At 42.8% G+C, this 53,823-nt stretch overlaps 1 protein-coding gene across 1 annotated transcript; it reads right to left on the minus strand.

Moving 5' to 3' along the window:
• Window positions 1–38,524: 38,524 nt before the first annotated feature.
• LOC124081211 (retinoic acid early transcript 1E-like) lies at window positions 38,525–51,641 on the minus strand. Its single transcript, XM_046427416.2, has 5 exons — window positions 51,338–51,641; window positions 40,492–40,755; window positions 39,961–40,227; window positions 39,238–39,394; window positions 38,525–38,864 (listed from the first exon to the last, which is right to left on the minus strand). Exons 1-5 carry the CDS (start codon window positions 51,423–51,425, stop codon window positions 38,774–38,776), a joined length of 867 nt encoding a protein of 288 aa, XP_046283372.2. The 5' UTR covers window positions 51,426–51,641; the 3' UTR covers window positions 38,525–38,773.
• Between the last annotated feature and the right edge of the window lie 2,182 nt (window positions 51,642–53,823).

Below are 53,823 nucleotides of genomic sequence, written 5' to 3' on the forward strand. Positions count from 1 at the left end.
ACACATAATTCATATGAACATAGCATGATTTGGTAGACTTTGTTCCTTATGGCCTTCCCGCCTCCCTCCCTCTTGATCTCCTACCTCTACTCTATTGCCAACTTGGATCTTTAAGGGACAAATATTCTTTAGGCTTTCTATGTTCAAAATATTCTTAGCACACTTTGCAGACAAATTCTAAAGCTCTCTTCTCAAGTTCTTGTCCCTCGGTTATTCAAACACTAATCTAGACACTGCTCTGAAAGGGTTTTGTAGTTCTAATTATTAATCAATTGACCCTCCAATAGAAAGATCTTTCCAGGTAACCTGAGTGGGCCCAGTGCCATTAATGAACCCTTAAAATGAGGAAACTTTTTCAGGCTGGAGGCAAGAAGGATGAAGCAGAAGGAAAATTTAGACTCCAAGCAAGAAAAGGATTAAATGTGCTGTTGGTGGATCTGAGATGTATGGACCAGAGAGAGGCCTCTTAAAGTGAAGGAGTGCCCTGCTCACAGCCAGCAAGGAAGTGGATTCTGCCAACAATCTGAATGCCCTTGGAAGCACATCTTTTCAAGAGCTTCCTCATAAGAGTTTAGCTCTTCAAAATCTTGATTTTGACCTTGTGAAATCCAAAGTTGAGACATCAATTGAGACTCAGATTTCTGATCTATAGAACTATAAGATAATAAGTATCTCGATTTAACAAGCAGCTAGGTTTGGGTAATTTGTCATGACTGCAATAGAAAATGAATACCAACTCCTTCCTATTAAAATGAGAATTTGACTGAATATAAAATTCTTTTCTTCAATGCTTTAGAAATAATATTTCTTAGTTCTCATGTGACCAGGGTGGCTGTTCAGGAGTCTGTTGCTGTGCTTGCTTCTTTCTTGTTTTACTTGTTTCTCAGGGCCATCTGGGAAGGGAGCCAGAAGGCTGTGAATTTATTTAATCTGGTGAGTTTTATAGTCTACTTGGCTGCTGATCATGGTCTCTTGGAGGTGAGGAGGTTTAAATTCTTTCCCTGCTTCTTCTTAGGTGCACTTATATATATGACTAATTAATTGTTTTTCTTTTATTAAGATGCTACTAGTCTCTTCTTCCCTTCCCTTTTATAAAAATCAAATTCATTAAGATAATGTAAGACAACACTCCTTTTTGTATTTAAAGTCCCTTATCTTTGGGAGTATGTTAGAAAGATGTAGGCATTTGTTCAGTTTATGTGGCATATTCCCAGGGCTACAGAGGTAAAAAGGGATGCATGGTATCACTTCTGCCATGAGTCATCTTACCAACCTGTAAACTTTGAAAATCATATTTCCATGCAGCAGTATCTTCAGGTTTGCAGAAAAGAAAAAAAAAACCTATTTTTTTTCAGGAACAAACATTTTAGCTTTAGAGAAAATGAATGCTGGAAATATGTTAAGTACATTTTCATTTCCAGGATCTTATAGATTTCATAAAACCAGTCCATGTTATTCTAGACCTATTGTAATTATAATATTTATTTTAAAAATATACAATCCTTTACAGTCATTGGAAGCACACATTAATCATAGGTTTCAACAATAGTCATAATGTCAGCTCAATTCATCAGATGTTATGAGATATTTTGTGACTAACAGACTTTAATAAATAAATTACAAATAGATGCAAATATTTTTAGAGATCAGACTTAGACTGTGTGAAGTGTAGTAACATTTTGCCTTTGAAAAGAAATCATCAATTTTGGATTTCACATATAGAATGGCACCCAGGAAAACATGTAAAAAGTCAGAAGAATTGTACTTTTAAGAGCACAAATGAGCAAAAAATACTTATTACTGGAGCCACTTCATGGGATGCCTGGATGTATACTGCCTTGTGAGTGGTTTTCTGCCTAGAAACTGCATAATCCACTCTTCAGCTCTGGCTGGTAAGTATCTCATGACCTAGCAACAGTTGACAGGGAATATTCCTACTAGAAACAAACTTATTTCAAATCTTCTTCCTACTTATTTATATATTTTATTTGTTCTTTTTAGTTATACATGACAGTAGAGTATGGTTTGGCATATTTATACAAACATGGAGTACATCTTATTCTAATTAGAATCCCAGCATGTGGTTGTACAGATGTGGAGATTCACTGTGATGTATTTCAGATCTCCTTTTGCAAAGCATTTTTGTCTAAGATCCCTCCTCCCCAACAAACTAACAAACAAGTCACACCAGCAACAATGATGAACAACATTAAAGCCTCTGACTCCTGCACTCCTGGATATGAATTAAAAATAGAGTGAATTAATATTTACTTATCTAAAGAAAGCTGTGTGAACATAAAACGAGAAGCCACCAACATGCATTTCTCATGAGAATATTTTACTTTGTTAGGCATGTGTCAAATATTGAATTTGACCTTGAAATAAGCAGATAATAACTTTTATTTTCTTTTTTTCTATCTTTTTATCCATAAGACATTTTCTTTTTTTCCTCCCACAATATTAAAAAAATTGCTTCTTTCAAAGGATGCTATCCATTTTTGTTACTGTCAGAATATTTCATATTTCTTTATATCAGTAATCCTCATCTCAAAGGAATATGCTTGCCTTCTGTATGAATTCAGCTTGTAGAACTTCCTTACCAAGCACTATTTGAACCATACCTTTTCACTCTCTTATTTTGTAGAAATTCTTTCTTACAATTGGACAAATTTTTTCTTATACCTGGACAAAAAGATGCATCTTCCTGGTTATAACATGGAGTGTCCCTGTCATTAGTGTTCCATGGCTGAGTCCGAGTGCACTGCAAGCAATGCCTATTTTTTTCACAGATCCTGGGTTCATCATTTGTTGGCAGCCCTTGGTGGGAAGAGGATGGCTTGGGCTCTGAGAGGCAAAGAAGTGGAGATGTGGCCTGTGGTGAGTACGTGTTGAAATAATCAGGATTAAGTAAAAATATCAGTTGAAATACATTGAGTTAAAGGAAAATATTTACAAACTATTTTTACCTGTTTAATGTCACTACTGGAGAGGTTTAAATTAAAATTGTGACATGCACTAGACTTCTGTTAGAATTCTAATCTATAGCTTCTGTATATTTTCTGTTTCTATTGTATGTTCTGCTGGTTCTCATTCATATTGTTGTATCTGCTTGATTATCATGGTCTCTTTGTGGGATATGTTATTTTAAAAGTTGCCATTGAAAGAATTTGAAATTTAGGATATTTCCTTCCTCCAGAATTACTTTCATTAATTTGTATCACACTTGGTAGTGACAAGTCCAGAACTGCTTATTTCCATTTCAGGAGTGAAGATATTTTGGGCCAGAAGCCTTGAGGCTGGACTGCAGTGGGTCTGAAGACTGGTTTTCCTCCAGGTCACCCTTCCTCTGAGGGTCCAGTCCTTCAGGATCACTCCCCAAAGGGCAGGGAATTTTTCAGGGTCCCTGCTTTTGGCAGGTCCTGGACTTCAATAATTCTTGCTTTGAATTAGAAAGCTATCCAAACCTGCATGAGTCACTAAAGGAAGGGCTCCTTTTGTGATCACAAGACTGCTAATCTCATCACCACATCACTCTATCACAAGTAGGAAGCCATTAAGTGAGGTTAGAAAATCACTATAATTAATAATTTACCACAATAGCCATAGTGTTACTGGTGGCTCCAGAATCACACTATGCCTGTAAGCATCTGCACTTTCAGAGTGGATGCCACAGGCCCTGCTGTCAATTCTTCCAAGCCAGTGACCACACCCTCGGACCTCTGTTAAAGGTACAGCAAATAAACCACAGGTCTTCACAACCAGTGTGGCAGCAGGAACAACAGATGTCTGGCCTCTGTTCCAGTTCTGCCACATTTGATTCACAGAATCCAAAGCACCTCCAGGAGTTAGGTTTCGAAGGAGTCTGGGAAATGTAGTGTTTAGCTTTTATGGTTTCTGTGGAAGGTACAATAGAAAGAAGAAACAATGGATGTCATGCTCCTATTCCCCCCATTCACTCTACAGTTGAAATGCCATTAGTTTGTTTGAAAATCTGCAAAAATAATATTATATCTTGCTCACTGATTTATGATACATACCTGAGTACAGTATATCCATACACCTTTACCTGTATATCTCCATACACAGTTACCATAAAGGCAGTAATTTCAAGCATGGGTTCCAGATTCACCCTGATGTTCAAAACCTGTGTTTGTGTTATGTGGATACCCATTTTTCCTCAACCTCTCTCCCAGATGTTTTATTTTCCTATCTCTAAAATAGGTTGAAGTACTGTTGTGAGACTCAATTAAAATAATGCATGCAGTAGTCTAAGTATAGTGACTGGCTCATGATTTCAGAAGTAAACTGAAGCTCTATTTGTTAGGAGTTGCAGAAGATCTACGTTGCAAAACCAACTCATATCATCTTTTTTTTTCCCCCAACTCATATCGTCTTGACAATTCACTTAATTTTCTTTGGGTCTTTTGTTTTTCTATTAAAAGACAAAACCACAAGGAGAATAAATTGAGAACCACGAGATTGGCAAAAAATGCAAAATTTGGACACTATTAGGTGCTGACAAAGATATGGAACTACACAGACTCATATAATACAGAAGCAAATGCCACTAATAAATCTACTTTGGAAAACAATTTAGATTTTTTCAATAAAGGTGAAATGCACATACTTTACAACTTCAATCACACTCCTAGATACCTTTTTTAGAGAAATTTCTATAGAGAAATATGTCCTATATTTTTAAAGTATCATATGCAGTGGTTACTCATTTTTCTTTTATGCCTGATAAGTGTTATATTCATTTGGTACAGAATTAAATTTTCATAATGAAATAAAATAAATACCAAAAGTTCTTTTTTAAAAAAATTCTTACCATCATATGTAAGCAGTATAATAAAAAATATTGTTTGATTCAGAAGTGAGACTATTTCTAGTTGACTTGGGGGCTGTAAGTACAGCTCAGTGGCCCAGCACTGGCCTAGCATGCACTAGTACTATAGTTTGGATCTAGAATGTACCCCAAAGCCCATGGATTAAAGGCTTGGTCATAGTTTAGCACTATTAGGACTCGTGGAAACTCTAAGACGTGTGTGTGTGTGTGTGTGTGTGTGTGTGTTTGGGAGTGGCGGGGGTGAGGTGTTGGGCAGATGACATGGGGGTGCTATTTGAAGTTCTGTATTCCCACCATAATATGCTGCCTTGTCCCACAGTCCTAAAAGCGACAAAACTTTCAAAACTGGAAGCCCAATAAATTGATTCTCTTAAATATTTTTTCTCAGTGATGGAAAGATGGAAAGCTGACTAACAGAGCCAGGGCACAGGTTTGATCCCCAGCACAAAACCCAAAAACAAATGAAAAAACCTGACCTGCATTGCAGAAGAAGACAGTTTCAATTATGCAGACTGACTTGTCTTGCTCCTCTCTCTGACCAAGTCTGACCAAAGGGTGAAAGGCAAGAAAGTAACTGGTACTAATTTTTCTTTTTCAAGAGTACCTATTTATGAGCTGATAGTAAAATGCTTTTCCTAAAATCATTTCTAGGTGAGAATTTATAAATCTTCCACCACCGTTTTTCCTATTTTTCTGCCTAGTAGCCAGTTTATGGCTTAAAGATTATGAAATTTTGCTCTGGTACCTCACACATTTGACTAAGAGTGGGGCTGGGGGGCTGGGATTGTGGCTCAGCGGTATAGAGCTTGCCTAGCGCATGCGAGGCTCTGGGTTCAATCCTCAATACCACATTAAAATATATATATAATGGGGCTCGGGTTGTGGTTCAGTAGTAGAGCACTTGCCTAGCACATGTGAGGCACTGGGTTTGATCATCAGCACCACATATAAATAAATAAAATAAAGGTCCATTGACAACTAAAAAAAAAAAAAAAACAAACCCAAAATTAAAAAAAAAAATGACTAACAGCAACAAGTAAGAAATTACAATACTTACATTTAAAATATCTATTGTTAGTACTAATGGAAAAAGCTTTATGAAAAACAAAACCCAGAAAATATTGATCTGAAAATCTTGATCTTTGCATTTTAGATTTGACTTAGTACTAAATAAACACCATTACATATGCTAAGTCATTATTCTTTAGAATGTGCATATATCATTAATATTTCATATCTTTAAATAGTTTACAAATGTCATTTCTGATGAAAAAAGATATTTCAAATATTCTGAAAAAAACTACAAATACAAATACAAAGCTGTTATATGAGCATATAGTCAGTCCTGCATATCTGTAGGTTCAGCATCCACAGATTCAATCATCTGCAGATAGGAAGTGGTGGTGGAGGGTTTTCCCAGGAAGTTCTTATAATCCCAACTTGAATTAGCCTCACACTGAGCATAAGCGGAATCCATGTGAATGAAGGGACTTATTGTCCTTCTGCCATTTCAGAGATCCTTGGTCTCTCCAGCACCTTGAGCCTTGTTCATGTGCTGTACAGTTAGGCCTTTAATGGTTCTGTCTGCACTGAACACATACAGATTTCTTTTTTCTTATCTCCAGAACAGGGAGGTCATCTTAAAAGCCTTTTCAGAAACAAACTGAAACTTACCTTCACCCCCAAAATAGAAGCCCTCAGATCCACTGTGAGTCTTAACTAACTGACAGGATCTCAAACCAACTAAACACAGAATCAAAAATATATAAATAGCTGGGTTGCAGTGGCACCCGCCTGTAATCCCAGTGACTGGGAAGGCTGAGTCAGGAGGATCACAAGTTCAAGACAAGCCTTAGGAACAAGGCCCTAAGCAACATAGTGAGACTCTGTCTCAAAATTAAACACATAAATAAATAAAATAAAATAGAAGATGTATTTCAGTGGTAAAGTGCCTCTGGATTCAATCCCCAGCACCAAAACCAAAACCAAAACAACGACAACAAAACCCTCACAAAACCCAAAACAAACAAAGCCAAAAACCCACACATGCCTAAAAATCAATCAATCAATCAATAACCTTATTTTACAGGAGTTAAGAATTGTCTGCTTTAGCCAGGCACAGTGGCATAGCCTCAGTAGGCTAAGGCAGGACGGTTGAGTGTTAAAGGCCAACTTCTAAAGGCCCTAAGCAACTTAGAGAGAAACTGTTTCAAAAAAAATTAAAAAGGGCTGGAGATGTGGCTCCATGGTTTGTGCCCCTGGATTCAAATCCTGGTACCAAAAAAAAAAAAAAAAGTTAAAAAAAAGAATCTTTATATGCGTCCACTTAATTTTTTATATATGATCAGTGCTGTGCCTGTGACCAAGTGCAATCCTTTTATCTGAGATGGAGGAATCAAACTTCAGCTGGGTTCAGTAATCTTTTCAACACATACTATATGGATTACAAAAAAAAAAAAAAAAAAATCCCCAATTTTCATTTACTCCTTGAATCTACAACCTTTTCCAATGTGAGTTTGCAACCTCTTCCATTAAAAAAAGCAATCTATGAATCCAGTCTGTGAATCTGAGCTGGCCTCATGACTACCTTCAGCCAAGGGAAAGTGGTAGAAGTGACAGTGCCCCAGTTGGGAGCTTAGACCTCAAGAGACCTCGAGGGCTTCTGCTCATTTGCTTGCATTTCTTTCTTCTTCAGAGAGCAAGTCTGGGTTAGTCTTTAGATAGGATCTTACACATTTGAAAGTATATGCTTCCTCAGCTAGGCACAGTGGCGGTGATGAACCCAGCCTAATTCCATTTTAAGATTGGGAGCCATCTCATCACAAAGTCATAAAAAGTTAATTTCTGTTTTAATTACTATAAATTAAATTATTGTGATTTTTAAACTTGTTTGGAATTCCTGCCTGTGACTTGAATTCATCAAATAACAACCCTCTCTGAAACCTCAGCGGTGCCTCATAAATTCTGATGTTGGGATCTGAATTTACTCCCTACCTTGAAATATCATGCCATGTATATATATCTGTCTTCGTATTATGCTTGTTAAAATCCTGTTAGCTGTAAGTTCTCAAGACATCCCCCTTTGCAACTTTTTGTGCTATAAAATCTTGTTCCTGGAGAACTGGGGACTGGTCTCTAGCAGGTGTTAGGAGACATAGCCGCTTTGTGTACACAAATACAAGCTTGCTTTAATTTGATTTAAAATTGGAGTCAGTGGCCTTTTCTTTGCCTTGGGGTTCAAAAGCAGACGCCTTTAATCCCAGCGCCTGGGGAGACTGAGACAGGAGGATCAGGAATTCAAATCTAGCCTCAGTAAAAAAGGAGTCCCTCAGCAACTCAGTGAGATCCTGTCTCTAAATAAAATACTATAGGGCTGGGGATGTGGCTCAGTGCCTAGTGCCCCTCAGGTCAATTCCTACGATCCGCACCCCCCCCCCCCCAATATATATGCTTCTTCCCAGCCAATAGGCAATCTGTGCTCTATCACCAGTGTCCAGTGACCACAGCCTCGCTGGTGATGGGGTGCAGCCAGGTGGTGATCTGGGCCTCCTCCTTGATGAAGACAACTCGGCTGCCCCTGGTGATCCGTAAGTTCAGGACCAGGACTGTAAGTTGATCTACTCCAGGTACAGATCCACTGCCCTCTCTGATCCCCAGCAGCCACTGTGGCAGCCTTCTCCTACTGCCACCAGGCCTGGGAAGGGAGGAGGGAGCTCGCGAGCACAGCCGGACTGCTCGCTGGGAGTGGGTCCAGCCCGGGTCGCTGTGCCTTGGCCTCTTTGGGTCTTGATTTCTTGGTCTTTCAGATGAGGAAGTTGTCCTCAATAATCTGTAAGGTGAATGCCTGAGCTGACAGTCTCCATGTCCTTTCGGGAAGATATGTTTACTGGAAGAGATGTTTACTCAGCATTTTCTGGTCAGCAGGGGGGAGTGCTTGAGCCACAAGTGAAAAATTCCACACCGGGCCTCCTGTGATGGGTTGCAACCAAAATGAAGACTCATTAAAATATTTTATAAAGCCATGCTTAGGCCATGCATATAAAGCGTATATGAAACACATGCACTTGGTGTTTAGACTTGGGTCCCAGCCCCAAGCTCTCATTTTGAATAAAAGTCTAAACAAATACAAAATCTGAAATGCTTCTGGCACCCAGAATTTAAGACAAAGGATATTCAGCTGTATTTTTTAAAGCCCTACAATTTTAATTTATTTTTAGATGTTGCCTGAGAGAAACATGTTAAAACTTCCATTTTGAGGCATTTGAAACGACTTTGATTGCTAAAATCAAAAGGAGCACCAGAGGGCGCTAGAGTCAAAGAATGAGGTTGAGAGAAGGAAGGTTTTGTGGCCTGGTTTTTCATGGGGTGAGAAAAAGTCTGACTGCATAGGTCTGGTAGTGAAAGTAGCAGGACATTTGTCTTCCATGAAAAAACAGTGAAAAAAGGTTTTAATTCAATCTTCAGTTACCTGAGAGCAATTGTGTAGTTTTGTTACCCTCAGGTGGATTGTTGTTACAAAGCTTAAAGGGTCACAATAATAAAACAAAAACAACAAAAGTAAAATCTTTACTTTTGCTGTGGCTTCTTATAAAATGCAAAGTGTTCTTAGCCTTCCAGTGTTTGATGAATGAGAAAATGCCCAAGTTTCTAGCCTTCAAGATTCTAGGCTTTCATAGTACTTAGTGGAGAGATGCTCTGGAGATGAATTAAGTTTGTGGCAGTATATACACAGTGACTGCAGTCAATATTCATTGATATTATATTATATATTACGTTATTTCATTAAACCAATTTTAATCCTCAAAGATTGGCAATTTCCCAGAAAAAGAGCTCATGAATATGAAATTCTATTCATGGTTGTTAAATTGTGTCTCACTATTTGTTTATATGACAAGGGTTTATGTTCTGGTATGTACTCTTTTTTCCCAGTTAACATATTCTAAAGGAACAAATAAAGATCTTTGTGCATAGACATTTTATAATACAATAAAGTGCCTGAGGGTTAAAAAATAATGTAAATCTATGCAAATAAAGCCTCCCAGATAACAGAAGTTTCCATTAACTGCTGCTCTCCATCTTGATCTTAGCACTTCAGGTTTAGAAAATTAGAACTTCTGGGCTTGGAGGTGGGGAGCTCAAGGATGGTGGGGCACAGTAATTGCTTAGCCTTGAGTTTGATTCTCAGCACTGGAAGGGGGTGTAGGAAGGGAGAAAAGAAAAAAAATTAGAAACTATTATTAGTTGTAACTGTAGCTGACATGGGCATAAAGAGGAATGGACATCCCAACTTGGGCATATGGAAATTCCAAAAATTGAACAGATGCCTATATAGTACATTAGGTAGTTCCACAGAAGGAAGCACTTAAACACAACTGTAACAATATACTTGGTTGTCCATAGCTATCAAAAGGAAGCCTGCTTTCCCAAAGCAGTTGACAATAGACTTGCTTAGTGATTAGTAAATGATGGGACAGTGGGTGGGGTGCGGCGCAGGACGCAGGGGTTACAGGGCAAGGCTGCTGGGCACAGGTACCTGCAAATAGTTCTAGTGCTTTGATGATAACTTTCAGACTTGTCATTTATGCAACTGAGGCTGCTTTCCCTTGGTTTCTCCCTCTGAGTTTCTAGCCTCTGCCCTTTTCTTTTCCATAAAAATGGTTTTATTCAAAACATGTTTTGCAAGTCTTTTTTTCCCACTGAGTTTTGCTGCTTTTTAAAAACTTTTTTAGTTGTAGATAGACACAATACCTTTATTATTTTATTATTTTTATGTGGTGCTGAGGATCGAACCCAGGGCCTCACATGTGCTAGGTGACCATGCTGCCTTTTCTCTTCATCTTAAACATGTGTTTAAAAAAGCAGGGCAATTTTGTGTCTTGTGGTAACATCCTGTCAGGCAACTGTTGCTGTACTCGGTGGGGCCGTGGGTGAGGAGCAGGCACCCGCTTGGAGCCTGGAACCTGGCCCAGGTGAGCTGGGGTAGAGAAGTGGGCCCCGTTTAGTCACTTAGTCGCTTAATCTTGTCCTGCTCACTCCGCCTCTTTGCTACCAAAGCCAGTGACTCCTTCAAGCTTCAGAGCTGGGACCGTGTTCTTGTTCTAATTGTTGATTGTTGGACACTTGAGGATCAAGGGACTAATATTTGTGCCTTTTCAAATACATTTATTTTTTTGCACACGGACAGGCAAACTTAGAATGCTATGGGAACACTGTTCTCCCTATGAAAAGGAGGGCTGGGTTTATGTATTAATGTTTATTTTTAAAGCAAATATGAGCCCGTATACATTCTGCTGCTGTCAGTTTATATCTTAAAATAACACATTTTGAAGATCCTCCCAGACCTGTGCATTGTACAGGTACTTTTCTTTTTAGCTCTGCATGGCAAGCTATGGAATGACTATCATCCAGGCCCCAGTCAGCAAGGCTCAAGGACACCAGCCCTAAGCTGGGGGGCGGGGGGTATCCCAGAAAAGCTTCCTGGGTTGTAGAAAAATGGACAAGGAGAACTCGGCCTCTGTCCTGCCTTTCTACCCCCTTTGCACTTAGGGGTGGAGGCTGCTGGCTACAAAGGATGTGGTAGTAGGTCCCAGCACTGTCAGTTTGTGTCCTGGGACAGAAGAGTCTCCTCTTTTAAGATCTGATAGGAGACTCCATTTGGCCAGGGGATATTTGTCACTGGACAAAACAGTTCTTGCTACAACACTATCCCATCAAAATAAAATTATTTTACCCTTAAAATGTGATTGCTACATCAATGGCATATAAATTCTAAGACTTTTGAATATCTTATTAAATTACTGTCCTGAAAGCTACTACAAATGTACATTCTACCCAGCATTATTTGAAAGTATTAACTCCCCATACTTGGATCAACACTAGATTTGATGATAATGAAAACTTTTCCTAATTTGGTAGGTAAAAAGCTATTCATTCATTTACTTCCTGCTTTTTATTATTAATAGGTGGAAGATATTTTTCCTGTGCTCACTGAACATATGTATTTCTCATTATAAAAAGTGCCTGTTTGAATCTTCTGTGTCCTTGTAGAGGCCACCCCTTAAGTTAAAACTCTGCCTCTCGTCTCAATCCAGGTTAAGATAATCCTTCAAGTTAATTTAAAATTAAGTTTAAAAGATAATTTTTTAAAAATATTGTTTTAGTTGTAGATGGACACAACATCTTTATTATTTATTTATTTTTTTAATGTGGTGCCAAGGATGGAACCCAGGGCCTCATGCATACAAGGCAAGTGCTCTACCACCAAGCTACAACCCCATCCCCAAAAGATAAATTTTTGTTATACAAGTTATTATGTTCCAAAAGTAAACAAAAATTACTATATGTAACTAAAGAAAGACTTAAAATTATGCAAAATTATGTTCCTTAATTTATAGGTATTAAAAATTTAATGTTTTTACTCTAGTTAATTATATATTGTGTTTTCCTTATAAACTTTACAACTATTGTTTATCAATGCTTTATACAAGTACTAATTTTAATATAAAACATAAGTTAATTTAAAGTAATAGGGCTATTACCTAGGGGACAAACAAGTCCTAAAATTGACTTTGGTCTGTACTGCTATAAATATAGCAAGTGCAGGCTTATTCTTTGTTACAAGTCAGGCCCATCTGGTTGGCTCAGTCATGCTCCTGCTTTGAAAAAATATAATGCTTGCCTTTTTGCCTTTATTTCTTGATATATACTCTCAGAGTTTTTATTTCATAAACAACCCACTCCCTTGACCATGTGTGAAGTGAGTGGGAGAGCTGTAGGCTATGTTAGAAGGTGTGACATGCTGGAGGGACATGTGATGTGCTGGAGGAATAGCAAGTAGCTGATTGACAGAAGACCAGTAAGAACAGTTATTTAACTGAATCACATTTTCAGAAGCTTCTTTGGAGCATCTTTAACCTTTAAAAAAGAAACAGATGTTACTTCAACTCTCTGAAGAAATCCTACATCTCCTGGTCCCCCTATCAGTCATTCCCATCTCAGAGCCATGCTCACCTTGGGTCATGTGTTCCCCTCCACCCTCAACCCAAGGGTCCTGCAGCCTCTACCACCCTCCTCCCTTCTTTCTCACAGGCCAGAGTCAGCCCCAGCCCTGCTGTAGGCCTTGGTGTCTCAGGACTGAAGCTGTAATGACTGGATCTGCTCCCTGACTGGGAGCCTGCTCCTCCTCCAGATAGGAGGGGCCATAGGACCTGGGGGTGGAGAGAGTCCTGAACAAAGAAAGGAGCCTGGAACCTGGTTCCTGGGCCTTGGTTGCAGACAACATCTTTCTTCCCTCTTCTCCCTCAGCCTCTCCTTACCTGGGAGCAGCAGAGCTCTAAAAGTGACTGGCCCTGCCTACTCCCTCCACTCTGGTTAAGTCAGCTGGAGCATCAGACTCCAGCAGCTGCTCAGCCCCACCAGTCTCTGCAGAGGCTCTGCTCAAGGCAGAGGCTGCTGAGCTGGCTCAGGATCTGGAGTCTGCAGGAGGCTGGGTTCCAGGGCCACAGCCAAAGGCCAAGCCTGGAGTACTAGGAGTCCCCAGAGAGCTGGCATCCTCTGCCTTCATCCTGAACAGACTCCACTCTCAGTTTCAATTGAGTTTCTGGAAATGAGCATGTGGTCCTGAACTCCATCTAGCCTTCCAAGTTGGGCTGGGAAAGGCCTTCTCTGTTCCCTATCCTGAGATTAGCCCTAAGAACCACCACCCCCCTTTTTTAAAAAAATATCTTTTTAGTTGTTGATAGACCTTTATTTATTTATATGTGGTGCTGAGAATCAAACCCAGTGCCTCACACATGCCAGGCAAGCACACTACCGCTGAGCCCCAGACCAAGAACCTCTCTTTTGACTGTGGGTATCAAGTCCCTTTCTCTGTACACATTGAATGGAGCTACCATGCTGCCATCTTCCAGGATTGGGTATTTCCTTCCTGTGTTCCTGTTATCTCCACACCATGCCCCACTGTGTCCCTCTCTTATAGAAATCTGGTCTGAATCAGACCTGCATCAGCTAAAACCCTTTAGAATCCACAGGCTGCCTTGGTATGGCCCCTCCTCTTTCCCATGGGCCCTGACAGGGAGGATTTCTCAGAACTCAGGGCTCAGAATGGCCAAGCTATTGCTACCAGTGACTGGAGGCCTGAAGGACCAATCAAAGTGCAGACTGGGACCTTGGGAATTCACTTTCCTGTCCTCATTGCTCACACAGCTGCCCCATGTCTCTCTGTCCATTCTGCCCACAGCACCTGTCAGGAAGGTCTGGAGGCCTAGGTGGATGAAGCAGGTGAGGATCCAGAGCAGAGCCGAGGGAATCAGCGCGCTGGCTGTGGACTCCTAGGAGACTCTGTCTATGATGGCACTTGAAGGTCCTGAAGTGGAAACACAAGAGCCTTAGCTCTTTTTTTTTTTTAATATTTAGTTTTCGGCCGACACAACATCTTTGTTTGTATGTGGTGCTGAGAATCGAACCCGGGCTGCATGCCTGCCAGGCGAGCGCACTACCGCTTGAGCCACATCCCCAGCCCAAGAGCGTTAGCTCTTGTTCAAGCAAAATCTGAGGAGATGCCTGCTCAGCTCCTGGTGTCCCACGTCATTCAGGCAGGCAGATAGTTCCTAGACCTCTGTGATGTGGCAGCTACTGTGACAGGTCATGAGAAGGAGGGAGACAGGAGAAGGGTCCTGACCTTAAAGAGCTCATATAGCTAATGGGAGAAGCCTGGGTGACTATACAACTCATCCTTCCTGGTGGCAGAATATGAGGTGACCTGTAGGAAGCCGGTCTCGCACGTGATTGGGCACCTCCCTGACTGGGTGTGAAGCGTTCTGGCCAAACTGTGTCAGAACTAATCCCCACCCTTTTTAGGTGCGAGAGCCCGTCTGTGTGGGGGTGTGACTGACCATTGACCCTGAGACCAATCACTGACCCTGACCTAGGAATGCTGTCCCCCTCAACCTTCATTGGATGGAATTTTCTCCTGAATTTCTTGTTCCCCAATAAAAGGCCACTCTCTGGCGTGCCCTCCCTCTCTCCTGCTAGTTTCTTATGTAAACCTCGCTACCCCACCAGGTGGCTAGAGGCAGGAGCCAGGGAGGGCCGTCTCTGACCTGGACAAGAAAAAGGTAAATTGAGTTTATGTGTGTTTATTTTGATCTCACTAGTTAACGTCTATGCTTAGGACCTCTAGTATGAAGCCAGCGTGCTGGTTACCCAGCAGAATGACCCATGAGGATGGTGGTGGAGAAGGGTCTCAGGAGCTGTCATGTGAAGTGATTCACAAGAATTTCCAAAAACAGACCACCAAATGCCAGACCAAAGCATGAGCATTGAGGAAGAGGCATTAGGAGGTGAGAAGGGAAAAGATGGGAAGACTATACCTTTGGCTGTTAATCCAGGTCTGACTCAGGGTGGATGATGGGTCACACATACATACTTACAGGCAGCAGCATCTTATGTGCAGGTAGCTCCCACTTCCTCCCCCTCCTGCCACTTTCCTATTGGTTCCAGCTCTGCCTCCCATTCTTTAAGAAGTTCTGAAGCCAGGTTCTACAGTCACCCATTGAGGTCTCCTGTAAGAACTTGGTCACCTCCCACTTTTCTTTCATGCAGTTGGACTCAGGATGTACCTCAAAGCGGAGCCACATCTGTCCATTGAAACCAAACTGCCAGGAGCCGCTGGTGCATCCACTGGATTTACAATGACAATACATCCTGCCCTCCAGGGTGTGGAGACCTGCCCCCATCAGAGAGAGATCAGCCTCCTATGTTAATGAATCCTTTGTCCACTCAGTACCACCTTCCCTGATCTCCTTCTAATCTGACTGAGTTCTTTCCTCCAAACCAGCCTTGTGTGGGATTTTTGGAAGGACCAACATTCAATATATATATATATATATATATATATATATATATATATATATATATATTTTTTTACATGGATACAATCAATATCCCTAAATCCACAATCAACTTTCTAAATGTCCCTGGACCATCCTTACTTATCTCTGGCCATGTCATTTTCAGCCAGTTTCCATTTTAGTATATCTCCCATATCTATCAGCGCAGTTTTTTTGCTCTTCCCAGGTGACTGTGGCACTCACTTTCTCTCCCAGGTCACTCAAAGGTTTTACCTTCCATGTCACAGTCATGGGAGAGAAAATTCTTCTGATCTACTTAGGCTAGAACTGTACACTATTGCTGTCCAGGTGCTGGCTTAGAATTGACAGTGAAGTCATAGCAAAGGGAGTGAGTGCCTGTGAGGGAAAAGGGCAAGTAAGGGTTGGGGTGGTGAGAAAGGACCCTTTAGACACCCCCTCCCCATCCCTCTGAAGGGCTGAGCTGGCAGAGCAAGAATGGCCCTTCTCATGTTGTCTGCTCCACCTGTTTAAGGTGAGCATGCTCTCCTTGTTTGAGGAGGAGGGGGACACTACCTGGCAAGCAACCTCGTGTTCCAGGACATGGCCCACTTCCCCTCTGCCCATTGAAAATTGCCTACATCCAGTAGCACAGGACCTTGCAAGGACAGTGCCAGGATTGGTGTGAGGAAAAGGTTGTTTTACAAACCATTTAGTCTAAGGTCCCTCCTCCCCCAACAAACTAACAAACAAGTAACACCAGCAACAGTGATGAAGAACATTGAATTTATGAGGGTCCCTGCTTTTGGCAGGCCCTGGACTTCAATATCTTCTTGCTTTGCCCCAGGAAGCTATCCAAACCTATGTGAGTCACTAAAGGAGGGCCCCTTTTGTGATCAAAAGACTGCTGATATCAAGCTATCAAGTAAGGCTAGGAAACCACCATAATCAGAATCTCACTACAATAGCCACAGCTCTATTGCTGGCTCTGGAATCACACTGTGGCTGTAAGCATCTGTACCCTCAGAATGGATGCCACAGGCCCTGCTATCAACCCTTCCAAGTCAGTGACCACAGTCCAGGACCCTGTTAATGGTACAGCAAAGAAATCACATATCTTCATAACCAGTGTGGCAGCAGGAACAACAGATGCCTGGCCTCTGCTCCAGTTCTGCCCCTGGATTGAGAGAATCTAAAGCACCGCCAGGAGGTTGCAAAGGAGTCTGGGAAATGTATTATTTAGCTCTATTAGGTACTGTGGAAAGAATGGATGTCATGCTACTGTTTCCCCTGTCCACCCTACAGTTGAAATGCCATTTAGTTATGGTTTGAAAACCTGCAAAAATAATATTATATCTTTTTCTTTTTAAATACTTATTTTTTAGTTGTAGTTGAACACAATACCTTTGATTAATTAACCAATTTTTTTTTGTGATGATGAGGATCAAACCCAGGTCCTCACTAGGTGAGCCTCTACCACTGAGCCACAACCCCAGCCAATACTATTATATCTTGCTTATTGATTTATTTTTGTTTATTTACTATTTTTAGTATGTTGGGGATTGAACCCAGGGTCTTGTACATTCTAGGCAAGAGCTCTACCACTGAGCCACATCCCCACCCCGCTTATTGATTTATGAGAGCCACAAAAGTACAGTTTATACATATACCTTTACCTGTGTATCTACATAAACAATTACCATAAAGGTAGTAGGATTTGTAGTGATTTCAAAAATGGGTTTCAGATTTATCCCAGTGTTGTGGCTTTTCAAATACACTTATTTATTTTTTCTACAAACAGAGAAATTTAGAATAGGTTTTGAGAACACTATTCTCTCTAGGAAAAGGAGAGCTGTGTCTATGTTTAATGCTTATTTTCAAAGCAAATAGAAGCCCATATATGTTCAGCTACATTCAGTTTATGTCTTAAACTAATACACCTTGAAGGTCCTCCCAGACTAGCATATTGTACAGATACTTTTCTTTTTAGCTCTGCATGACAAGCTATGGAATGACTGTCAGATTTATATGCAGCCAGCTGTCTGTTGATCAAGATAAAGATGGCCTCCCATTAGTTACTTTAACAAAAAGAAAATGTTGCAATAACCATATGTGTATAAACCTGTATACAATTTCCTAGAATAAGTTGCTGTGCATATTGATCCAATTTAAAAGTGCATGATTTCATCGAGGGCAATGTTTTGTAAAAACTTGTAATTGTTAAGACCCGGCGTTGGAAAAGGAAGTGAGACAGTTACTATGGTAGGAGTGCAAACTGGTACAATTTTTCTCAACAAGACTGTGACAGTGTTCATCCTAAGCATAAAATAACAAAATATCCAATGGAGAATACATTTCCATGTGTTGAAATTGAGTTAAGACTCCCTGGAAGGATAACAAATAATCCCACAAAACTTTTTATCTTAAGTGTGTGGCTAAAACTAGAGAGTGCAGGCTTGTATGGGGGAGACAATTTATGCAGTCTATAGGCTGTATTTTAATTGTTTGATTGTGAAATGTGATTATATATATATGTATATATATATATATATATATATATATATATACACAAACACACACACATACATATATGTGTGTGTATGTATGTATATATATATATTTGGGGTGTTGGGTAGCATGGACTGAATCTGTGGTGCTTAACCATTGAGCCACATCTGCAGCCCTTTTCATATTTTATTTAGAGACAGGTCTCACTAACTTGCTTATTTAGGGCCTCACTAAACTGCTGAGGCTGGCTTTGAATTTACAGTCTTGCCTCAGCCTCCAGAACTGCTGGGATTACAGGCATGTGCCACTGAACCTGGCTGGCTCTCTTTTAGTTTTAGCTGGCTGAGGCTTTAATTTTTACTATTTTAAAAAAATGTACAGATAATATTGTGTGCATTTGTCATGTACACTATAATGCTGGAAGCGTGTATATTTAAACCAGTCTTTCCAGTTAACTTTGTCCTGTGGGGTTTTCCAAAAGGCATTTTGTTCAAAGTCGTATCAGACTATCTGTTGGACCACTAGGTGCCGCTGTATACCCAGGATTGCCACAGCCGCCCTGCACAAGTCAAGATTTTACAGTGTTCCCTGGGCCAGAGCATAGGGCATCTCTCTCCTCCTTCTTTGTTCATAGTTGCTATAGTTGATCAAGTTCTGCAAGCGCTCCCAATATTTTTTGTGGGGCTAGATGGGGGCCTGCCTCTTGTGAAGGGATCCAGAATGGTGGTTAAACTGATGGCCACCTCTACCTTACATTTTCCACTATAGGAACCCTTGTGTGTAGGGGGATGGGCTGTGTGTGGTTTCATTCCAGCTGGGGGAGGGAGAGCACGGGAAAAGCAGACGGTCTCTCTTACCCTTTGAACCCTGCTTTTCTGGATTCAAACATTTGTCTCTGGTCACTCTCAAGTTTTTGAGACAACCAGGGTAGTGTTCTTGTCTGTGACTGTTTGCTGGGTCATTTGTATAGGAGGGCAGGATGAAGCTGAAGCGCTCCTACTTGGCTGTCTTCCTGATGTTTTCCACACTAACTATCTTTGAGTTGTTAATGTACATGTAAGTTGTTTTGTTGTTTATATATTTTTACTGTTTAATGGTGTGTGATCAGTATGAATCAATTTTACAGTCAGAAATTACAATAATTGGTTATAAACCATCCCTTCAGGGTCTGGACCTTTCCGTTTTTTTCTGATCACCATCTCTTGCTTCAGACTGGGTGTCACTCTTGTATTGCCACTCATGTTTGACAGCTTCAAGCACTGAATGCTTTTACTTATTTACTTTGGATAAGAATAATGGTTTTCAGCCAAGAGGAGTGAATCTTGGAGTTAGAGGAAGAGAATAGACCTGGTAAGAGGAAAATAGGAGTGCTGGGTCAGGGGGAGAGCCAGGATGATGAGAGTCCTCACTGTTCTTAGTGAGTTCCCATTTTCTGTGCAAATAAGTTCCATTCCTGGGCTATGATGAACATGTACACAATAAGACAGACCACTGTTGAAATTGTGTTATGTGTGTGGGTAATGGAAATGTGTTCACCAAATGGAAATGGGCACTACTAGCCAAACCAAATTCTGTGAAGTTTCTTAGTCTGATCATGACTGTCATTTTGGCCAGATAGTTCTTAGCCATGCGCAGTTGCCTGTGCTATGTAGATTGGTTGGAGCTGCAAACCTGGTTCACTGGATGAATAACATCCTCTACCAGCTGTAATAGTCAAATTTGCCTTCAGACAGTGACAAATGTTCCACAATGGACAAAATCATCTATAATTGAGAAGTGCTGGTTTAGAGGAGAGATCTAGAGGGACTAACCAAGTCTTCTTGAAATGAGACCCAGAAAAAATTCTTTTTTTTTTTTTTTTTTTGCAAAGATTTGTGAATCAAGACCAATTTAGAGAACTCCAAGAGAAAAGAGGAGTGCTCCTCAGGCTCCTGAATAGGCATCCTGGGTTAGGTGTACAGGGGCAATAATATTTATCTATTCAGGTGATCTCATGTGCGGTGTACTAATCTTATGAAAAATATTGGGAAATATCATTACATGGTTTTACTTTTTATTTTATTTTTATGTAATGCTTAGGATAAAATACAGGGCTTTGCACATGCTAGGCAAACGCTTTGCCACCAAGATACAGCCCCAGTCCATGGTTTTACTTTTTTTTTTTTTTTTTTTGGTACCAGAGATTGAATTCAGGGGCACTTAGCCACTGAGACAAATCTCCAGCCCTTATTTTTTTAATATGATTTTTTAAATTATATGTGGACATAATCCCTTTATTTTATTTACTTTTTATGTGGTGCTAAGTATCAAACCCAGTGCCTACAACATGCTAGGCAAGTGCTCTACCTCTGTTTTCACTTTTTATTAAAAACATTTTTTTTTTTGACACTGGGAACTGAACCCATGGGCACTTTACTACTGAGCTACACTGCCAGTCCTATAAAAAAATCATTTATTTCTTTTTGAGACAGGGTCATGCTAACTTCCTTAGGGCCTCACTATGTTGCTGAGGCTGGTCTTGAACTTGTGATCCTCCTACCTCACCCTCCCAAATCACTGAGCTTACAGGTGTGCACAACTATGCTTGCCTTACTGACAGTTTTAGGGAAGACTGAGAAGTATGCATTGGGAAGGGGTATTTGTGTGGTGAATTACTCACTGGCTGTGCCAAAAGAATGCAGAATAATGATTTGGAGAGCAGTGGTGTCAGCCTACGTCCAGTCATGAGACTCAAACCACAGAGGAATGGCAATGTTTAATATGAGGAGTAGAGGCAATCAATGTTTCAGAAGAGGAATTATTAACACTAACAGTGATAATCTGTTGGGGGGAAAAGAGCTCTAAAGATTCATAGGTGGCGTGTCTGGGGAGCAGCCCTTATCTCTAATGCTGAGGCAGAGCGCTTAAGGAAGGAATAAGTCTAGAAAAGTTCCTGCCCCCTCCAGGGATTGAGATCCATTCCTCCTTGGAGAGAATATGCCTTGTCCTTCTGGAAGATCACTAAGGTGCCACATCTGCTTAACTCACCGGGGGCAACTCTCTTCAGCACCCAGGAAACCCCACCCCAGGAGATAGATCAGGGAGAATCCTGAACAAAGTCTAAAAGCAGAAGAAGGCAATGTCTGTCAGCGGCTTCTGAGAATGGCACATTTTTTTTTGGTTTTCCCCAGCCTGTGGGGCAATGGTCAGATGGCAGAGAGCCGAATTTTGTTGTGGGGTGGATTATTCATACTGAGATTATGACAAGGGTCAAGGGTCATTGTGGGGAGCCAATCCAAACACACATCTTTAAGTCCTGATGCACCATGGGGATGTGACAGATCACTGTAGTCTGGTGCAGCAATGCCATGACTCCTGAGTTGGGCTTTTCCTTCACTGGGATAATAGGCCTAGCCCTAGGAGTAGGCTGCACCCAGAAGGGTTGAGCCACACCACCTGTTCCTTTGTAATCCTACCCCTTTGTCCCTTTTGGGATAGAATGTTCAATGGAACCTCCCCTTGTGCGTTCCCTACATAAGAATGAAGAATTCCTGTGGCTCTCTCTTTCCAAGGACACTTAAGGTCACAGAACTGTCCTGGAATTATTGAAAATGTAATTCTGTGTGGTTGTGTGCTTTCTTTGTCATTTTCTTGAATTATTGGAGTAGTCAGATTTTTGTGAACCCAGCATTAGGTTGCCAGCAAGGATAGTTGGTGATAGGTCATTACTATAGTGCACTGATCTGTGCTTATACTATTCTGGCTGTCCTGGTGTTAATAACTCAACCTGCAGAACAACAGATGGTAAAGTACCATTAGTATTCCCCTTTTGATGAGGAGGAAATAAGGATGTAAGAAGCTTAAATGACTTGGCAGTGGTGGACTCTGGGATATGAACCTATGTGGTTGAACTCCTCAGCCTGAGCTCTGAAATGCATGGTGTACTGAAAATACTCTCCACTATCCCCCACCACCCATCACTTCCAGATCCTGCAGCTTTGACCTCAGCCATTGAGATTGGCACCCACACTACATTGACTAGAGCCTCACCCCAGGGAATTCTGGACTGGGATGGAATTGCTGATGCCACTCTGTAAGTGCCTGGAACTGACATTATATAAGCTTTGTCTCTGTGTAAAGGGTTGGGTATGGAGGGGGGAGAATACCCTTTCTACAGGGTGGTGTAAAGTCAAGTGCTGAGGTGAAAGGTAGGTAGGTAAAGGGAGGAGGTAGACACACTGGCTGACAAGCCAATGAGATTCCTGTATGTGCTCAATGGCCTTTATATCCTTGGCTGCCAGGACAAGCTCTGTGTCATTAGCAAACAGCCTCTTGCCACTCAAAACATATGGAGGTGTTTCTTTTTCTTCAAGCCAAAGAAAGATGAGTGAGATGAATGGAGTGGAGGGAAGAAATGGAAAAGCCCCACAGAGACACCTGAGACTGGGGGGTTCTTGTCAGGACACTGGGATCATTCAAAGGAGCATTTGGAGGAAGAACAGCTGGGCCTTGTGAAGCTGGAGAGTTGTCTTGGAGCTCCACTCTCCCTTCTCTCTGGACTCCTGCCCCCTCTCTTGTGTCATAAACTCTGTAGGGCTGCTGTTTTTCTCCATTTCTGCTGCTAATTTCTCTGCTCCATCATGTGGCTGGCCTTTCATCATCAAGCATGTCCCTAAAGGTAACTCTGTCCCTTTGCACCAGGCTTCTCTTTGAACTTTGTCTTGTCCACATTCCAAAACCCTAGGAAGTAATGCATCTCATTGGGTCCACACTGGTCATAGGTTTACCTGTTGTCACCTTAGTAGTGGCTGGGGGTCACCTGAAACCCCATCAAAGTGAGCTCAAAGTAGTGGGGAGAGAGGCTCCTGGAAAGAGCCACAGACATGGTGAAGTCCCTGGAGTAATGACCACATGGCTGGGACACTGGAAGAGATTCAGCTTCAGCTGGTGTCCAAGCTTTTCTCATCTGGAATTTTGTTTCAGAAGGAGTCATGGATTAGAGTCCTGTAGACTCTGAGTAGTGTTCCTCAACTGATTTTTGACCTTGGGATAGCCCATCCTTTATCTCTAGGTCTTAGTCTTTTCACCTGAAAAATAGGAAGACTGGTATAGAAATAAAATCCTGCTGAGATGATGACGGTGATGATGAAGATGATAAACAATTACTGAGCATTTGCTGTAAGCAAGGCATATGTCTCAGCACTTCACACACATTAAATTAGGTAACTCACAGTATTTATCACCAAGGTGACCTCCATTGCTAAGGTTTTACACATTGTTTTGTCCCATATACCTCTCTAACCTACCCAGCAATATCAAATAAAACCCAAATGGTCCTTCCTTCCAGGTGAGAATCCTGATCATTTTATTCTCAGAGGGAAGCTCTCCTAACCATTGATTAGAACTATGATGCTCAGTTTTAAAAAACAAAGTAGATTTTGTTTTTCCAGATTTTAAGGAAGATAGGAAAGAATAGAATGTAAAAGTTAACAATTTGTTATCCTTGAACAGGAGACATGATCAATGCACTTCTCTCCTCACACCCACATTAGCAAGGCTGGGAGAGTGTGTGGGTTGGAGAGTCTTGCCCTCTGCCAGTCAGGCCTCAGGGCGCAGGACCAGCTGAGCAGAGCCCTTCCTCTCCCCTCCTCCTGCAGCTTCTCCTTGTCCTGCTCCTGCTTCTCCAGCACCAGGGACCAGTCTTCCTCCTTCACCAGCTGGACACTGCAGCAGGTGAGAGCTAGGACGGCCAGCATGTTTCTGGGGCCCTGGGAGCAGCAGGTGCTCAGGGACCAGCTCTGTGAAGTCAGGTCTGGCTCACAGTGTGGGCAGGATGATGGTCCCCAACAGGACACCTTCTCCTGCTGACAGCCTTACAAATCCAGTCCTTCATGCCACAGGATTTCAGTGAAGACCTAGAGTAGGGGGTGCACTGGGAAGGCTGGGGCAATGCAGGTGGTCAGGGTGGCAGTGATGAGAGTTAGAAGATGAATTCCTACACCTGGTTTAAAACCAAGTGGCTATAGGTTAGGCCAGCAGGGGAAAGGCATTGTCACAATCAGGGGGTTGGGGGTTGGGGCTAAAGTCAGCTCTCCCCTGTCCAAACTCCCAAATCCTGGGGACATGTTTAGCTCCATCTCTCCCCATGGAGACTATCCTTCTCAGGTCCTGGGTGAGGTCTTTTCACCAGGGTTCAATCTATCAAATCTATATTTTATATATTTATACATATATAAAATTAAAATTAGTTCAGTGGTTATAAAGTTGGATAACATAAAAGATTAAACACCCCTTTCCACATCCAATTTATACCCCAGAAGTAGCTACTACATCATTTCCATGGAAGTGAGAGTAAACTGCACCCAATGGCCTGAGAATGATAGCAGGTGTGGCACTGGGCTGTCCTCCCTGTTGCCCTCTGTCTCCTCTGAGCAGAAGCACAGGCACCAGTCCCCTTCCCCACAACTCCTCTTGCACAGTCAAAGATGCTGGTGGCGGGGGTTTGTGCCTATGTAGAAGCACTGTGACAATCAAAAAAGAAAAATCTCCTTAAATTTGGAAGCAATGTGTATGATGGATGAGTGACACTTAATTGTTCACATTCATGCTATCGGGTAACCTGGTTATTATAAAGTTTGTGGACACCTTGAGAAGACTTTTAAACTACATGTTAGGGCTGAGGTTGTGACTCAGTGTTAGAGCACTTGCCTTGCATGTTTGAGGTACTGGGTTTGATCCTCAGCACCACATAAAAAGAAACATAAAGATATTCTGTCCATCTACAACTAAAAAATATATAAAACAACAAACAAAAACCCCACAGGTTAAAAGTGCTTCTCAGAACTAACCTGACTCATGCTCTGTGATGTGAATCCTTCATGCTGCTTCTGTGCATCTAAGGAAGCCACAGGTATGTGCAGGTGACTACCTTGCCAGTGGAAGAATCCTCAGTCCCAGTGGCACACTCTGATCATAGTCCTCAGCTAAGAGCAGCCTCCCTCTGCAGTCCATGTCACTCTTTAAGTTATTCATGTCCTTATCTCCACAATTTGAATAGACTAGTGAGTTGGGGCCCAGTGTGTCCCTTAACTTTGTTTTGTAAGGTGTTCAATTTCTAGTCCCTCCTGCTCTCTGGTCTGGACCCAAAATAAATGGATGCAGTTCCGTGGGAGGTTTCCACTCCTGTGCACTTGTGTGATAAAGGTGTTGAAGGTGCTGGTGGTTGTAATGGAATCCTGATGGACATCTGAGTACATGGCAGGGATCTTTTCTAAAGGCAGAGCAGTGGTTTCTGCATCTAAATGTGATATAGTAAAGGTGGTCTGTTATGGTTTGGATCTTGAATGTTCCCCAAAAGGTATTGTGTTAAAGACTTGTTCCCCAAACAGCAGTGTTCAGAAGCAGGGTCTTTGGGAGATGATTAGTTCATAAGGACTCTGACCTCCTTAATGGATTAATCCATTTATGGATTGTTTTAATCAGCTTTCTCACTGCTCTGACTAAAAGGCCCAAAACAATTGTAGAGGGGGAAAATTTTATTTGGGGGCTCATAGTTTCAGGATGGCTCATACAAGGATGGCTCCATTTCTCAAGCCTGGAGATGAGGCTAAACATCATGGCAGAAGAATGTGACAGAGGGAAGCAGCTCACATAATGATCAGGAAGCAGAAAGAGACTCCACTCACCAGATACAAATATATACCCCAAAGCTATGCCTCCAATACCCCACCTCCTCCATTTACCAATCATTTAATTCCTTCAGGCGATTAATTCACTGATTAGGTTAAGGCTCTCACAACCAGATCATTTCTTCTCTGAACTTTCTTGCATTGTCTCACCTGTGAGATTCTGGGGGACACCTCACATCTACACCATAACATTCTATCCCTGTACCCCAAAAGCTTACACTCATCTGATAATGCAAAATATATTTAATCCACTCCCAAGAGTCCCCATAATCTCAAGAGTTCTGATTTTTGTGATCTCACTTAGTGAGCGCCTATAAAATTAAAAGCAATTTACAAATATTCAATACATAAAGGCACTGAATAAACATTTTCCATTTATAAAAATTGGGACATAGAAAGAAGGAATGGGACCAAAGCAAGACCAAAATTCTGGGCAAATATGTTCTGTAATTCAGTGTCCAGCATCTGGGGCACATGGCATGATTCCCCTCCAAAGGGCTTGTGTAGCTCCAACCCTGTGGCCTTGTTGATTGCAGCCCAAGTGGCCTTTCTGTTGGCTCGTCTCTGCTTAATTCCTGCAGCTTTCCTAGGAAATGTCCCCTGTTACTGTCATTTCTTAATCTCAGGGTTCTCCATGGCAGCTTTGGTGTCCACTCAAGTCTCCAAGCCCTCTCAGGGGCTGCCTGCAGAGACTCTGACTATGCTGCACTTTTCCTGGCCTCTCAGGCCTTCCTTTGAAATCTTGGTGGAAACCTCCTGTCCCCTGAGCCCCAGCATCCTGCATTCCTGCAGAACCAGCACCAAGTGGTTGATGCCAAGGTCTTCAGCCATCTCAAGCAGTAGCCAAGCTTTCAAGTACCCTGGCTGAAGCACCTTCTGAGCATCTGTGTGGCTGAGCAACTTGAAAAACCCCCTTATCCAAGAAGGATGCCCCACTGGTCTCTTCTCAAGAGAATTTTGACTTTTATTCCTTAGAGCCTGAGATGGGTGTGGTCTTGCCAGCTCCTGAGATGCCCTCAAGCCATCTTTCTCATTGTCTCAGGCAAGGTCTTTAGCATTTCTTTAGTGGCAGTGCCGGCTTTGTCTTTAATGTTTGCAACTTCTTAGCCCCAGTTTTGCTCCCAACTTTTAAGTCCAAGTTCTTAAAAATCTTTCTGCTCTGCTTTCTACTCCTAATTATCACAATCAATTTGTCTAAAAGCCACCAGTAATATCCATGCCATCACCTGAATGGTATGCTGCCTAGACATTTCTTCCACCAGAATAAGAAGTCCATCCCTTTTAAATTAGCCTCACAGAGAGTCTCAGGACATGGGCATAATGCAGACAACTTCTCAGCCAGAACATAACAGGAATGGCCTCTAGTCCTGATGTATCAGGGGCTTACTTTGTGCTTTGAAAACAGCCCTTGCTGCTCTGCCACTGCAACTGATGTTTAAAATGGACATCTTTCTTTCTCTTCCTCTCTCCCTCCTTCTCCTTAATCTCCTCCTGCCTAATTTCAGCGAAAATAGGATTGCCTTACTTCCCCATTCTAGGCAGAGTTGTCTGTCCCTGAGTATACACCCACCATAGGCCCCAGATTTGGGGATGGTCACAGCAGATCTCAGAAATGACTATCTTCCAAATTAATAAGTGAATTGTAACTCCAACAGAGAACACCTTTGACTCTCCTCTTTAAAAGCCTCCTGTTCCTGTTGATGGACAGAATCACAGACTCTGGAGCTCCAGTTCCCTGTGTTTCTCCTCTTTTTGCACAGCAATAAATCTTTTTCCTATTTCTCAAATCATGTTCTTATTATTGGATTGGCATTGGGGACAAGGACTGAGATTTCAGCAACAAATTTGGCTCCCCAGATGGGACCCAAGAACAGCCCTACTATAGCTTTCTTGGGCAGGCTTGGCTCTGCAAAGGACCCCACTTCCATGCTGAGGATGCAAGGTTGCCGGTGAACTTGCTGAGAACCAACTGCAGGAGAGATGGGAGACAAGTGCATTTGCCTCGAATCAAACCAGAGGAGCTCTTCTGTGAGTATAGGAGGAGACTGAGGGACCATCTCAGCAGCTGCTGAAGCTTCTTTTGTTTCAAGGAACTCCCACCTTCTCTCCCTGAACCTGAATGGTACAGGTTTCTCCATCTTGGTCCACTTCAAGAAAAAGGAAACAGAACTTTTTAAATTTTATTTTAAACATCAGAAATTTATTGGTTGCTCAAAACATTACATTGATCTTGACATATCATATATCATACATTTGTTTCAAATGGGGTATGAATTCTTATTATTCCCCCAAAACAGAACTTTTAAGTGAAGTTGCAACACCCTGATCATTTGGTAAGTCCCCAGTGGGCAGGCCGAGACCCTTTATTACAGATATTGGGTTCCTTTTCATGGGAACTACTGGTCCCTTTTGGTGTGGACATCTGTGGAACTACTGGTATAGAAGTCACTGTTAAGTGGAACTCTGGAACCTCGGGATATTGACTCTCTTCTGATATGTTCTAGGTTCTGATCTGCTTGTTGGCTGTGGGCTTGGGAATTCCCTATGGTCATCTGTTTTGTTTGTATCTGTTACTGCTCCTCTTAAGACAGGGCCATACTGAACATATGACGTGAAGAAAAGACCCTTGACTCCAATTTTAAATCAAATTAAAGAAAGTTTATATTGTGTACACAAGAGAGCTGATCAGCGACCACCTCATCCAAATGCAGGGCCAGAGGACAGTGTCTGGTCTAAGAGCAGGAAGGTTTTTATAACACAAAAATTTACAAAAAGTGGGTGTCTTGGAAGCTTAAGTTGACAGGGTTCTGGCAAGCATAATACAAGGGCATAAAGCAGGTTAATGATCTACATGGCTTAACAGCTCAAGGTAAGAAGTAAACTGAGATTCCAACATCAAAGTTAATGAGGAGCAGCTGAGATTTCAGGGAGGGTTGTAACTGGTCAGGGAGAACCAGGCATGGGTAAGTTGAAAGCATGGGTAGGAGTTATAAGCAAGTTTAAAACATCAAAGTGTGGTCAGGCCAAATAGAAATCTTAGGACTTTCAGTAAAACAGAAATGATGTTTTCATGACCTTGTGATGAGATGGCTCCCAATCTTAAAATGGTAATATGCTGGGTTCTTCAGCCAATACTGCATTGATCCTATAGGTATCTCTAGGGAAACATATTGAAGAAATTTGTACATGCACATCTGTCTGTTTTAAAGTTTCCTGTCTCTTATCCCTGGTTTTGGTGATCCTCTCTTCATTTTTTTTTTTTTTTGTATTTGTCACTGGCCCTTTAAGACGTGGGCCTGATGCATAGATCTTACTAGTAGTCTTTGGAGCTGAGAGAGCTTGGCTGAATGTGCCATGCATAGGTATAAACCTGTCTAAGAGAAGGACAGTTTACTGTAGCACAACCTTACCTTTGAATGGTTTTTCTGGATCATTATACAATTTGGAAGTTGAAGTAGGCCTGCCAGGGGTAAAGTATGTGAAAGATCCTTATGAAGTTCCAAGATCAAGGTTCTCAACCATCAGGAACTAAGCGGAAGGTGCCAAAGGCGTTGCTGCTGGTGTGCAAGGAGACACCAGAGGAAAGGGTCAAAAGATTTCAGTCTTTAAACCCAGAGCTGGCACTCCTAGCACTGTTCCTCATCCTGGCCCCTGTCAGCTGCAGGTCATCTCACTGTGGGTCACGGACACCAGCCCTAAACCTGGGGGAAAATCACAGAAAACTGCCTGGGCTCTAGAACAGTAGCCTAAGAGAGCCTGGCCTCTGTCCTGCCTTTCTGCTCCTTTTGTTCTGGTGTATGTTGGGGGTGGAGGCCGCTGGAATGGACCTGTCCCAGGTTCTTCTCCTAGGGGTCTAGGGCCATAGACCCATTTAATGGTTATTTCAAATTCTCTGAATTTGTAACTGAAATGAATCATCCATGGACTTAGTGAGTCACCTGTAGGGTCAGGGCTACCCTAGTAGGGAAGGTCAAGTACAATCTTCTGACACTCTTTCCCCCAGACCAGTATGTTTAAAATAGTATCTCATCCTGGAGAACACACATTTGTCCTCTACTAATTGTATCACCTCACCTTGAGCTCACACCTGTGGCTTTAGGAAGTGCACCCTATAATCCACATGAACCGAAGAATCCACTGGGCAGCAAAGGGTGTGAGTGTGGGTGGGGGTACAGTAGGCCTCAATCTACAGGAACCTCTTCTAAAAACCAGACCATCTGAAGCCACAGGAGCATAGGACCCGCTGCTCACTCCAAAATATGCATCTGCAGAATCACTTGGGAAAGACAGCGTGAGGATGGGCACCAACACTGGAGACACTGGAGATACCCTAATCTAGGGTCAGAAAACTAGGGCAGTGGGAAAATCCAGTGCCCCATTCATTTACATGTAGTCTTCAGTTGCTCTCATGAGTACTTGATATAGAGACAGTTATAGTGTGGCCTGCAGAGGCCCACCACTCCTTACTATCTGCCTTTACGGAGAAAGTAAACAACTTGTGCCTACATTATACCCTTATATGATGCTGGATCCTCAAGAGTTAGATGAGCCTAGGATCCAAGGTCAGAAGTCTATAGATGCTACTACAGAAATGTATAGATGTACCATTGCTGTTAGGGGACAGACAGATGAGGAGGGTGGGAACCCGACGTTAAGAGAATAATTCTATGAAATGTCCCACTGTGCTGACTCCCACATGCTTTCTTCACCCCACATGCTTTCTTTGCCAAAAAACAATTTACCTGCAGCCCTGCCTAACCAAAGTGGAAAGGATATGTCATATTCTTCAGCAAACAAGGAAATTCAGGCAGGAAGTAACATTAACAAGAAGAACCCAAGTTATTTTGAAGGGAGACATTTGTGTCCCTTCACAGACCAGATTCTGGAAGATAAGGATAATTCCTCCTAACCATAAAACCTGTAAAAATGATTAAGAATCCAATTAGAACCAGTCAGCATGGACCAAGGTGACAGAGTTGTCATGGCAAAGCAGACTTGAATTTCTGATGTCACCCTGCTGTCAGTCAAAAGCCAAGAGGTGGGCCTGGGTGGGACTCTCTGCAAACTTTCCTGCCCCCCTCCAAAAAAAAAAAAGAACTGGAGCACAGGAGAGGTACTTTGTCTCTCCCCTCTGAGAGGACCCACTCTCTCCCTTGAGAATGTCCCTTTTCCTACTCTGAGCAATATGTCTGAAACCTTTCTGAGTTGATCAAAAGAATCAGGGTTTGAAGATGGGGGTCTTCCAGCTGCCCAGTTTTTAGGAAGACCCCAGCTCTATAACATCACCAGGGTCATTAGAGAAATGGGGCCCCCTGCTCTTGCTTTAGGATCTTGGGTGAGGTGGAGGATGTTGCCGGTTGTGTCCTCAGGCAGAGGCATATGGTGCCAGGTGGTCCTGGTGGAGGTTAGGGTCCCTAGGAGGAAGGGAAGGTAGGGAGGCCCTGGATGGGGCTTGGGTAGATGAGAAAAGGAGTGAAGGGAGGTGAGCTGGGTGGTGGCTCACTGAATCACAGAAAAGTGATTGTGGCTGGTGGCAAGTGAGGCTCTGTGGACACAAGTGCTGAGATCCCCAGGCAAAGTGTGGTGGAAAGTTCAACAGCCTTGGGATGCTGAGGGTTTGCAGTGGGTGAAAGCCTGTAGAGCAGAGCTGGGTCTGGGAGTGTCTGTTGTCTTGACCCTGGGGGGATCACGCCCCTGTGCAGGACCACACTTGGTCCTGGGGTTGTGGCTTGGCTCTGCTTCCTGGCTGCAAGATGTCACCAGAGACTGCCAGCCTGTGGTCTCCTACCCTATGTCTCTCCCACTTCCCGCCCTTAACTATTTTTTTTTTCTTTCTCGCTCCTCTCGAGGGCCTCAGGAGGAGAGCTAGACACTTGCACCAGGTGGGACTGAACCCGCGGGGGCGGTGGAGGGGCCTGGGGATGGGACCGAGGCTCAGTCCCGCGATCAGGGAACCCTGTCCCAGTGATCCTCTGCCACCCCTTAAATTGTAATCTGGGAACTCACTGGTCGGCACCGCCCAGAAGCAGTCCAGCTGCACAAGCATAGCCAGGCGGACAGAAAAGAGCCAGGTGAGGGTATCCACATCCATATCTGGACTAGACAGAGCGCGAGAGGGTGCCCACGTGTGCGGTCCGCGCGCAGGACCAGGCGCATAGTCTTTCTGTGCGCTGGACAGGGGCGGGGCGCGTGGGAAGGGGCGCGGACAGGGGCGGGGCGAGGTGAGGCTCCAAGACTGGGCGAGGTGAGGCGCGGGGACCGCGCGCGCCTGGGACGGGGCGGGGCGAGGTGAGGCGGGACTGGCACGTAGACCTTTGGTGCGCGGGACGCGGGCGGGAGCAGGGTGCGGGGCTGGTCGCAGGTCTGGGAGGTCTGCTGAGGGCGGGGCAGGTCGCGGAGCGGAGCTTCCCCAGGCTTCTCCTGCCTTTGCTGCAGAGGTTTGGTGATAAATTTCAGACTTTTTACTTAACGGACAGAGGCCGCTTTCCCTAGGTTTCTACACCAGAGTTTCAAGCCTCCGCCCTTTTCTTTCCATAGAAAATGGTTTTAGCAAAAACATGTTTTGCAACTTTTTCCCAATCGAGTTGTGCGGCTTTTTTTCCTTCTTTTTAAACGTGTATTTAAAAAAGCACAGGAGTTTTGTGTCTAGTGGTGACGTCTTGTCGAGCAACCTCTGCTGTACTCGGTGGGGAGGTGGATGAGGAGCAAGTGCTCATTTCGAGCCTGGAAGCTGGACCAGGCGAGCTGGGGCGGAGAAGTCGGCCCCGCTTAGTCGTGTCCAGCGCACTCCCAGCTGTTTGCCACCAAAGCAGCGACTCCTTCAAGCTTCTGGGCTGGGACCCTGTTCTTGTTCTGATCTGACAATAAGATTGACTGACTGTTGGACACTGCAGAATCAGAGCAGTAGACGACTAATACATTTATTTTTCTGCAATCGGACAGGCAAACTCGGAATAGGTTATAGGAACACTGTTCTCACTATGAAAAGGAGAGCTGGGTCTGTGTGTTAATGCTTATTTTCAAAGCAAATATGAGCCCGTATACGTTCAGCTGTTCTCAGTTTATATCTTAAAATAATACATATTCAAGATAGTCCCAGACAAGCACGTTGTACAGGTACTTTTCTTTTTAACTCTGTATGGCAATGTATGGAATGACTGATGATTTATATGTAACTAGCTGTCTTTGATGAAGATAAAGAAAGTCTCCTGTTAGTTACTTTAACCAAACCAAACCAAACAAAACAAAAACTTTGGAATAACCATACGTGTATAAACCTCTATACAATTTCCTAGAATAAATTGCTGTGCAAATTGATCCAATTTAAAACTGCATCATTTCATGGAGGGCAACTTTTTGTAAAAACTTGTAGTTGTTAAGGCCCAGCTTTGGAAAGAGAAGTGGAACTGTTACTGTGCTAGGAGTGCTAACTGGTACAACGATTTTTTAATAGAAAAGTGACATTATTCATCAATTTTCGGGGGGAGGGGTGATACATTCTCATGTGTTAAGACATCCTGGGAGGATTACAAAAATCGAATCAAACTTTATCTTGAGTGTGTGGCTAATACCAGAGGATACAGGTTTGCATGGGGGAGACACTTTATGCAGACTATAGGCTATATTTTAATTGTTTGCTTGTGAAATGTGAGGATGGTGATTATATATACATATATATGAATGATACACACACACACACACATACTGGGGGCGTGTAGCATGGATTGAACCCAGGGGTCGATTAACCACTGAGTCACATCCCAAGCCCTTTTAATATTTTATTTAGAGACAGAGTCTCACTAAGTTGTCTTCTTAGGACCTTGTAAATTGCTGAGGCTGGCTTTGAACTTGCAATCCTCTTGCCTCAACTCCAGAGTTGCTGGGGTTACAGGCATACACCATCACACCAGCTTTCTTTTTCATTTTTAATTGGCTGAGCCTTTAATTTTTATCATTTTTAAAAAATGGATGATAACATTGTATGTATTTTTATGTACAATATGATGCTTGAGGTATGTATATTTATTTCAGTTTTCCTAGTTAACTTTGTCCTGTGAGGTTTTCCAAGAGGCATCCTATTCAGAAAGTCCCATCAGATTACGTGGATTGGTCTCTCTGCTGCAGCTGTTGGACCACTAGTGCAGCTATATGCTCAGGATTGCTACAGCTGCCCGGTAAACATTAGAATTTTATAGTGTTCCCTGGGCCAAAGCAATAGGGCAACCACCAAGATATGCACATCTTTTGCTGTGGGCTCTCCTTTTTTGCTTACAGTTGCTACAGTTAATCCAGTTCTGCAAGTGCTCCCAATGTTTTTTTTTGGGGGGGGGGCAAGACAGGTGCCTGCCTCTTGTGAAGGGCCCCAAAATATCAGTGAAGCTGAATGTCCACCTCCACCTCACATTTTCCACTGTAAAAGTTCTTGTGTATAGGGGGATGTGTGTGGTTTCATTCTAGCTGGGGGAGGGACAGCATGGGAAAAGCAGTTTCACTTACCCTTTGAATCCTGCATTTCTTGAGAAACGTTGTCTAGGCTCACTCCCAGGGTAATGTTCTTGTCTTTGGAAATTTGCTGGGTGAATTTGTATGAGTGGGGCAGGATGAAGCTGAAGCACTCCTATTTGGCGATCTTCCTGGTGCTACCCATACTAATTCTCTTTGAGTAGTTAACATACATGTAAGTTTGTTTGTTTGTTTGTTTGTTCTGGGTACTGGGGATTAAACCCAGGGGCACTCAACTACTGAGCCACATCCCCAGCCCTTTAGACACAGGGTCTCACTGAGTTGCTTAGGGCCTCACTAAATTGCTGAGGCTGGCTTTGAATTTGCAATCCTCCTGCCTCAACTCTTGAGCTGTTGGGATTACAGGTGCCACTGCACCTGGCTATATATTATTAATTTTCAAATGGTCTGTGTTATGGTCTAGATGTGGTACCCCCCTAAAGCTCATGTGTAAGACAATGCAAGAGTGTTTGCAGGAGAAATGATTGGGTTATAGCCTTAACCCAGCCAGCGAATTAATACCTGATGGGATTACTGAGTAGTTTCTGGAGGCCGGTGGGGTGTGGCTATGGGGCATATATTTGTATCTGGCAAGTGGAGACCTCTCTCTGCTTTCTGATAACATGAGAGCTGCTTCCCTGTGCCACACTCTTGTGCCATGAGCCTCGAGGAATGGAGCTGGCCTTCTGTGAAATAAGACCTTGGAAATTGTGAGCCCTTAAATAAACGTTTCCTCCTCTACAGTTGTGCTGGTTGGGTCTTTTAGTCATAGCAGTGAAAAAACTGACTAAAACCATCTGTGATCAGTATGAATCAATTTTACAGTCAGAAATTACAATAATTGGTTATAAACCATCCCTTTAGTGTCTGGTTCTTTCCATTTTTTTTCTGATCACCATCCCTTGCTTCAGACTGGGTGCTCCTTTTGTATTGCCATTCACGTTTGGCTGCTTCAAGCACTGAATGATTTTCTGCCTTACTTCACTTTGGACAAGAATTCTAGAGTTCAGCCAAGAGGAGTGAATCTTGGACTTAGAGGATGAGAATAGACCTGGTAACAGGAGTGCCCCCAGGGAGAGCCAGGATAATGACAGTCCTCAGTATTTTAGTGAATTTTAATTTCCTCTGCAAATAAGTTCCATTCCTGGGCTTTGATGAATGTGCACACAATAAGATTGGCCACTGTTGGAACTGTGTTATGTGTTAGGAGCCATGTGTGAACTGTATGCAAACTGGACAATGTTGGTGCCATTAAGGCAGGGAAGTCCGTCTTCCAGGAACTCCTGGGTGAAATTCCCTAGTTGGAGATATCCCAGATCATGCTGGCATCCTGTCCTAGCTCACAGCTCCTGTTCAAACACAGCCACTGGAGATGAGCATAACCTGCCAAGGATAAACAACCTGTTTGTCTCCTCTCTCATCCTGTCCACCCTCCCTGCCCCAAGGAAATCTCTATCTATCCCCTTTGTTCTGTACCACTATAAATAAAGCAAGCGTGGGCTTTTTCTTTGTTAGAAGTCAGACCCATCTGGTCAGCTAAACAGGTCATGCCTGTGCTTTGAAAATATATAATTCTTGCTTTTGTCTTTATTTCAAAGCTTTTATTTCACAGCCAGTCCATCCCTCTGATGGGTACCCACTTCCTCGCCCAAGCAGGATGTGAGCGACATGTGGTAATGTGTTATGGGCAATGGGCACTGGCCAGTCCAAACTCTGAGAGATTTCTTAGCCTGATAATTACTGCCATTTGGGCCACATAGTTCGCACCCTCTACCCAGTTGTAATAGCCTAATTTGCCTCCAGAAAGTGTCAAATGTTTGATGGACAAAATCATCTATAGTTGAGAAGTGCTGGTTTAGAGGAGAGTTCTAGAAGGACTACCTGAGTCTTCTTGTTCTGAGACTTGGAAAATATCATTTTTTGTAAAAGATTCTTGAACCAGTTTTTCAAGACCAATTGAGAGAACTCCAAGAGGAAACAAGTGTGTTCCTCCAGCTCTTAAATAGGCTTCCTGTGTTGGGTGTACAGGGGCAACAACATTTACCTGTTCAGATGATCTCATGTGTTTCATACTGACATGAATGGTAGAAAAATATTAGGTAATATCTACTTACACGATTTTACATTTTATTAAGAAATAGAAATTTTTGATATTGGAAACTGAATCCAAAGGCACATGACCACTGAGCTATACGCCAGTCCTTTAAAAATTATTTATTTATTTTTGAGACAGTCTTCCTAACTTGCTTAGCTTCACTAAGTTGCTGAGGCTGGGAGGCTGACTCACAATAAGGGGAGGTTCTCTGGATTAGACACAGGTAAATGGGGAAACAGAGGGGGGTGGGAGAAGGAAAGACAGTATGAATCAGACATAACTTTCCTATGTTTCTCTATAAATACATGAACAGTGTAACTCCACATCATGTAAAACCACAACAATGGGAAGTTATACTCCATGTATGTATATATGTCAGAATACTTTCTACTATCATGTATAATTAAAAAGAGCAAATAAAAATACTGAAAATAAATAACTAAAACAAAACAAAAATATTATAAGAAAAAAAGATACGCCATTTAAAAAAAAGTTGCTGAGGTTGGTCTTGAACTTGTGATCCTTCTGCTTCAGCATACCCAATCACTGGGATTATAGGCCTGAGATACCATGCCTGCCTGATGGAAGACTGAGAAGTATGCATTGGGAAGGGGCATTTGTGTGGTGAGTTACTCACTGGCCATGCCAAAATAATACAGAATAATGATTTGGAGAGCAGTGGTGTCAGTCTAGGTCCAGTTGTGAAAATAAAACTAAAGTATTTTATAGAGGCAATGTTTAATATGAGGAATTATTGACTCTAACAGTGATTATCTACTGAGAGAGAAAGAGCTCTAAAGATTCATAGGTGGCGTGTCTGGGAAGCAGCCCTTATCTCCAAGGCTGAGGCAGAGCCCTTAAGGAAAGAATATCTGGAAGAGCCTCCTGCCCACCTCCAGGGCTTCAGATCCATTCTTCCTCGGACAGAACATGCCTTGTTCCTCTGGGTTGCAATGAAGGTCGCTAAGGGTCACATCTGCTGAACTCACTGGGGGAAACTCTCTTCAGCACACAGGAAACCCCACCCCAGGAGATACAGCAGGGAAAATCCCTAATAAAGGGCTAACTGCAGAAGGAGGCAATGTCTTTCGGGGACTTTCTGAGAATGGCACATGTACTGCTGGTTTTCCTCAGCTTGTGGGACAATGTCAGATGGCAGAGAGCCCAGTTTTGTTGTGAGGTGGGTTACTCATGCTGAGGATATGACAAGGGTCAAGGGTCAGTAATAAAGTGCACTGATGTGCTTATATTTTTCTGGCTGTCCTGGTGTTACTTAACTCAATCTGCAAAACAACAGATGGCAAGGTACCATTAGTATTCCCATTTTAAAGATGAGGAAACTGGAAACTAAGAAGCTTAAATGACTTGGCAGTAGTGGACTCTGGGATATGAACTATGTGATCAAATTCCATAGCCTGAGCTCTGAAATTCTTGGTGTATTGAAAATACTCCCCCCTGCCCCCTTATTTTTTCAAGTTATTGCTGCCTACACTTAGGTTTTTCTGTACTAAATCTGTTCATTGTGTTTCCGTGTTATCACTCCCTCTGTGCTAAACCTGTAGCGCTACTGCTGCTGCCACAAACAATTTGGCTCCAATGTACTCTTTCTTCTTTGTTTTATATACCCAAAGTTCTGAGTCTCCCAGACACAGTGAGTGTCCAATATTGAGTTTTAATGAAATCCATCTTTTACCCACCGCTCAGAGAAGCAGTATTCCTGCTGCTTGAATCCCAAGCCATGGAGACACTAGGAATGCAGCCTTCCTCTAAAGTGCTATCTTGAATCCTCCCCGCCCCCATATTTTGACTTCTATACTAAAGATAAGTTTTGTTGGTTTTAAAAATGTAGATTAATTGATTCATAAAGTATTGATTCTTTTGGGTCTGGTGTGTTCTTCCTATCTATGAAAATTGTATCTAAGATAGTCATAGATCCTATCCTATGGGTGTTATCCATGTGTTTTACAAGATAACTGTTCCAGCTACACACATGTCACACTTTATCCTTTCTACTGTGCCAGGTTTCACAAGACATGTTAAGATATTCACATGTCACTTCAGGCTGTGGCCTTAATCGTTTGTGTCATAATATCTAGTGAGTTAGCACAGTTGACTTGTGATTTCTGTCCATCAGTAACTTAATTGTATACAAAAATAAGTGTGAATACATAGATAAACCTCATTAAACCAAGATAAATATCCTTTTAATTCATCTTCCTCTACAAATAAGGAACATGTCCACAGCCTTTCCAGTTTCACTCAAATGGAGAAAAGTTTGTTGGAAAGAGTGGCAGAGTAGAGACTGTCATCTAAGGACATTTCTTGCCACCAAGGGTGGTCTGATGATGTTGCCTTCCCATGGTCCACAGAAGACATAGTAGATGATGGAACAGCTTCTACAACATTAAGGAAAATTATTAGCCTATGTTATATTATCCCAGAGAGCAAATAACTCTTCAACCAAAGATCTGGAGCCAACACCCACCCAGATTCTCCAGATCTCAGGCACTGCCCCACTCAGGAGGAGACTCCTGTGTGTCCCTCCTCTCACTGCACTGCTGTGCTACCTACAGTGGCCTCCTCTACTCAGCAGCAGTCATTCCAGCACTACTGTGGAGTGCGCAGTGCTCAAGGCTAAGGAAGGGCATCATTTCTGTGGAGAGATATCAGTGGCCAGGGGCTTGGGTGAAACTGGTGGGACACCTGTCCCAAGGCCCTACCAGACTGAGACAGCGCCACCCAAAGGCCAGAGGACAGCCTATTCCTCACCTTTCATGGTGTCTGTTGATTTCATATAGAACTTGATGGGCATGAAGATGATGATGACTGACGACTAAAATTAAGACAATGATGATCACTAAGCTGGTCACTGAAACAGATGAGGTACGTGGAGACCCGCTGGTAACTGGGACTGTTGGTGTTGGTGCTAAAACAAACAAAAGAGCAAAATCCTTGTCAAAATTAAAAACATCCATTCTTCAGCACCCGTTTTCCCCATACAGTGCATGCGACTCATATATACTGACTCATTATGGGACAATTATTCTACCAGGTCCTGGGGGTACAAAGATGAACAGAGGTTGTGCCATGTCCTTATAGAGCTCACGTTACTACTGAAGGGGACAGCAAAAGTCCATCCAATTTGTTGAGGGATAACTGTAACAAGAGAAGGCCTGGAAGTTTACAGAAATGTATATAGACCTGGGAACTAGTTGGCCGACCATTAATGACTGGATCATTGATTAATGGACAATGGGGGCTCCTGTAAAGAAGAGACCTTGGGAGGTGAGATGAGAAAGAAGGCTGGTGACAAATCCACATGGCTATCACTGATTGTCCAGTCAAGAAGCCGATGAAGAAATCAGTCATTCAACCCATCAAATTTTTCATTATATGCACATGCTCACACCCCACAGGAAAATCAACATACTTTTAAAGAGAACTCCCACATCTTCCCATCCTGCTGAGTTTCATAGTAACTCAGCTCTCTACCTGGCATTTCCTTCCAGTGCTCTGAGAATTCCCTGAGCCAGTGACTGCAATCTCCCATGGAGACCTTCCTTAAATGTTCTGTCAGTTCTTTGTCATTCTCCCACTTCTCCTTGATCTCCCTGGCTCTGGGATTAATCACTGTCCACTCCATGTGCATCACATTTAAGCATAGATATGGCTGTCCATCAATGCTGAAATTCCAGAATGAACCAATGTGATTTTTTCCTTCAAGCTGACAAGACATCTTGGCCTGCAGGGTGAGATGACCTGCAATACACAACAAAAGCATCATCTCCCACTCTTGATAGATCCGTCACCTCCCAATAGGTTGAGCGTTTCTCTGCACATTTAGAGGTCTGTATTCTTTTCTCCCAGTTTTGCCCTTTCTTGCCCATTAAGCCCCACATCCCTCTAAGGCTGGGCCAATGTCCAGCTCTTTTACACAAACACATCCAGAGCCTCCTCCACATGCGCACTCCACCCTTTCCTCATTCCTGCTCTCTCTGTCTCTTCACCCCATTCCATACTTACCCCTGGCCATCTTTTGTTCCAAGTTTATGTCAAGCAGGATCATCCTGAGATCTTGCCCCAGTTCTCTCAGCATTTCGGTCAATTGTGTCCATGTTTTGGTGGCATTCACCTCCCTTCCCAGGTGACCCAAAGGTTTGATCTTATTGCTCTCACAGTCATACTGAAGGAAAGCGGTCTTATCCACTGAGCCCTGCACTTCACACCAGGACTCCCCAGGTCTGGACTGAGATTTGACAGTGAAGTCGAGGCAAAGAGAGTGGGTACCTGTGAGAGAAACATGGAAGTGAGGTTCAGGACAGGGAGAAGAGGACCATTAGTTCCCATCCTTCTGTGACTCCCAGACTCCCTCTGAAGGGCAATGCTGGCAGAGGGAGGAGTCTTCATCCTAAACCTCCTCTATCTAGATCTTTTATTTGGTGTCACCTTTAACTGAGGTTGTAGGATGCTCTCATGCTATCAGGGACCCCTCACAGGCACTGTTACCAGGAGAATTAATCTGAAAGCACTTTCAGTGACCTCTACCAAGTTCTGGGTACAAAAAAATACAAGATGGTATCTGTCCTCCTGAAACCTAAAACCTAGCTGAACAGTCAGTATTTCCAATAGAGAGAAAAAGGAGGCATCAGAGATCACAGGCCAAATTCATCATGGTCTTGGTGTTCAGGGAGGTCATCATGGAGTAGATGCAGGAACATGGCAGCAGAGGGGAGCTGCCACACAGGAGTACAGAATCTAGTCTGGTGTCCTAGGCTGGAGCCCTATGAGCTGATTGCCTCTCTATTCTCTATTTTACAAAAACCTACATGGAACACTGAACATCTTTTTTTGTTTTGGGCATTGTCTCCTAGCCACTGTCACCTCCCTAAGAGAAAATACGTGGCTATCCTAAAGATGTGGAGGTACACATGCACACAATGCAAACCACAAACAATATTTATTTGGCATGGAAACCTCTTATGTTCTCACAGATTAGGAAAAAGTTTAAACTAGAATCTGATCATTTCTCACTCTCACCCTAGATCAACCACCAACTTTCACCTGCTGCCTCTTACTACAGCAACCTCCTAGTGGTCTCCCACTGAAATGGCCCGTGAGCTTTATTTTAAAAATCAGAATCATGGAGGAGGCTTTATTGAGATATCTGCATGCCTTCTGATGTTCATAGAGCATAATGCTGGCCCTTTTATGTTCAATTCAGTGGTTTCTTGGGTTTACATGTGGTTTTGCTATCTTATTCAACAACATTTTTATCATTCCAGGAAACTGTACACTTTAGTAGCCACATCTCTAACGGGACTGACATCTTCACCCCTCCCCTGTAGCTCCTGGCAACCAGTAATGTGCTTTCTGTCTCAGTGCTTTTGTCTACTGTAGACATTTCATAGAAATGGAATCATACAATAAGTTGCTTTGTGTGACTGACTTCTCTCACTTCGTGTAATGTTTTTAAGGTTCATCTATGATACAGCATGTATGACTACTTCATACCGTTTTATGGGCAAATAATGATCCAGTGTGTGAATATACTATATTTTGATTTTACATTCATTAGCTCATGACATTTGGATTATTTCTACTTTTTGGCTCTTCTGAACAATGCTGCTGTGAGTATTCTTGTACAGTGTTGTGTGTGTGTATTTTTACTTCTTTTGGTTATACGTTTAGGAATGGAATTGTTGAGTCTGATAATATTTTGAGGGATTTCTCAACTGGTTTTGAAAGTGGTTGTATTATTTTACATTATCACCAGCAAAAGTATGTGGGCTCTGATTTATATCTTATATTTGTCTTTCTGATTATAGCCATTCAGGTGAATGTGAAGTAGTATCTTATTGTGGTTTTTATTTGTATTTTCCAGATATTAATAGTAAGCATCTTTTCATTGGTCATTGATGGTTAGAGTATCTTCTTTGGAGAAATGCCGATTAAGCTCTTGGCTTATTGGGAAATTTATTTTCTTATTGACTTTTAAAAGAGTTCATATATATTCTGCATACAAGTTCCTCATTAGATCTGATTTTCAGATATTTCTCAAATTCTCTTGTGTTTTTAATTTACTGTTATTTATTTATTTTTCGGTACTGAGAATCAAACTTAGGGGTGCTAAACCACTGAGTCACATCCCCAACCCTTTTATATTTTATTTAGAGACACAGTCTTACTAAGTTGCTTAGGGCCTTGCTAAGTTGCTGAGACTGGCCTTGAACTCATGATCCTCCTGACTCAGCCTCCAAAGCCACTGGGATTACAGGTGTGCACCAGTGCACCCAGTTAATTACTTTCTGGATGGTAATGTAAGCAACACAAACATTTTTAATTTTGATGAAATCCAGTTTATTTTTTCTTTTGCTGCTTGTTCTTTTGGTGTGATCTGTAAGAAGACTTCATCTAAATTAAATGTCAGAGATACTCCTATGTTTTCTTCTAAGTGTTCATTACTTTATTTAATATATTTAGGTTGATAATTTATTTTGTGTTAATTTCTGTGTATGGTGTAAAGAAAGGGTCTAACTTTGTTCTTTTGCACATAGATATTCCGTTGTCAAAACTGTTTAAAAATTGCTGAAAAGATTATTTTTTCCTCATTGAATTGTTCTGGCACCTGTGTTGAAAATTAAGTGATCATTTATTTCTATGCTTCCAGTTCTATTTCATTCATGTTTATGTCTACCTTTATGTTATATCACACTGTCTCAATTTCTGTAGAATTGTAGCAAGTTTTTCAGTTGGTAAGTGTGAATCCTCCAGCTTTGTTCTTTTTAACAATAATTTTGACTTTTCTGTTTCTTTTGCATTCTCACAGGAATCCTGGGATCAGCTTGTCATTTTTCTGCACAAAACAACAGCTGAGACTTTCCTATGGATTGCACTGAGCTTTATGATTCAATAAACTTAAGGAATATTGTCATTGTAACAATATTAAGTCTCCTATCTGTGAACATGGAATGTCTATACTTTTATCTAGATGTGGGTTTCAGTGAAAAAGTCTTCTACCTCTTTTGTTAAATTTATTCACATTTTACCTTTTTTGTGTGATTATATAGGGAGCTGTTTTCTTAATCTCACTTATAGAATCTTTATTGCAACCACATAAAAAGAGAATTGATTTTTGTTTATATCTTATCCTGTATCATTGCTAAACTTACTTCTTAGTTCCAATAGGTTTTGCGTGATTATTTTTTTATAATTTTGTTTGGAGTATTTACTATTTCAACATGTAATAAAATTACTAATAATGTAGCTCTTATATCTACCATTTTGTTCTCAATTTCCCATATATTTTATGGTGGTTTTTTTTTTTGTTTTTTCTCCTCATCATTTTTGCCTCCTTTATTAAATAGATATTTTCTACTGCATCATTTTAGTTCCTTTTTCTTGCTTTTTTAAAAAGTTATTTTCTTAGTGGGTTCCCTAGGGATTATAATTAATGACTTACAACAACCTAGATTGGATTCAACCAATTTAAATGTAATAGTATACAAAATCTTTGCTCCAATATAGTTCTGTTCCCTTTCCCCTCTTTGTGACAGTTGTCATACAAAGTATATCTATGTGTAATAAGCCCATCAACATGGCTCTATAATGATTACTAATGTAGTTGTCTATTAAATCAGAGAGGAAATGAGCAGAACTATATAGTGTCCCTGCAAATTCACCTAGTCACCAGTTCCCAGGGCTCCTGGCCTTACTGGAAGCCTTGGGCAGGAAGTGCCACACAATGGCAGATGGGGTGGGCAGCCCTTGTCATCCAGGGTCAGTCCTGCTACAAGTTGGGTCCTACCCTGGAACCTCTGTGTTACATGGGAGGGGAGTTACTATTGCAGATAAGTTAAGGTCACTCATCAGTGGACCTGGACATGGAGTGATTTTCTGGATTATCCAGGTGTGTCCAAAGCCATCACAGGAGTTTTATAAATGAAGAAGCCAGCAGAAGAGGAAGAACTAGATAGCACCCTAAGGAGTCACCTTGACACTGATACCTTTGAGAATGGAGAAGTAACATCTTGAACCAATGAATGTGGGCAGGAAGAAATACGTTCCTCTAGACTCAGGAAAAGGCCAGGAAATACTATTCTTTCTGGAGTTTCCTGAAGGAATACAGCCTTACAAAGAAATGATTATTGATTATAACCCTGTGAGAGTTTGGTGTTTACATCTCCAGAACGATGAAATAATATATATATGTAATTTGTTATAGTAGCAATAAAAATCTGGCACAGTGTGTTTAAATAGGTCACTGAATGAGGGGGAAAAAACTCAGGTTGAGAAGGTTCAGGACTGTTCCAGCAGGTCAAGGTATTACAATTTTAAATAGGTACCTTTACGTTCAAAATGGTTAAAGGGGGAAAATATATCTCTATTACATGACAATTTTAAAAATTAAATAAAGAATAAATGAATAAAGGATTCAAATGGGGGAGGCATGGAAGGGTGAGTCACCTGAGAACTAGATATGAGAATGACACAGGTAGATTCCTCAGGAAACAACAGTCCAGTCTGAAGGGATGGCAGTGCAAAGGCCCTGAGGCTGGAGAAATGTGCGATATGCTGAAGACCAGCAAGTAAACACTGGGGTAGGGACTAAGTGAGCAGGGGACAGAGTGCCTTATTCAAGTTTCCTCATCTATTTGGTGAGACAATTCAGTAGAAGGATTATATTTGAGTTGCCCTCAAATTTATATGTTGAAACCTAATCAACAATGTGTATTAGGGATTTAGGATAAAGAGAGAGAAATATGGAATCTTAAGGGAAACACCCTCAAGCCACTGAAGTGCAGAATCATGCCACCGAGATGCAGAAGACACAGTTGCAAACCTTGGCCCATGCCCTTGTAAAATGAGGGAAATACACAAGTGCAGGAAAACTGGGGAGAAATTTTGCAGCCCCACCCTGGATCCACCTCCACTCCAGCCTCTAGTACAGCTCTTCTCTAAATATTGGGCCCCCAGCCCAAGTCAGGGCTGCTCCTCACTCAAGTCAGCTGCGTTCTCCCTTGAATGTGTATCTACCTTCCTAAATAAAGCCCAGTCTATGTCTTTGTCTGGCTCATGCTGAAATTCTTCTCTGATGCATATGCCAAGGACCCAGCTAGTCTTGAGCCAAGTCAGCCTGCTTCTGGGAATCCTCAGACCCCTTCTCCAGAAACTTCTTCTCCTGTGACAAAGTCATTGATTGGTGGTTAGGTTGTTGGGAGTGGTGACTGAAGTATGGGTCTTGAACTGTCCTGTGACAGAGGTGATGCCTCTCTTGGGAACTCTCAGGGAGAAGGTGCTAGTGAGATAGCCCAGTTGCTGTGGTGACACCCTGTTCAATAGGAGGTTGTTAGCCACAGAGGTATCCAGTTCTTGACCTTGAGGTTCAGATGCCAGCTGCTCAGGGTAAAAAGTTATGGGCACAAGCTAATTATCATAATTGGGCTGCTCATAGCTATGATCTTGATTCTGCTTGCTTTAAAGAAACTTTCTCACAAAACCCTTTTAATGATAAAACATATAAATGTGCTGAGCTGACTCATGGTTACTGCACTCCACCAGAGTGTAATATCAACCAGGTCCCAGCTTTTTCTCTCCTTCTGTGTCTGTCTTTTTTTTATGGTGCTGTGTATGAAACCCATGACCTATGAATGCAATGCAAGCACTCCACCAACTGAGCTATATACCCAGTCCATCTGTTTGTCTTTTCTAATCCCCTATTGCCCCTCATCCGGTTTCCCGAATTAACTGCAGTGCAGGTCGCAGCATTAGGCCATGAAGATGGAGCCCCTTAAGAATAAAATTAGTTTGCTTTTAAACGAGAAGGTAGGGGCTGGGGTTGTGGCTCAGTGGTAGAATGCTTGCCTCGCACATGTGACACACTGGGTTTGATCCTCAGCACCACATACAAATAAATAATTAAATTAAAGTTATTATATCCATCTACAAGTAATATATATATAACAAGGTTGCTGTAGAGATTCCCCTTGCCCTCTTCTTCCAAGAATGAGTTCTATGTAGTCAAATAATGATGAGCCCTATGAATGGGGGCTCATCATTATTTGACTACATAGTGCACCAACTCCAGAGTGCACCAAAGCCAGAGTGCACCTTCTGGGCTGGGATGTTAGATTTCCTAGAAGGTTGTGCAATTGCTCCTTTTCCAGACTACTTCCAAGATGGGTGTGGGGGATGGGGATGGGACATGTTAGCATGCCATAAATCTCAGTGTTCTTACTGAAATTTGGCCATTTTTCTTAAATAAATGCTCCTCACATTGGTGTAAATTTTGGCAAACTTTCAGAGGCCTGACAAAGCTGACTGTTGAAAACATTTGTACCTGTTCTCAATGGTTTTATGAGGAACATATCTTTAGGCATCCTCACTAGACCATTCCAGAAGACCTGGACTTAGACCAGGATAAAAAGCTTCTGCACAGCAAAGGAAACAATTTTCAGTGTGAAGAGACACTATACTGAGTGGAAGAAGATGTGTGTAAATGGCACATGTGATGAAAGGTTAATATCCAGACTACATAAGGAACTCAAAAAAAAAAAAAAATAACAACCTGACAACTTGATTACAAAATGGAGAAAAACCTGAACAAACATTTTTCAGAAGAAACACACAAATGCCAACAGGCATGAGCAAAAGTACTCAGTACCACAAATTGTCTTTGAAATGCAGATCATAACCACAATGAGATATCATCTCATTCCACTAAGAATGGTCATTATCAAATACACAAAAGATAATAAGTGTTGGCTTTGGAACCCTTATATACTGTTGGTGGGGATGTCAAAATTCATAGAACCACTAGGAAAAGCAGTATGGAGTGTCCTCAAAAAATTAAAAAATAGGGGCTGGGGATATGGCTCAAGCAGTAGCGTGCTCGCCTGGCATGCGTGTGGCCCGGGTTCGATCCTCAGCACCACATACAAACAAAGATGTTGTGATAATAAATATTAAATAAATATTTAAAAAAAATAACACCAGGATACGATCCAGGAATTCTTGTACTGGGTAATAGCCAAAGGAATTAAATATAGTCTATCAAAGACACCTGCACTCCCATGTTTATTGTAGCACTATTCACAAAGGCCAAAGAACAGAAACAATCTACTGATGAACGGATAATGACCATGTGATACATAACACACACTGGAATACAATTCATCCATAAAATGGACAAAATCCTGTCATCTTCAACACAATTGATGGAAATGGAGATCATCATGTTAAGGAAGTAAGTCAAGCACAGGAAGACCAGTACCATATGATCTCACTTGGAGATAGAATCCAAAAAGTTGATCCCAAAAGTTGAGAATTGAATAGTGGTTACCAGAGGCTGTATATGGTAATTGAAAAAGGAGGGTTGGAAAGGTTGACTGATGGGTTCTAAGTTACAGTTACAGTTATGTAGGAGTAAAAAGTTCTGGTGTGCTATGGCACAGTGGGGTGACTATAGACTACAACAAAGTCCTGTGTATTTCAAGTAGCTAAAAAAAAGGACTTTGAACTTTTTCACTATAAAGAAATGATAAATGCTTGCAGCGACAGATACATTTAACATGATTTAAACCTCACACAGTATATTAAAACTTCACATGGCACCTCCTTTTATATATAATTTTTGTTTATATAGCAATTAAAAATAAAACAAAATAAAAAACCTGGCAAGAAGGGCACCAACATTGTCTAGGAGGTCACTGATGATGACTGCTAAGGGCCTAGGTGCTTGCTGGGTGACAGAATTCCAGAACTGGGCTCTGAGCAAGTAATGGAGAAGAAAAATTCTGGTAACACAGAACCCAAATGGACGTGATGAACAGGTGGAAGGAAAGAGTCTGCACATTCTTAGAAGCAGAAAGCTAGCCTGGGCTGAGAGATCACAGGGTACCTCATGGCAAAGCATCTGGGCAGGCAACCCAGATGCTGCCTGATTTCAAGAGGTAAAGCAAAACCAAGGATGGATGATCAGGAAGCTGAAAGATAACACCCACCAAAGTCTGGTTCTTTGCTCAGTTTCCAGACCTCAGCCATGTCTCAGAGCCTGAACTCATTCCTAGGAGGAGAGGCCAGGGTCCTATCAGGAGGGACCCTTCAACCACAGAGCCAGTCAGTGTCCCCTTTCAGCCTGTCCCACAAGGCCATCCACCCATTCACTTGGGTCTGTGTGCATAGAGATAGAGAAAACATGCAGACACTCATCCTGGAGGCAGTGTGAGCTGCCCTCATGCCCAGGCATCTGAAGTATCACATGGCCTCCTGGTACTGACAAGGTAGGTGCATGTGGGGCCAGGAATGAATGGACCTGTCTCAGGTCCTGCTCACAGAGGTCTTGGGCCACAGATCCACTCAATGGTCATTTGAAATTCTCTCAATTTGTAACTGAAATGAATCATCCATGGGCTTAGTGAGTCACTTGTGAGGTCAGGGCTTCCCCCAGTAGTGAAGGCCAAGTACAATCTTCTGACAATGCCTTGCCCAGGCAGTTTGTTTAAATAGTATCTCATCCTGGAGGACACACATTTGTCCTCTACTTAGTGCAACACCTCACCCCAGCTCACACCTGTGACTTCAGAAAGGTACCCTACTGCCCAATGAACCAAGGAATCCACTGGGTAGCAAATGGTGTGTTTTGGGGGACAGTCAGCCCCAATCTACAGGAACCCCTCCTAAAAACCAGTCCAACCTGAAGCCACAGGAACATAGGACCTGCGTCTCCCTATGAAATATGCATCTGAAGAACTATTTGGGGAAGACAACCTGGGAATGGGCACCAACACTGGAGACACTCTAATCTAGAGTCAGATGACTAGGACAGTGGGCAAATCCAGTGCCCCATTCATTTACATGTTGTCTTTAGTTCCTCTCACAGTAAAGCAGAATTGAGTACTTGATATAGAGACAGGTATAATGTGTCCTGCAGAGTTGAAAGTGCTTACTGTCTGCCTTTACTGTCTGCAACTCATGCCTACTTTATACCATTATATGATGCTGGATCCCCAAGAGATAGACTATATGGGCCTAGGATCCAAGGTCTATAGATTGCCCCACAACAGAAATGTATAGATGCACCTTTGCTGTTAGACAAACAGATGAGGATGGTGGGAACACGTTAAGAGAATAATTCTATAAAATGTTCCACAGTGGAACATTTTATAGAATTATTATTCTCTTAACATCTTTAGCAAAGAATTAGCTTTTTTTTTTTTTTTTTTTTGCTAAAAAGCAATTTATCTAACTCTACTGGACAGGATATGTCACATTCCTCAGCAAACTACCTGTTATCTGCGAGAAATGTAGGCAGGAAATAACATTGATAAGAGGAAACCAAGTTACTTTGAAGGGAGAGCAATTTATCACCCTTCACAGAACAGATTTTGGAAGATAAAGATAATTCCTCCTAACCATAAAACGGGTAAAATGAATTAAGAATCCAATTAGAACCAGTCAGCATGGGCCAAGGTGACAGAGTTGTCATGGAAATGCTAACTTGAAATTCTGATGTCACCCTGATGTCAGTCAAAAGCCAAGAGGTGGGCCTGGGCAGGACTCTCTGGAAACTTTCCTGGGATCCCCAGTAAAACTGGAGCACAGGAGAGGCAGGTTGTCTCTTTCCACTCTGAAAGAACCCACTCTCTCCCTTGAGAATGTTGCTTTCCCTTTTCCTATCTCTTCAATAAACTCATTTCTGTTACTCTGAGCAAAATGTCTGAAATATTTAGGGCTTGATCAAAAGAACTGGGGTTTGAAGAGGAGGTCTTTGCACTACCTCAGTTTCTTAGATGACCCCAGCTCTATACCATTACCAAGGTCATACTTGGAAAAATGGGGCCACCTCCTCTTGCCTTAGGATCTGTGGGTGAGGTGGGGATGTTTGCCGGTTGTGTCCTCAGGCATGGGTATATGGTGCCAGGTGGTGGTGGAGGAGGTTAGGGTCCCTAGGTGGATGGGAAGGTAGGGAGCCCTGGATGGGGCGTGGCTAGATGAGAAAAGGAGTGAAGGGAGGTGAGCTGGGTGGTGGCTCACTGAATCACAGAAAAGTGATTGTGGCTGGTGGCTGGTGAGGCTCTGTGGGCGCATGTGCTGAGATCCCAGGCAAAGTGTGGTGGGAAGTTCAAGGGTCAACTGCCTTGGGATGCTGAAGGGTTTGCAGAAGATGAAAGTCTGTAGGGCAGAGCCAGGCCTGGGGATATCTGTTGTCCTAATCCTGTGGGGTCACGACCCTGTGCACCTGGCCCTGGTGGCTGTGGCTCTGGCACTGCTTTGAGGAGACAGCGGAGGGGCTGGGAGAGATCACCAGAAGTTGCCAACTTGCATTCTCCTTTCCCCTTGCACTTCCCACCTCCTGCCCTTACTTTTTTCTTTCTGGCTCCTCTCAATGGCCTGAGGATGAGAACAGGACAAGAGGACTTGGACCAGGTGGGACTGAGCCTGCAGGGGTGGGGTGGTGGTGGTGGTGGGGGGTGGGGGTGGGGGGTGGGTGGGTGGTGGTGGGGGGGGGTGGAGGGGGTGGGTGGTGGGGGGGTGGGGGGTGGGTGGGGGGGGTGGGGGGGGGTGGGTGGTGGGGGGGGTGGAGGGGGTGGGGGGTGGGTGGGGGGGGTGGAGGGGGTGGGTGGTGGGGGGTGGGGTGGGGGGGTGGGGGGTGGGTGGGGGGGGGTGGAGGGGGTGGGTGGTGGGGGGTGGGGTGGGGGGGGTGGGGGGTGGGTGGGGGGGGGTGGAGGGGGTGGGTGGTGGGGGGTGGGGTGGGGGGGTGGGGGGCCTGAGGAGGAACCCAGGCTCAGTCCTGCCATCAGGTGTCCATAGGTGACACCTGTCACGTGACTGTCTGTCACCCCTTAAAAATGGTATCTTAAGTTGAACTCACCACTCCGCGCAGCCCAGAAACTGTCGGGCAGTAGAAGCAGAGCCAGGGTGCCAGAACAGAGCAGCCAGGTGAGGGTATCCAGAGCCATGTGTGGACTATACTGGAGCGTGAGAGGCTCCGGGTGTGTGCAGGCCGCGTTTTAAAAGATCCGCCGGCGCGGGGCAGAGCGCGGAGACACCGAGCTAGGACCGATTGCGAGGCAGGAGGCAGGAGGCACGGCGAGTTGGGAAGCTGGATGCCAGGCGGATGGCCGGTAGCACGGACCTTCTGTGGGAGCAGCGGGAAGAGAGGTGCCGGATGGTCGCGGGTTGCGGGCAGCAGAGACCTTCTCTGGGCTGGGCAGGGCGCGCGGCGCTGGGCGTGGAGATCTTGCGCGCGCGGGACGCGGGCGCGCCAGGAGCAGGTGAGCCGCGGACCTGGCGAGAGCTGGGCGTGGCGCGGAGAGCCCGGAGCAGTGGGGAGGGCGAGGCGGAGAGTAGGGGGTGGAGGAATTTGTGGGTGCTGGTGCGGGTGGGGCAGAGAGAGGAGGGCTGGGAATTTCTGGGTGCGGGGGAGAGTGCTGGCGGGGCTGGGCACCCAGGTGGGGGTGAGTCCCGGCGACTTCCTAGGCCTCCGCTGCTGTACTTTACTGGCAAAATTTAGACTTTTCACTTATGGGACTGAGGCCGCTTTCCCTAGATTTCTGCATCATCCTTTCTAGTCTCTGCCCTTTTCTTTTCCATAAAAATGGTTTTATCAAAGTAGAATCACACCATTCGTGCCTTCATACATGTACTTCATCATCACCTTGAGTACATGTATGAAGACACGAATGGTGTGACTCCACTTTGTGTAAAACCAGGGTTATGAAAAAATGTGCTCTATATGTGTAATATGAATTATAATGCATTCTGCTGTCATATATAACAAAATAAAAATAAACTAAAAAATTTTTTAAAATGGTTTTTATCAAAAACATGTTTTGCAAGTCTTTTTTTTCCCCAATCGAGTTGTGCTGCTTTTTCTTTTTTCTTTTTCTTAAATGTGTGTTTAAAAAAGCACAGCAGGGGCTGAGGTTGTGGCTCAGTGGTAGAGTGCTTGCCTAGCATGCATGAGGCACTGGGTTCAATCCTCAGCACCACAAAAGGTTAAATTAAAAATTAAAAGAAATACATATAGGGAAATAAAAAAAAAAGCACAGCAGTTTTGTGTCTAGTGATAACGTCCTGTATAGCAACTGTTGCTATACTTGGTGGGGAGGTGGGTGGTGTACAGCTGCTTGCTCAGAGCGCGGAGCTGGCCCAGGGAAAGTGGGGCAGAGTCATGTAGTATTAATTATGTCATGTCTACCTACACCTTTAATTGTTTGATTGTGAAATGTAAAAACAAAACAAACAAAAAAAATTAAAATATAGCCTATAGGGGCTGGAGTTGTAGTTCAGTGGTATAGCACTTGCCTTCGAAGTGTGAGGCACTGGGTTCAATCCTAGGACCACATAAAAACAAATAAAGGCATTGAATCCATATACAACTAAAATTTTTTTTAAAAATAAAATAAAATATACCCTATAGCCTGCATAAAGTTCTCCCCCATGCAAGCCTGCATCCTCTGGTATTAGCCACACACTCAAGATAAAAAGTTTTATGGGATTATTTATTATCCTCTCAGGGAATCATATATATATATATATATATATATATATATATATATATATATATATATATATGGGATAGCAGGGATTGAATCCAGGTTTTCTTAACCAGTGAGCCACATCCCAGCCCTTTTTATATTTTATTTAGAGACAGGGTCTCACTAAGTTGCTTACTTAGGGCATCACTAAATTGGTGAGGCTGGCTTTGAACTTGTAATCTTCCTTCCTCAGCCTCCAGAGCTGCTACAGGTATGAGCCACCACACTCTGCGCTCTCTCTCTCTCTTTTAAACATTTTTATTCATTAATTAATACTTTTCTTTTGGTGGTGCTGAATTGAACTCAGGGCCTTGTTCATGCTAGGCAAGTGCTCTGCCACCAAACTACAGCCCAGTCCATGGTTTTACATTTTTAAAATATGTTTTTTAGTTGTAGATGGACACAATACCTTTATCTTATTTAGTATTATGTGGTGTTAAGTGTCAAACCCAGTGCCTTCCACATGCAAGGTAGTAGTGTTAGTACTACCTTGTACTAACAGTAGTACTGTTAGTACTACCTTGCAGGTGGACAAATGTTAGCTGTGGGATGGGCTGAACACTCAACCCTCACCTGTCTGGTTCCTTATAACTTGTTTGCCTCAAGGCTGAACACTCAACACCACTCAAGTCTGAACACTTGACTCTCAGGTCCAAACTTATTTCCCTTCTCTTTCCCTGGCAGAGACTTTATAAATCATCTTCAAAGGACTGTAACCTCTGGGAACACATAATGGAGAACTAACTGTTGATTGACAGCCTTAGTGGGGCCCCAAGAGGGAGGATCATACCTCACCTAGACCTTCACAGTCAAGGTG

Source organism: Marmota monax, unplaced genomic scaffold, assembly GCF_021218885.2.
Source record: "Marmota monax isolate L192 unplaced genomic scaffold, Marmota_monax_Labrador192_F-V1.1 WCK01_AAM20220418_F8-fsc00114, whole genome shotgun sequence".
Classification (NCBI taxonomy): domain Eukaryota; kingdom Metazoa; phylum Chordata; class Mammalia; order Rodentia; family Sciuridae; genus Marmota; species Marmota monax.

What these genes read in the sequence shown, in the direction of transcription:
- LOC124081211 (XM_046427416.2), bottom strand. Translation starts at nt 51,425, where the DNA reads ATGGCTCTGGATACCCTCACCTGGCTGCTCTGTTCTGGCACCCTGGCT. An exon ending in GCACTGGAAGGAAATGCCAG is followed by an intron (nt 39,395 to 39,960) that starts GTAGAGAGCTGA and finishes TGTTTGTTTTAG; the next exon opens with CACCAACACCAACAGTCCCA. An exon ending in ATCAACAGACACCATGAAAG is followed by an intron (nt 38,865 to 39,237) that starts GTGAGGAATAGG and finishes TTAATGTTGTAG; the next exon opens with AAGCTGTTCCATCATCTACT.